Source organism: Diadema antillarum, unplaced genomic scaffold, assembly GCF_040938485.1.
Source record: "Diadema antillarum isolate AM-2024a unplaced genomic scaffold, OU_Dant_1.0 seq00002147_RagTag, whole genome shotgun sequence".
Lineage (NCBI taxonomy): Eukaryota > Metazoa > Echinodermata > Echinoidea > Diadematoida > Diadematidae > Diadema > Diadema antillarum.
The window spans coordinates 83-72171 of NW_027272786.1; the positions used below are offsets into that span (position 1 = coordinate 83).

At 39.0% G+C, this 72089-nt stretch overlaps 2 protein-coding genes across 2 annotated transcripts in view; one reads left to right on the forward strand and one right to left on the reverse strand.

The window, feature by feature from the left end:
* The first annotated feature begins 26475 nt into the window (after positions 1-26475).
* Positions 26476-44028, forward strand: LOC139714048 (monocarboxylate transporter 9-like). The gene is made up of 7 exons (XM_071625776.1): positions 26476-26555; positions 29871-30076; positions 32156-32452; positions 36207-36835; positions 39266-39491; positions 41304-41441; positions 43742-44028. Exons 1-7 carry the CDS (start codon positions 26476-26478, stop codon positions 44026-44028), a joined length of 1863 nt encoding a protein of 620 aa, XP_071481877.1.
* A 21090-nt stretch (positions 44029-65118) lies between these two features.
* LOC139714049 (galactose-3-O-sulfotransferase 2-like) overlaps positions 65119-72089 on the reverse strand; it is a 9153-nt gene continuing 2182 nt past the window's right edge. The window contains exons 3-4 of the mRNA XM_071625777.1: positions 67720-67959; positions 65119-66164 (exon numbers count right to left, since the gene is read on the reverse strand). Coding sequence (XP_071481878.1) covers positions 65389-66164; positions 67720-67959 — 1016 coding nt within the window. The 3' untranslated portion in view covers positions 65119-65388. The remainder of the gene's footprint in view (positions 66165-67719; positions 67960-72089) is intronic.

A 72089-nucleotide genomic window follows, 5' to 3' on the forward strand; every position in this document is an offset into this window, starting at 1 on the left:
GAATGACATATAACAATTAAATGCGAGCGAGCGGAGCGAGCGAGTTTGAAAATTTTGACATTTTACAGTCCAAAAACTGCCGTTTTTTAGCTATACTTTTTTCGCTTTGGAAATTAAGGGATGGGGGCGCACCGGGCGCAACTGCTGGCAATTACTGGCAGCAACATCAGGAGAGCCGCGAGCTAGCTTGAAAATTTTACAGTCCTAAAACTGCCGTTTGTAGCTACATTTTTTCGCTTTGGAAATTAAGGGGGAGCCAGGTGTGCTCCCCCCCGCCCCCCCTCCCCCCCCCCCCCCCCCCCCCCCCCCCCCCCGGATCTGCCACTGGTAGTCAAGGGTGTCGGTTTATGTTCATGCTTGGGGGAGGTATGACCAGCGAGGTGGCGTCGAAGTGACCAAGCGGGGGAAGGATGTCCAAAATCTGCACTTTAGAGCTTCCCCTTATTGTTTGTGTTTGTGTGTGTGTGTGTGTTTTATGTGCATGAAAAAGTTAGGAAATAGCCTAGGTCAAGTGTTATTATTGACAATGCAAGACATTTTGATATAGACAAGTATGTAAAGCAACACTGCAAAATCAATGATCTAGCTTTGATTGTTTGATATAACGAAGCGTAAGGTACAAAGGTGTACACTCTACATTACATTGCGCAACATTACAATTGCAGCGACTCTTTTTTTGCCGTTCGGATCGATGTTCTGAGTACACTGCGCACATCCAACCAGGAATCACGCTGAATCACAATCTTTTGTCGGCTCCGGGCTTTTTGAACAATGTTTTACAGTATATACCACTTTAATTATGGTTAAAAGAAAGAAAAATATCTTATTTCTTTGATCACCCTTTCATGTCGATTTGAAAAGCAGTTTACTAAACCCTTGAATTACCATTTTGGTTAGTCTTTATTTTTTACCAGCGGATGGGGGGGGGGGGGCACATGCCCCTGCATACGAAGGTGCTTTTGCATTTTTAGAATTCAGATGAAAATATCTCATAAACACATTTATGATGTAGTTTGGGAAAATTTCAATCCTAGAAGTGTATACTATTTTTTAGGGGGGGGGGACCCTCCTATAATTGAAAGTATCTAGATATCTCCTCCCACCCTAGGAACATTTGCATTTCTTTAAACTGAAGAAACAGACCTGGTGCACACTTTAGACGAAACATTTTGAAATCTGTCAATCTACAGTGTATTAAGTAGAAATGACTGAACGGGGAGGGTATGGGAGGGGTTAAGCCTATCCCCCTCTTACGCGAGGGAGATTTTGTATTTTCAGAATTGAAATTCAGCCATCTTTGGGTGAAATGTCTAGACAGTTTTCTATCAAAAAAGTAAAAACATTTCCACATTTCGGGAGTTACGAGGAGGAGTAAAATTATATGTTTGTCCCCAATGCTTTTATGGGGGAACCATCCCCCTCCCCCTCCATCGACGCCTCTGCATATGAGGGAACTTTTGTAAGTGAAAGATCTGCTGCACGCTCTTTAATGAAATATAAGGAAATACGTCAATCTCAAAAGTGTACAAAGTCTATCGAACGGGACCCAGTAGCGGAGCTTTTGCATATTTATTATTGCAATTCAGCGATCCGGTGCATAAATCTGGCGGTAGTTGTACAAATATCCATAAAGAAAGTTCCTCATCTCGGGAATTGCTTGGGGGACAAATGATTTGTCTGCCCCCAACATTTCCATAGGGGCGGGGCAAATGGCCCTTTGCCCCCCCCCCCCCCTCCCCCATAGATTCGACGCCCCTGATCATCCCTGGGTATGCCCATAGATGTATCAGAGTCATCATCGTTTCAGGAAGGATTCAGGAAATGGAGGGGGGGGGGGGTTCATGGCGGTATAGTTTTTGTTATTGTTTGTTTGTTTTCGTACATAATTTGCAGATGGTCCCGAGTTGCTCGCTTCATAGCATGTTTACATGTAAGCCTATGCTATTTGCCGTTGTCAACGTCTGGACCATACCTTATGTCGATATTACTTTCTACGCGAGCGAGCGAAGCGAGCAAGCGCTTGAGAAAATGATGTATACATTATCCTACAAGATAGAATACTGTTCAGCTCTTTTACCTGTCTGAAGGCGGGCGTACGAACGTCATGCAATATGCCGAAATTGATGCAATCACATTTCTGCTTCCTCCATTTTTTTCTCAAATTTCAGGGGGGGGGGGGGATGATTGTATTGTACAGGCCATCCCCCCCCCCCCTCCTCCATTTCAGGGGGGGGGGGGGGGGGATATATCCCCCCATCACCCCCCCCCCCCCCGGGATTTACGCCCATGTCTACAACATTTGTACTTACATCAAAGTCACATCTTCTTTTAAAATCAACACCATCTTTTATGTAAATTCCTACTCTACCACCTCTCCTACCTTCAGCTCTTCCATTTACAATGAAATTATAGCCATCTATATCATACATTTGATTGTGAGTGGATAACCATGTCTCAGTTACACCAATAACAGTGAATTTTCTTTCAATACCATCCAAAAACATATTCATATTATCAAAATTACTATTTATACTTCTGCAATTTATATGTACACAAGAAAATTCCTGAGCAGAAGAACTATTAACCTCACATTGACTATCAAACTTATTGTATTCATCTGGAGTAAAATAAGAATGCACAGGCCCATTATTACACTCTGCATTACGTAGTATCTGTATGAAAAGGTAACAAATATTCCGAGAGACTATGACAATCAGTACTGCTTAATATATCTAAGATGGTAGCACGACTAGGCATCATACAATTGTATATCACACAAACAACAAACCCACACAAGCAAACAAACACACAACACACACACACACACACACACACACACACACACACACACACACACACACACACAAACACACCTGTCAAAGAGGGAACAGAAATACAATAAAAATCACTGGAGGAAAAAAAGAATGTTCACAAAAGAAAACCTTCGTATATCGGTCAGGGAACCATGATGATAAAATACAAATATGACGGAGTCATTTTTAGATCATGCAGTCCATATGTGGGGAAAAAAGGTACAACTGTGTATACAATTATGTAAGATTTTTTAGGTCGTTAAGGCAAGAAATGAGCTTTTTCCTTTCCTTGTTCCGGGAGTCCTTTACTGACACGAAGATCCTGCCATCCACAGACCACGCGTTTACTGTTTGGGGTGTTTGTGTGCCGTGTTAGCAGTGCAGCTTTTGTTGATGTCAGATCCTCGATGATGACTTTTCCTGTGCCCTTCAGTTTCCGTCTTTCCTCTATCAAGGCTTGTTTCGGCTTGTATGAGGTGAACTTGACAATAATGGGTCGGTGAGGGGGTTGGGCATGAGGAGGCTTCTTGACTGACAGGCGATTTTGACACCCCCCCCCCTTTCAAAAACGTAGCGCAGCCCTGAATAATGCCCAAATAAATTCAATAAAATGCTAATATGGATATCCATTTCTTTGTATGTAATAACGTAGTAGATATTTTCCTGTAGCTATTAATTGTATTCTTCAATTTTCTTGATTTAAGTCAATAAAGCAATCATCCCAGGGGCATCGTTCCGTTTTAATGATGGGGCGTGGGGGAGGGACTTGGAGTTTGAATATCAGTGCGAGGGAGCTAGCGGCCTAGGGGGGGGGGGGGGAGGGTGTGTGAGGGGGGTATCCCTCCACACGAGGAAAATTTGGCATTTTCAGACCTGAAATTCAGCGATCTGGTGCACACTTTAGGGTGAAATTTGGGATTTTTTTCCTATTAAAAAAAAAGGAAGAAAAAGAAATATTCATAGATAATTGAATGACTACATCGTGGTATTTCAGCTCTTGCTCTGCCTGTGCAACATCACTGTGAAGGCCTACTAAATAGTGGGGCCTATCACCGGTGTAGCCATCCAGGATTTGATCTTAGGGGGAGCGGTTAGATGCGAGGGAGCGATGTGAGCGAGGGGGAGGGTGTGGGAGGGGGGTTTTCCATGAATGACATGACGATTAAATGCGAGCGAGCGAAGCGAGAGAGCTTGAAAATTTTGACATTTTACAGTCCAAAAACTGCCCTTTGTAGCTATGTTTTTTCGCTTTGAAAATTAGGGGGGGGGGGGGGAGGCGCACCGGGCGCAACTGCTGGCAATTACCCGGCAGCAACATCAGGAGAATGGCATGACGATTAAATGCGAGCGAGCGAAGCAAGCAAGTTTGAAAATTTTGACATTTTACAGTCCAAAAACTGCCGTTTGTAGCTATGTTTTTTCGTTTTGAAAATTGGGGGGGGGGGGGGGGGGGGGGAGTCGCACCGGGCGCAACTGCTGGCAATTACCCAGCAGCAACATCAGGAGAATGGCATGACGATTAAATGCGAGTGAGCGAAGCAAGCAAGCTTGAAAAATTTGACATTACAGTCCCAAAACTGCCGTGTGTAGCTATGTTTTTCGCTTTGAAATTTAAAAGGGGGGGGGGAGGCGCACCGGGCGCAACTGCTGGCAATTACTGCAGCAACATCAGGAGAATGGCATGACGATTAAATGCGAGCGAGCGAAGCAAGCGAGCTTGAAAATTTGGACATTGTACAGTCAAAAAGCGGCCGATTGTAGCTATATTTTTTCGCTTAGGAAATTAAGGGGATGGGGGCGCACCGGGCGCAACTGCTGGCAATTACTGGCATCAACATCAGGAGAATGGCATGACGATTAAATGCGAGTGAGCGAAGCAAGCAAGCTTGAAAAATTTGACATTACAGTCCCAAAACTGCCGTTTGTAGCTATGTTTTTCGCTTTGAAATTTAAAAGGGGGGAGGCGCACCGGGCGCAACTGCTGGCAATTACTGCAGCAACATCAGGAGAATGGCATGACGATTAAATGCGAGCGAGCGAAGCAAGCGAGCTTGAAAATTTGGACATTGTACAGTCAAAAAGCGGCCGATTGTAGCTATATTTTTTCGCTTAGGAAATTAAGGGGATGGGGGCGCACCGGGCGCAACTGCTGGCAATTACTGGCAGCAACATCAGGAGAATGGCATGACGATTAAATGCGAGCGAACGACGCAAGCGAGCTTGAAAATTTGGACATTGTACAGTCCAAAAACGGCCGTTTGTAGCTATTTTTTTTTTTCGCTTAGGAAATTAAGGGGGGTGGGGCGCACCGGGCGCAACTGCTGGCAAATTCTGGCAGCAACATCAGGAAAATGACAAAACGATTAAATGCGAGCGAGCGGAGCGAGCGAGCTTGAAAATTTGGACATTTTACCGTCCAAAACTGCCGTTTGTAGCTATGTTTTTTTTTTTTTGCTTTGGAAATTAAGGGATGGGGGCGCACCGGGCGCAACTGCTGGCAATTACTGGCAGCAACATCAGGAGAATGGCATGACGATTAAATGCGAGCGAACGACGCAAGCGAGCTTGAAAATTTGGACATTGTACAGTCCAAAAACGGCCGTTTGTAGCTATTTTTTTTTTCGCTTAGGAAATTAAGGGGGGTGGGGCGCACCGGGCGCAACTGCTGGCAAATTCTGGCAGCAACATCAGGAAAATGACAAAACGATTAAATGCGAGCGAGCGGAGCGAGCGAGCTTGAAAATTTGGACATTTTACCGTCCAAAACTGCCGTTTGTAGCTATGTTTTTTTTTTTTTGCTTTGGAAATTAAGGGATGGGGGCGCACCGGGCGCAACTCCTAGCAATTACTGGCAGCAACATCTGGAGAGCGAGCTAGCTTGTAAAATTTTACAGTCCTAAAACTGCCGTTTGTAGCTACATTTTTTCGCTTTGGAAATTAAGGGGGGAGCCCGGTGCGCTCCCCCCCCCCCCCTCTTGATCTGTTACTGGTAGTCAAGGGTCTCGGTTTATGTTCATGATTGGAGAAGGTATGACCAGCGAGGTGGCGTCGAAGTGACCAAGCGGGGGAAGGATGTCCAAAATCTGCACTTTAGAGTATCCCCTTATTGTTTGTGTTTGTGTGTGTGTGTGTGTGTGTGTGTGTGTGTGTGTGTGTGTGTGTGTTTCATATGCATGGAAAAGTTAGGAAATAGCCCAGGTCAAGTCTTATTATTGACAATGCAAGGCATTTTAATATAGAAAAGTATGTTATGCAAGACTGCAAAATCAATGATCTAGCTTTGATATAACGAAGCGTAAGGTACAAAGGTGTACATTCTACATCACATTGCGCAACATTGCAGCGACTCTTTTTTGCCGTTCGGATGTTCTGAGTACATTGCGCACATCCTGCTTATATTCCGAATGCCAACCAGGAATCACGCTGAATCACAATCTTTTGTCGGGTCCTGGCTTTTTGAACAATGTTTCACAGTTTATACCTCTTTAATTATGGTTAAAAGAAATCTGAGGAAAATATCTTATTTCTTGATCACCCTTTCATGTCGATTTGAAAAGCAGTTTACTAAACCATTTTGGTAAGTCTCTTTTTTTTAACCAGCGGATTGGGGGGGGGGGGGGGCACATGCCCCCATGCCCCCGTAGTTACGCCACTGCACGCCCCTGCATACGAGGGTGCTTTTGCATTTTTAGAATTCAGATGAAAATATCTCGTAAACACATTTATGATGTAATCTGGAGAAATTTCAATCCCAGAAGTGTATACTATTTTTTTAAAGGGGGAACCCTCCGTTAATTGAAAGTATCTAGATATCTCCTCCCACCCAAGGAACATTTGCATTTCTTTAAACTGAAGTAACAGACCTGGTGCACACATTAGATGAAACATTTTGAAATCTGTCAATCTAAAGTGTATTAAGTAGAAATGACTGAACGGGGAGGGTATGGGAGGGGTTAGGCCTATCCCCCTCTTACGCGAAGGAGATTTTGTATTTTCAGAATTGAAATTCAGCCGTCTTTGGGTGAAATATTTAGACAGTTTTCTATCAAAAAAGTAATTTTCACATCTCGGGAGTTACGAGGAGGAGCAAAATGATCTGTTTGTCCCCAATACTTTTATGGGGGAACCATCCCCCTCCCCCTCCATCGACGCCTCTGCATATGAGGGAGCTTTTGTAAGTGAAAGATCTGCTGCACACTCTTTGATAAATATAAGGAAATAAAACGTCAATCTCAAAAGTGTACAAAGTCTATCGAAAGGGACCCAGTAGCGGAGCTTTTGCATATTTACGATTGCAATTCAGCGATCCGGTGCATAATTCTGGCGGTAGTTGTACAATTTTCCATAAAGAAAGTTCGAGATTTGTCCTCATCTCGGGAATTGCTTGGGGGACAAATGATTTGTCTGCCCCCAACATTTCCGTAGGGGCGGGGCAAATGCCCCTTTGCCCCCCCCCCCCAACCCGAAATAGATTCGACGTCCCTGATCATCCCTGGGTATGCCCATAGATGTATCAGAAGTCATCATCGTTTCAGGAATGATTCAGGAAATGGAGGGGGGGGGTTCAATTATGGCGGTATAGTTTTTGTTATTATTTGTTTGTTTTCGAACATAATTTGCAGATGGTCGCTTCATAGCATGTTTACATGTAAGCCTATGCTATTTGACGTTGTCAACGTCTGGACCATACCTTATGTCGATATTACTTTCTTCGCGAGCGAGCAAAGCGAGCGAGCGCTTGAGAAAATTATGTATACATTTTTCTACAAGATAATACTGTTCAGCTCTGTTACCTGTCTGAAGGGGGACGTACGAATATGCCAAAATTGATACATATATACAGTCACATTTCTGCTTCCACCATTTTCTTCTCAAATTTCAGGGGGGATGATTGTACAGGCCATCCCCCCTTCTCCATTTCAGGGGGGATATATCCCCCATCCCCCCCCCCCCCCCGGATTTACGCCCATGATTTATGGTAATGAGAATAGTGATGTTTGAAATTGTATATGTATAATGGGAATTGTGTTTTTGTTGTGAATGCTGATATTGTGTGACGAATATGTTTGATATTCATTTTTCATTCTATGTATTTTATACAATCTTGTACATCTTTTATAGTATCGTGCTTATTTCTGTAAAATGTCTGCAATCCAGCCTGCGGGCTGCAATGGACATTACTCAATAAAATTCCCTTTCAATTTAATTCAATTCAATTTAAATTCAATTTAAATTTCGACACGGGTTTATCAATAAGCGACAAACATCTCACTTTGTCCCCCCCCCCCCCCCCTCCAGAATATTTCCATCATTCCTTTCTTGCACAAAAGAAGGCATTGGTTACATGCAAGAAAACCTTGCAATCACTAAGCGTTAAAGAACCACCAGAACGGAGCTTTTTTTTTTTAATTCACCGCGAAAGTACAACGAAAGTTTACGAATAACTTTCGTTGTGCTTTTTTTTAAACTCCTTTTGTACACCTTATGGTTTGATTGTGTATATAATCTTGCCTCATTTTAATCGCTGTTTTAATACATCATTTCCTGTCATATCGTTTTGCATATCGTATATACAATTTTGTACATTGATCTGGTTACTACTGACTTAACTAGATGTTTTGCTCCTTTCAACTCTGATTGCTTATAATAAGTGGTCTTTATGCGTATATTTATGTAACAGGATTTTATATTTATATAGTTGGATTGTACAGGACCATGATGTAAAACAGCACTCACCTGCTGATCTTATCATGTCAAAAAATGATGAAATAAATAAAATGAATACAAAAAATGAATGTTTAAGGACCTTTTTTTTAACTTCTTATCCAAAACAAGTCGACTTGCCAAGTTCCGACAATTCGTTATCTTGTCATTTTGTCTCAAATAAATCTACTTGCCGAGTTCAAACAACTCATCATATTGTCTTCTTGTCCAAAACAAGTTACCCGAGTTTCAACAACTTGTCATCTTGTCTTCTTGTCCAAAATAAGTCGATTTGCCAAGTTTCGGCAACTCATCATCTTGTCTTCTTGTCCCAAACAAGTAGACTAGCTATTAGTTCTAAAAACTTGTCATCTTGTCTTCATGTCGAATACGAATCGACTTTCCGAGATCCAACAACCCGTCATGATTATTGTCTTATTGTCCCCAACAAATCGACTTGCTGAGTTTCGACAACTTATCATCTTGTCTTCTTTTCCCAAACAAATCGACTCAACAGCTCGGCTTCTTGTCTTCTTGACCCAAACAAGTCGACTTTCCGAGTTCCAATAACTTGGCTTCTCGGTATTTAACTTCTCGTCTCGTCTTATCTCGTCATTTGGTTGGCACTTAATAATAATAATAATACATACAATTTCTATAGCGCCGTTCTCACTTTGATTAAATGCTCAAGGCGCTTTACAATTGTACATCAAAGCAAACAGATTGAAAATACAAGTACATCACAGTAATAGAAGAAGGATGAAGAAGCAGAAAAAAAAAGACATGAAAGTCTGTCTTCAAAAGACACTGGTCTTCAAAATGCACTGCTAAACAGATAGGATTTTAAATTACTCCTGAAAGATGTTATAGAGCTCGAGTCTTTCAGCTCACGAGGAAGTGAATTCCACAGTGTTGGTCCAGCGTGAGCGAAAGCTCGTTCCCCCCCAAGATTTCCTAGAAAACGGAATATGTAAGAGACCTGAAGTTGAGGATCGAAGAGTTCGTGAAGGTTGGTATTGACGAAACAAACAAACATTGTAATCAGGAGCTGTTCCCTCAATAACATGATAAACCAAAAGAAGTATCTTAAACCGAATACGCTCCTGTACAGGCAACCAATGAAGACTCTTCAGGATAGGTGTGATATGACTGCGTTTACTTGACAAAGAAACAATACGTGCAGCGGCATTTTGTAGCTTTTGTAATTGGGCAATTTGCGAGTTTGGTAGATTGAAAAACAAACCATTACCGAAATCAAGGCGTGAAGAAATAAGTGCATGAACAAGTTTTTCCGTGGCAGAGCGAGTCAAATACTTGCGAATAAAACCAATATTGCGCAATTGATAACGGACTGATTTAGAAATGTTGGTGATTTGATCGGACATAGCCATGTGAGAGTCAAACATAACACCCAGATTGCGACATGACTTTGACAGAGGAATATCATTACCTACAATCGAAATACAATTAATATCCAACTTATTCAAGTGAGATTTAGAACCAAAAAGGATAAATTCACACTTTGTGTGGTTTAGAAACAATGAGTTAGACCTCATCCAAGCATCAATATCAATGATGCAATTTTCTAGACAGCGCAGTGCATGAGATGCTTGGATTTGATGTGGTGGAAAAGATACAAAAACTTGTATGTCGTCTGCATATAGATGATACCGAACAGAATGCCTTTGAAATATTTTCCGCAGACCGATCAAATAGATAGAAAAAAGGGTGGGCCCGCCAACAGAGCCTTGAGGTACACCACAGCCTAATGGCTTTGAAGACGATGTGACACCATTCAAAAGAACAGACTGTGAATGGTGTGATAGGTATGATTTAAACCATTCGAGAGCTTGTCCCTGGATACCCAAACTTCTAAGTGTATTGACAAGAATTCTGTGATCTACAGTGTCGAAGGCCGAAGACAGATCCAACAAAACCATTGCTGTGACGGATCCGGAATCCATTTCCCTTAAAATATAACTAGAAACATTTATCAAAAGGGTCTCCACACTATGGTGAGGGCGATAAGCCGACTGTAAAGGATCGAATAGACCATGTTCCAGCATATAGTCTGAGAGTCTCGAGAACACAACTCTCTCTAAAATCTTGAACAAAAATGAAAGATTGCATACAGGACGATAACTTGTCAATGATTCCTTATCCAATGAAGGTTTTTTCAGCAAAGGACGGATCAAACCTTTCTTTAAAGATAAGGGTACGGTAGCTTGCTCGATACTGAGGTTAACAATTTGAGAAATAATCGGGGCAAACGTGGGTGCGCAGTCCTTTAAGAGAATGGTTGGAACCGGATCCAATGGACAGGATTTAGGAGGCAATTTACGAAGAAGGAGAAGTATTTCATCAGTAGTTGTATGTTGGAAGGTTTCCAGTGTGGAAGAGGTAACAGGTTCAGATTCAGATAGTACAACATTACAATTGAAATTATCTCGGATTTTTTTCAACTTTCGAATGAAAAAACTGACTAAAAGCTTATAAGCTTCCGTACTTCCATATATTCCTATTCATGCTTATGACACGATCTTGACATTTTCCTTTTCACATTTAACCATACAGATGTCGGATTTGTCGGAGGTTCCTGATCAGGGAAAGTATTCCTAAATTTCTTCCTGAGCTACTACATAAATCCTTATGTTAAGAAAGTGGGTAACAAAACACTCTCTGTTCAGAGGTTAGCTGAACCATGATGTTATTCTGTAAGTTGGAAAAGTAGGTGTGTTTTATTCAATGTAGGCCTATTCACTTGTGAGATTAATTCATCACCTATAAGCAACTCCCTTTCTTATGATAGATGATGATGAAAATGGACATTCATGTCAACTCTACATTGTTCACTAAAGTTGTCGTTATGTCGATCAAGCTTTAGACAAGTTTCTTCGTTGTTCGGTGTATAACCTTCGGTGTATAACCTTCGGTGTATAACCTTCGGTGTATAACCTTCAGGAGGTAGGGCCTATGCATAACATTTGAATATGTTAGTGAGCAGTTCTATTTACTTTCAATCAATCTGAGGTTGGCTAATTGGTCATTTCTAAAGGATGGTGTTTTTTATCATTATTCACATCCAGTACTCAGCAATGCACCAAAGAATGGGTCTCAGTGTGTAAAATTCGAAAGAATATCATTTGTCAAAAAGGACACATGGTTTTAAGTTTTAGACTACGCTTTGTCCATCTCTTTCTCTTTATGTCCAATAGTAATGCCAACGAGCGTAGCAAGTGTTTTTACATAAAATTTCTTAAAGTTATGGCACTCGGAGGTTTATGGATAACCTTTGAAAGAGAATAAATCAAAGTCTAAGTGTTTCCAATCACACGCCCCATTGCTACTCCCATTAAGCCTTTGAGAGTTCTGTGTGTTTGTTTTTTTTTTTATGCAACGCATTGCATTATGCAAGTACTATATACTCACTGTTTTAACTGCTCACATCAGATACAGGTGTACCTAAAAGATTAATAGACAAACAAACAAACAAACAAACAGACAAACAAATAAGACAATCAAACAAATGCGCTAAATATTAAGAAGCAATACACAAAAAAATAAAATTCATCCCAAAAAAACAATATTTTCCTAGCTGACGTCACTACCCTTCCTAACCATCCCTTCTCCTTTAGCTTAACTATCCCATCCACCCCCGAGGAAAAAACAATAAACCCAGAAATGTCGCTATGGCGACTCCGCCATAATACATGGTACTCCTAATAGACCTATAGTACAATGTCTTAACAATGGTTTATGACATTTGCACATAATTAACAAAATATTTGTCAAAAGGTTTGTCACAAATGTGCTGCATGTTCACTTTCCTTGAACTAGGTTAAATTGGATGAATGGCTATATTGTCTAAGAGTGCAGGTATTTGGGGATTTGAGGATTTTTACTTGACTTTTGACCCTTCTTTAAGTTTTAGGAAGAAGTAAAATTTAACACTTTCGCTTGACCTTTGACGTTTTTGGCAAGAAACTTCCAAGAGAATCTCTATTGGGTAACACATGCATACACTGGCATTGCATAGATAAGAGGGAAATAGTGACATTTTGAGGAGTTGACCCTGACCTTTGACCTATGACCTTTGACCAATGACCCCTTAATTTCCCAGATAATCGCTGCCAGACAGTAGGCCTACATGCGTATGTACTAAGTTCCGATGAAGATACCTTGAACCATTTGTGAGATATGGAAAATAAGTGAAATTATAACATTTTCAAGTGACCCTTGACTTTGACCTTTGACCTCACGACCTGAATCTTTCTTTCTGGAGAATTTTTATTTGGTATTTCATGTATACACTAAGTTTCAAGACAATATTTTCATGCATTGCATAGATATGGAGGAAATAGTGAAATTTTGAGCATTTGACCTTGACCTTTTGACCCTTGACCTTGAACATGTGCGTCCTAAAGCTGATAGGCACAACTTCGCTCATTCATACAAACATGCCAAGTTTAATTTATAGGGCCTACCGCTAACGGTTTTTTTATACGCTGTCCACAAAATTGATTACAGACGGAAGGACGGACGGACGAACGGACAACCCGAAAACATAATGCCTCCGGCGACACTTCGTGGAGGAGGCATAAAAAATCCTCACACACACACACACACACACACACACATACGCAGTCAAGCTCAATATCATTTCGCATTGTGGTTGCAGCCTGCACAGCCCTGGTTGTAGTCACACGTGTCATGCGCAAAGTTGATAAGCAATCTAGCATGACCATAGAGCTGTATAATCATGATCCACCAATAGTCAATGCCATGCATTGAAATCTCGCTCTTTAGGCGCCGTCAGAAATGACATGGTGATCAAAATTCAACACACCCAGCATCTATCCATGTGAGACGTACCATGATGTCGCTTATTCGCGCGTTTATCTGACAAACAAAAGCATTGGCAAGCTATAATTGAATGCGTGTATCGTGAAGCCATCGCAACCAGGATCCTCAGACAATACTAGTACTGTACTTAGCAGGCTTCTATGGAGATAACTGAATCAACACCGTTTTATGCGCAGCCAGGAGCTACCGTATACTCATGGCATCAACAGTTACTGTGTCAATCTGTGGCGTTCTTCCCCAGATATTATGTTTGAACAGTCGCAAACTGACTACCAATATCCATTTCTACACGATATAGGTGGTGTCATCCAGTGCGGTAAGTCAGTGTAGATTTTAGGAGCGAACTGCTTCATTAGTGCAAAAGCATAGTAGGCCTACCAGCGTCGAAACAGATTGGTTGTATATCTTTAGCATATTCCAAATCATATCTCAAGTGGCTTTAAAGGCAGAGAGTCAGAAAAATATAAGAATTGGTGTGTCATCAAAAATTAGTATTGTATATAGTAATAAGCCTTTATGGGAGTTTGATTTCCAGTTTTTCCCAAACCGGCGGTGAACTATAAATCGGAATAACAAAGTACTAAATTTAAGGTGATAGTGTCATCACCTCTAACGTTATGCCTTGAGCAGCTGTGTGCAGTTTTGTGTTGTTTTCTTTCGTGTGTACATAAATATGTTTGAGTCTGTGTGGTGTGTAAATTTTCTCTGTTTTTTAATCAAAACTGAATAAGATGTTTAATTTATTCTGAATTATCATTGTTTTGTAATAATTATAACCTATCAAGAATGACTTCTAGGGGAAAGCGCTTGCAGGTGGTGAAAACATCAACCAAACACATTTTTAATGCTATTTATGCAATAAACCATGATGGAGGTACTGCCATCATGACTGTCGTCTTTAAGTGTCATGAAAGTATAACTTCTTATTTTTGGTCAAATTGTTATGAAACTGTCATCAATTCTTCTTGTCTTTTTTGGTGCATTGTACGGAGAGACATAAGATTGGCACCCGCAACAAATTATATTGATTCGATCTTAGTTTCTCCAAGGACTTAGGTTTAGGTTTGTGAGAGGGCTTTTACGTTTAATTCAAAGTGATGATTAAAGATTAGAGTGAGAGCTATGTTCATAGGTAGAATTTATGTTTGACTTAGTGTGCAGATATTTCACGGGAGCAGGTGTCTCAGGAGCAAATATCCTGGGACCATTATATACAGATAAGTTTGTCCTTTAAATTACGCAGAGAAAGACTTCCACTAAATTCCGGTAATGAGTCCTGATAGATAATTTCAAAAAGATCTGTGGAAATGGCGAGGTAAAAGCGTTGAGGATGGGGACATGAGCTGAAAACCAGCTGCAAAGAGATAACAAGAAATAGGCTCTCCTACGAGCTCGGAAACATGAAAAATGTCAGTCAGTAGGCCTATACATTCAAGAGTTGCATTGATGGAGAACACAACACGAAGGGGCACACTCATACAACGCATGAAGTCTCATTAATCGTCAGTAGGCCCTATTAATAGGCACATCTTGCATTGCACCCTATCCACATTATTATAGTCACTGCTTTCCACGCTTACCCCCTCAAGCAGTTTTTTTTTTCTCACAAAGTTGTAAGACTCAAATTCATCACGTGATTCCTCTTACATTCACTGTTACTTGCTATATGCTTATTAGTATAGCGATGGATTAGATTTGACTGTCAGGAGCGATTATTATATATTTTCATGCCATTTGCGCTTTCGTTTCGTTTCGGGTTTTTTAATGTCAATATTATAATCATTTTGGGTGGTGCCGATGTTTCAGGGGAGGATGGCAACTGAATATCCTCAGCGTCACTCTCGGCAGAGATCCATTCCTCATCCGAACAATAATCTGCAAAGTGCTTGGACTTGCATTGATCCTCTTCATCTGCTGACATACACAATAAACGTCGAGCAAAGGAATATTCTTTTTTTTTTCTCACTAGACTTGTTTATCTCCTGATGGGGACGTTCGCTCACAACGGAAACGAAGAGCACTTTATAGAACCATAAAGATATTATATTCCTTAGTATCAGTGGCTTTGCTCACACTGACAAAAGATCGCGAAGTTCACGATCGCGATCTTTAAAGCTCGAAGTTTTGCCAGGGTGATCGCGAACTTCTCACGAAACTTTCCACGGATATTTGAACGCTCGCAACTAAAATCAACGCAAAGGTTGTCACGTGACCACTCCACCACTTGTTTTGCGGCATCGATAAATGGTTTTCTGGCGGTGCCTCAATGTGATGCACCTGTGTGCATTGTTACGTCACTATCATTAGAGTTTCGAAGGTGAGCTAACAACCACGAGGTCATTCAGGTCAAGCCCAGGGGAACGAACTCAAAAGTAAGCAATACCTCTCCGAGTTTGCCTGAAGGTCAACCTCAGATTCAACATTTGCTATAACAAAGTACTTGTGTGTGTGTGTGTGTGTGTGTGTGTGCGTGTGTGCGTGTGTGTGTAGTAGTAGTAGTAGTAGCAGTAGTTGTAGTAGTAGTAGTAGTAGTAATAGTAGTCTGATAGATAGAGTCTAGCCAAGTAGGCCTAATGTTTTCGAACGTTTTTTTTTTCTCTCTCTCTTTTAGACATAAAGTAAAATATTATTTGCTTTTATACGTGCTCTTATCATTATTTTGTATAATTCATTGATATTACCTTATTTAACATATTGTGTGGTTGTTTGGGGAAATTGTACTCAGTCTAAAGTAGATGCATTGATAAAGTTGCAGAAGAAAGCAGTTTATATTTGCACATTCAACCCCTTTATTTAAAAAGTTGAATATTTTGAATTTTCACAATCTATTTTTATATTATACAGCAATAATTGTATTTCTGCATTTTCAGAATCTTTTACCTCCTGATATTTCTCAAATGTTTGGCGTAAATAACAGCATCCATCATTATGATACTCGTAACAGTAATTTATTTCATATGTTTAAGGTTAATACAACTTTTGTTTAAAAATCTATCCGTTTTAATCTCCCTGTTGTTTGGAATTCTTTGTCAAGTGATATACGCTGTCAAAAATATTTAAAGATGTTTAAAAAACTCTAAGAAAGTACTTTCTTGACAAATAATGAACCATATCTTTTCTCTGCGCATTTTCATATGATTGTTACGCCTATATGTTTTTGTTTTGTTGCTTTATTCTTGTCTCGAAATTGCGAAAATATCAGCGTGCCTCCATATTCTTGCACTCATACATACCTGAAAGAACTTATTTCATACAAGGCTTCAAGACTTTCTCTGCGTTTATAGTTCTCTTTTTCATTTCCATGAACTGTTTGATATGGCAAATATGTTAATCTAATTTTGTTTGTCTGTATAATGTCATTTCAATTGTTTTCGTGTGTTTTGTACCACCGATCTTTTTATTCGAATGAATAAACGAAACGAAACGAAACGAAACGAAACAAGAAGAACTGACACAAGATTTGTAATAATTCTTCCGGTAAATTTATGTTATTAACACCGAATTTGTAAAAATAATTCAAGTAAATTTGTGTTCTTCCAACCTACCCTAAGCTCTTACAAGTAAACCCTTTTTATCAACGCTATAAAACTCAGTGCAGCACGGTTTGTTCTGGCATGGAAACCTTCAGTCCCGTTTTGCGGCCTGGTGCATCACAGTTCACTCTAACCAAGGAGGTATCATGATGCCTCTTGCAGTGACGTGAAACTCACAACTCACGACGTGGTCCACTACGATGACACCCATGGCTTTGGCAACATTCTGCTGCAAATTGAGGTTCACTTTATTATAGACAGCACTGCTATGCAAACTTTAGAATTAGAACTGGATTAGAATTGGAATGGGGACATCATTATTCACCTTTCAGAAGAGAGGAGGAGTGACACGTTTAAATTACTTTGTTTCTGTATCAGTACAGGATGTAAATTCGAGGGATCAATTAAAACTAAAAATAAAAGTCGTTTTTTAATATCCAGCCATACTGAGAGTAATACAAAAGTACTGAGAGGTATATGCAAAAATACAAGAAATCATTAATTTGAAAAAATGGAATACTACTAGAGACTTAAAGACTGTAGATGAGATGCCCTCGCTTCTCCTTTAGTTTTCATTTCATATGCGAAGAAAGTATATACAATATGACATTTGCATATAAACTAGGCAAACTTTGCATGCTTGACTGTGTATGCCTTAAAGGGACTGTACAGTAGGCCTACTGATTGAGGTGGGGATTCATGTTTTGAACATTCTTAAGTGAGATAATGAGAAACCTTTTGAAAACAACTGGTTAAAAAGAAAAATAAAGGAAGCACTTTGGATCAGAAGGGTCAGTCCAGCTCTCAACAGAGACTCGGGCTATACCCTTTCACCAATCTATGGTCCAGTGATTAACAAAGACAGGCAACGGCAGCAAGACAACACTCCACTGCATAAGGCTTGAGAAAGTCCTCAGGAGCAGGACGAAAGCTTGCCCTTTACAATCCAAGGTTGGTTGAAGCTCAGTCATTTAATTTAATGAGAAACCTCTTATGAAATGTGAAAGAGCATTTAATTTCATGAAGGATTCAACGTTTATTTGATGAAAATTGGTTTTCAAATTGCTAAGATATCCAAAATGTGATGATAATAAAAGGCGACAGGCCACAACTTTATTAGAATCTCTTTGTTTCACCTTGTTTTTGGATATCTCAGCCATTTCAAAACCGATTTTCATCAAATAAACTTTTGATACCCCCTTAAAATTGCATGCTCTTTGACATCTCATAGAGTGGTTTCTACACTGCAAAAAGTCCTGTGTTAAATATGAAACACCGAGCTGGTGTTAAATTTCCGGTGCTCATTCATGGTGTTAGATTAACACCTCCGGGTGTCATTTCAAAATGAAAAATTGGGGTTTTTTTTTTGATAGTTTCTTAGTTACTGAATTTCTTGTTAATTCTGAACTTCAACAAGACGATGAAGATTTGTCCGGTAAAGTTCTTAATTTTTTGAAAAAATGTGTAAACAAATCTACACCACAGTAACACCAGTTGGTGTGGTCTCCTATTGAAGCTGGACGGGTATTAAACCATTGAAATTAACACCGACAATATCAAATCAACACCATGCGGTGTCATTAATGAATTAACTCCAGCGCAGTGTCAAAAATAACACCAGCTACAGTGTCAAATTAACACCACGAAGTGCCAGGTGAACACTTTTTAACACCATCACAATACATTTTCTACACCTGTGGGTGTGGTCCTCTATTGAAGATTGATTGGTGTTAGATTTAACACCCATGGTGTTAAATCTAACACCGATGTTTTTACAGTGTAATATCTCGCAAAACGTTAAAAGCTAAATCCTCACCTCCACCAGAACTGTACACACCCTTTAAATTTGCATTGCCTTTAATTTACATTTCGTTGAAGTTCATATTTACCACTAACAAACGACTACCTTTTAACCCTCCTTGCACAAAAAAAAAAAATCATTCATTTCAGCATAATACACAAAATGTTATATTCTTCATGAACTTACCCTGAATGAAAAACGAAAATAGAGGTCAAAAATGCATTTATCTTAATTTTTGTGGTCTTTGACCTTTGCGCTTTCTCACCCCAGTTAGTTCAGGCTACTAATTGATGATTTAGTGCTACTCTCCTTGCCAGATAAAATTACAATTTGACATATCTGTAAAGCTCCAGTAGTGTCTGGATATATTTTTTCATCCTATTTGCAAATTTACAATGACATCTGACCTTTTATCGTTATCATATTCATGCAAATTATACAATTTGTTATATTGCTGGAACAGGGTTTTGCCCTTTAGAGCTGTGTCCTTTACCTTTGTTCTGTCACCCTCAACATTTACTACAAATTACTGTTTATTCTTGCTACCCCATAGACAACTGGACATTTCTAGATGCAGGGAAAGCTGAAAATTTTCTTTTGAAGGATTTTCAAATAATGGGAAATAACATGGCTGCTTCGCGGAGGTCTTTACTCTCCGTGCACAGCTTTCTTGTTTTAATGCACTGCAATGCTTAATTCTCCAAAGGGAGGTGAACTTCCCTGATTCTCCAGCACGTGGACACTTCTAGTGAACTGATTACTTGGCCAAAATGTGAGAGAACAATTCTTTCTTCTGTGAATCAACAGACCAAGAAGGTTGCATAAAATAATCTTGAGTGAGGATTACTTGACGAAGGATAAGAAAGTTATGTACACATAATGCTATGTGAGTGTGTGCGTATACGCATATATGCATGGGTCTATAGCCGATTCCTATGCCTATACTACCAGTATGAAGCAGCTGCAAAATCCATCGAAGTTAGTTGTGCATTCAGTCATGAGGCCTTGAGGTCTTAAAGGAAAGTATCACCCCAAGCCCGACTTGACTTTAAGATCAAGATCAATCAAAGCGGAGCTGTGTGAAAGGGTCCTGGAAATCAAGATAACAAAACTGAAGCTTTCGACGTTACAGAATTTTCAGGATCTTCTTGGTTAACGAGAAAGAAGTAATGAGAATGTTAGCTAACATGATGTGCGCAAAGTATAGATGATTTGATAAAGTCATTGACAAGTGTAAACTATCAATAGGTTCGTGGATCTTATATCGTATATGATATACAGTACTATATATATTATTGAGAGAGAGAGAGAGAGAGAGAGAGAGAGAGAGAGAGAGACAGGCAGAGAAGGAGAAAAGAGATTATGCAGGTACATAGACAGGGATGTATATACATGTATATATATTGTAACAAAATGATATCTATTTTGTGTAGTGTGTGGTGCATTTCATTTGGAATTCGTGCGAAATCATTATTGGGGAAAACAATTCATGCGGCGAAATGTGTTCATACCAATTCAGTAACACAATGTAGTCGTGGTTACTTTGTGCTGATATATACATGTAACAAGCTATACATTCTAAAAGAGTGTTTGAATTGTTCCTTTAAGTCAGTCTTCTGTATTGATGATTATTCGTCAATTAGTGGTTTTTGTGGAGATTCAGATAGTGATAAAAAATATGGATAATAAGTGCAGCGATAATTCCTACAGTTCAAAGTTTTGTTACAGAGGTTTGACACATACATTTAACATTGTGTGTGTGTATATACGTGTGTATACAGGTTGGCGAGATGACACATTTTAGACAATTAACGTTAATTAATTAGTAAACATGATCAGTTATGGGAGTGAAAATAGTGTTGATGTTTGATTTAAATAATTCTAATTAAACTATGAAGAGTTTAAAGGGATAGATTAACTTTGTGTAAAAATAAAGAAAGAATAAAGGAAATTTTAGGGGAAATTGATAACCATGCTCATAATGATTACGCACAAGTTATATAAACAACCTCATGCCTTCTTAAACTACCTGCATCTCTATTGTGCAGGAGTTAGCAGATGACATTATTTCTGGAACCCTGTCCCCTTTTACTTCCTTTGTAAATACACTGTATATCACTTGTAAATATTAAAGTAAATGTCAGTATTTTTTTTTGTAAATAATTACTGTATTAGAAATAGTATAGGTTTTGTAATTGAATTTAAAGGTATATTGGAATAATCATATTTTTTGGAGCAAATTGCCCACCCGGCAGAGAGTTCCAATAAATCTAAAACAACAACAACAACAACAACAGAGCAAAGTCCCCTGTCATGTCTTTGTAACAGACATGCATGCTATTCATGCCCTCAGTGCTTAGCAGTTGAGAAGAGAGACTGATCCTCGCTCGGGATAGTTTTGTCTTTCTGTATTGTGCTCGGTACGAGGGCGCTGCACTGTGGCGACCACCACTGGCTTCTTTTTATGTTCCTATTTCGTGTTCTGTCTTTCACTCTTTGTTGACTAAGTTGTGGATTTGTGTCTTAAAGGGGAAGGCTAGTAACTGATCAGTGGGAATCAGTGGAAATGCTGGGAGATGATTGTTCCAATCCTTCTGGGATTCATTCAAGAGTTCATTGTATATCTATTGTTGTGTGAAAATGATTTGCTTCAGAACGGTCTCATATTCAAGTAATGTGCAGTTTAATGCTTCCAGGTTAGCGTCCCTGGTCAGTGACGGAGCATTAATCTGCACATTACTTGAATATGAGACCGTTCTGAAGCAAATCATTTGCACACAACAATAGATATACAATGAACTCTTGAATGAATCCCATAAGGATTGGGACAATCATCTCCCAGCATTTCCATTGATCAGTACTAGCCTTCCCCTTTAACTGTTGACAAAATGGGAACTGTATCATCAAGACCTAGCTGGATGCTGTTTCTGGTGAAAATTTTGCTCATTTTCGAAGTTTTTTACAACCACGAACTGTCTCCCGAGTGAGGACGACCACGCCCATGGAACACGGATTTCGTTCACACGGGCGGAGCTCTTGTCCTACCGCCCATCGGAAGCGGCCAGCAATCCGAGCGGTTTCGAGAGCTTTCCGCGGGAGATTAACAATGGGTGGTGCAATAACTGGTCAGTAAGGCTGCGTTCAACATCAGAAGTATACTATTCGGGTATTCGGGCTCGTTTTTCGAGGGCACGCGAATAGCTTGAATCGAACGATAGGATTTCCTCACACCGGTTCACATAAGAGGGCACTATTCGAAAGTACCGAATACCTGCGAAAAGTATAGCAAAGTGGGAATCGAGCTTGTTCGATTTTCTTGCAGCGTATACCATCCCTCGTTTATGAAATAATGACAATTTTGGTCTGGATTTGCCCGTTATCAAAAATAAGCATTGTAGATTGACATTCTGATGCAGTTTAGAAATTGTTCATAAGATTTGCTGCGATGTAGCAGGAGGAAGAAATCCTCACTACATGGGATGGTGAGTTGACGGTGCGGGTGATGGTGTATTCGGTGCTCGAATAGCGAATAGCGAATACCGAATTGCGAATACCGAATACCAAATACTTCTATGTGAACGCAGCCTAAAGGATAAAGTATGTACTCCGGATTATGACCTGCTTATAGTGGGTCTTCGTCCATTTTATTTACCAAGGGAACTCCATCAATTTTTTGTGTGTGTTGTATATGTCCCACCACAGGGCAACGTGAAAGTGGCAAGTGAGCAAATAGCGGCCAAGGTCAACGAACTTGAAAACTCATCTCCAGACTCAGCTAAAATCATATTGGGTGATTTTAACAAATATAACCTGCATTCTACACTGCCATCATTCACTCAATATGTACAAGAAAATACGCGAAACGATGCCTTACTTGATCTGTGCTACTTACGCGTTTAAAGCCAGTATTTGCCCCCATGCAACTTGGGAAATCTGACCACTACAATATTCTTCTGCGGCCACTACCGTACAAAACTTAAAAGGAGTAAACCGGTGACTGGCGAACGAGATGTTTGGAGCCCAGATGCCATAGAGGAACTGCGCGCCAGCCTCGAATGTACTGACTGGGATGTCCTGCTCGACAGTGCAGATTCCGTGGAAGACAAGGTTTCCGTTGTCAACAGCTACATCCTCTTCTGTGTTCACTCCATTGTTCCTGTAAAGAAATTTAAAATCTATCCCAACAATAAACCATGGATCACTAAGGAATTAAAGGAACTCTTGAAGCAGAAACGTGTTGCTTTCTCATATGGAAATGGACCTTTATTGAAAGAGGTACAGAGTAAGATTGAGAAGCAGATACGTGTATGCAAAGCTGATTATAAGAAGAAATTGGAATATGATTTTCAAAAATGTGATGCAAAAGCAGCCTGGAAGAAGATGTCAAACATAACAGGATATACGAAAGGACAGAGTAGTATTCAGGTAGATGAGAACTTTGTTAATGAGCTATGTGAATTTTATAGCAGATTTGATACTCATGACTTTTCAGCTGAAAATGTTTCTTTACTGGAATTGTTGCAAATCAAAATCAATGAATCAGAAGAGATATTATCAATTGATGTTCAAGATGTTCGTAATCTGTTTGCTAAGGTCAAAGTCAGCAAATCTAGTGGCCCTGATGGAATTTCAAACAGGATTCTTAAAACATGTAGTCAACAACTGGCTGAGGTTTTTCGAGACATTTTCCAGCTGTGTGTGGACACTGGTTTCATTCCGCAAATGTGGAAATCGTCAACCATCATTCCGATTCCCAAATCAAGTAAACCCTCGGAGTTGAATCATTATCGGCCTGTTGCCCTTACATCCTACGTGTAATGAAATGTTTTGAGAAACTTTTGGTTAAAGCCCTCAAGGTTTACTACTGGCAATTTTGACCCTGCTCAATTTGCCTACCAAACAAACAGAAGTGTCGATGATGCTGTTCTTTTCTCCTTGCAAAATGTATTTCAACACTTGGAAACCCCAAAGGCATTTGTGAGAGCTGTATTTGTTGACTTTTCAAGCGCATTTAACACCATAGTCCTACACAAGCTGGCTGGATATCTGCTTCATCTCAATGTTAACCCCCAACTTGTTAGGATCATTTTCAACTTTCTTGTTAACAGGCAACAATGGGTAAAGTGCAATGGGATATCTTCCATTAAGAAACCCACTAGTATTGGAGCACCACAGGGCTGTGTACTATCTCCAATTCTTTTTTCCCTCTACACCAGTGAAAGTAGCTCGCTATTCACAAACTGCTCTGTCATCAAATATGCAGACGACACTGTAATAAGTGGTTTCTTAAGACACGAGTCACATGATTACTTCAATGAAGTTCAAAGCTTTGTTGATTGGTGTGACAGGTCTCATTTGATGCTTAATGTTCAGAAGACAAAGGAAATGATTTTTGACTTCCGCCGTTCCCCTCAACCTCATGACCCTCTGATTATCCATGGCACCCTATAGAGCAGGTACATGATTACAAATACTTGGGGACAAAGATTGATGATAAACTGAACTGGAATGTTAACTCACAGGTCATAGCAGGGAAAGCAAACCAGAGGATGTACTTCTTAAGGAAGTTAAAGGACTTTCGGGTAGACAATACCATTCTTGTACTTTTCAATCGCAGTTTGATACAAAGTATTGTGGCCTTTAACATTGTCTGCTTTTGTGGTAATTTATCCAAGGAAAATTTGAAAGAAACTGGAAAGAGTAAGGAAGGTTGCTCAACGAATCACTCACACAGACTTACCTACGGTTACTGAACTGTATGAGAAGCAAGTTTGGTCCAAGCTTCAAAGAATCATGCATGATTTCTCACATCCCCTTAATCATCTATTTAAGTATAACCGGTCAGGCATTCGTTTGAGTGTTCCTAAAACAGTACGTTCTAGATTCAGATAGTCTTTTGTTCCGAATGCCATTCACATATTCAATGGTTCTGTTAAACGGTAAAGGATATTATGTGTCTTTGCATGTACCCGGCACTTCCTGCTAATTCTTCTCTCTATCAGTACTTCTTTTCCTGATTTCTCTTACTCTACTCTACAAATTCTGTTGTTCTCGGGTACTTGTGTGACTCTGGTTCCGTAGCTTTCCTTGTTATTCTGGTATTCCTTTTCCATGCTGGTGATATTGTTAATTGCATGGTCAAATGATTTTAACCTGTTCGGTTGATTGTTTGTGGAACCACTGATGAGGTGCACTGGTTCTCGTTCAATATTCTGTTTTGTTAAATTCCAATAGCCCATCTGTTTTGATAGATTTGAACTTGAATCTGGAAAGTTTGTATACAGTATTTATATTGTACAAATGCCTTTTATGATAATTATGTTGCATGTGTGCCCGCACGTGTATTTCTTTGGAAGCTCTCAACCCTTTTCTTCTATCTTCTGTTTTCCTCTCTCTCTCTCTCTCTCTCTCTCTCTCTCTCTCTCTTTCTTTCCTCTCTTGGTTCCTACTAGTGGGCGCACATGCAGTGTGATACATGTATATGGCGATTGTGCCTTATTATTGTTTTTCACCGTTGAACTATAAGGCTGTTTCGTGAATGACGTTAGAATGTTATTCATTCATGCATTTCAACTGCATGTACATTGTATGCTGCATTCTTTGTGAGTTTTGATAAACATCTCTCTTGAGGGGACTACTCCTTTCTTCCCTTTCCCCATTTCTCTTCTTTCCCTCGGATCCTGTGCTCTTTTCTTCATGGTTCATGCTTTTTCTGGGCACTTATCGAGTGCAACTAATGCAATATTATTATTATAGGATAACACTGTTGTATTGACAGGTTTTCAAGACAGCTCATCATGTATAAGCATGCAATTCTATGTGCTTTTATCGAGATGTCTCATTATGCAAGTTATTTACAGCCCTTTATGAATTGACTAATGAATCTTGCGTAAGACATATCACATTGTATGTGTGCCCACTTATTTAGGCAGCTTTTCCTGGAAATCCCTCCCCCCTCCCGTTTGTCTTCTGCTTCCTTCCCTCTATCTTTTCTATTTTGCTTCCTGGGCACACATGGACTGTGATTTACTTTTGCATTATGCAGCATTCATTGTTGCACTCTGCTATTTTATTGGAATGATCACGGAATGTTTTCGCGTATGTGTGCATGCATATTTGCATAACAACACTGTATTACAATGTGTGCCCATGGAGGCAGCTGTTCTATGGAACCCTCTCCATCCTTTTCCACCTCTATTCTTTTCTTCTTATTCCTACTCTTTTTGGGCACACATGTGACATGTGATCCCTGGGTTCTGTATAATGTACATTATGTACATCACACATGTTTCACTTCCAACAACATATTAGGGCCTGTGCAATTTTGTATTTATGACTTTGCATTTTTGATATACGGTATATTTGTCATAGTCAGCCGTCAGCATGTTGGAAAGATTCAATGCATCAATTTTAATGTCCTACTGTTATAGTCTCAAACATACCTTTTCATTTCATTAGTATTTCAGTTTAATTAGTTATGATATACCGTTTGATGATGTGTCGAATTGTTAATTGATTATCATGTATTTATATGTGCATGCGCATTTATATGTGATCTGTTTGTTATTCTTGTCGTGTTATGCTCTGTTATCTTGTCATTGGAGGAAGATTTTCTGTATTTTTAAAATCAGACAATAAATGATTGAATCTTGAGTTCTGAATGTGAGTATGTACACACTATGCCTGTAAATAAACAAGTTTTGATGCATTCGTGTTCAATGTAAAATAAGCATTGGTTGGAATGAATGCTGGTGAGACTAGGATGGCAACCGGTGGTTCTGGAGCAGAAGACAACTCATCCAGCAGCCTTTGCGAGCATTCTCAAGCGGGCTTTTCTGCACCGTGGGATAACTGAGTATCTGGACGGACGTCGGAGAACGAAGTTCAGTACTTTGGAAGGAACAAGTGCGTCCGCCGTACTTCCAGAATGGACGTCGGAGAACGAAGTACAGTACTTTGGAAATGAAAAGTACAAACGACGCACTTCCAGGGCGAACGTCGGAGGACGACGTACTCTAGAAACAACGTCGGGAGTGAGAGTGAAAATTCACTTGTCAGTGTGTTGGGTGAATTAGATGTGAGACTGAGAATGTGCCTTTGAATCAGATGGTGTGAAGTGCAAGGTGTAGACTGGTGACGTACAAGTGGTGGGAAACTTACGGTCTTATCCTCTTCATAGAGTGATCGTATATTTCGATCAAACAGACGGTCGGCTCGGTCTGCATAAGTGCCAAGGCCCCGTTGTTCGCTATATATATATATATATATATATATATATATATATATATATATATGTATATATGTATATATATATACTTCAGGAAAACTGTCCCTGTTTTATACCACGTATACTCCAATTCTGTTCAGTTTAGACTTTGATATTATTGCCAATATCAGTAATACAATAGTACAGGAAGTGAATGTAATACATCTATAATTAACATTCAAAAAGAACAAGAAGCAAAGGCATGACCTATTACACTATTTGAACAAAACTGTAGTGTTATTGGAAAAGAGATAATAGAATCAAGCTTGTTGATAATGGGTCATGTGATCCAAAGTACCATGCATTTCGAAAACCGTGGAGTGTGAGACTCTAATGTAATAGCCAGTGAGGTGAGAAGAAAACCTCCCTGGTGTAAAGGATACATATTATTATCAGGAAGTTATTGATCTATTGTGCGGCAGTAGAAATGCAAACCTCTCTCCATTCCTATTTCGAGTTGTAATGACAAGATATCTGTACCGGTATTTTTTCATGAAGTAAGATCAAATCAGCATGTCGCGTCAAACGCAACAGATAGCCGTATTTTACCTATAACTGGATACCTTTCTTTTCCTGAAACATGATGACCGAAAGGTCCTATTGGGCACGAATGAAAAGATATGCGTATACTTTGAAATGAAACCCAAATATAGCCGCCATGTTGGCTGAGAGAATGCAATGATATTTGTTGAACACATCACAGAAGTTCGAAGAACATTGAACCATCCATTGAAAAGTTATTAATGTTTAAGATTGCGGTGCAGCCATCGCTGGATAAGAAGACTACTACAGATCCTGGCGTCATGTATTTGTATCAACGATGGTAAAGGAAACATTAAGAGAATTCCTCAAAAATGTTTAGTTTTTATGAAATGCACACATTTCCTTGACTTGCCACTGACTTTATGTTAAAGGTAATGAGTATTCCCAGCTTTTTGAAAGAGGCGAGTCAAGCACTCTTTTATAATGTTAGAAAAATGAACACTAGATATGTTAAATTTTCTTTGAATACTTCACATCGTTTTCCATACGTGACGTCAAGGTTGCAGTCTTCTCATTATGCGATGGAATGGCTACACCAGCATTTTACACTTAATAAATTTTCGATTGTCCGATATTCCTCAAACTCCGCTGATGTGTTCAACTAATATTTGTGCATTCCCTCAATCCACATGATCATTACATCTAGATCAAAATCTCCTTTAATGAGCCACATGATGCTTTAGAAACACTCCGGACTAATGGTTGGCGAATGAAAGCTAAAGCTAAAAAAACACCTTGTCCAGTGTGCCTCGATCAGCAATGTTTAGGATGTATTACACCCATTGATTGGAGAGTGAAATGTCACTGATGTGGGGGGGGGGGGGGGGTGGGGAGGGTTATCACAATATTGGCGTATAATCAGTGGTCAATTCAATATCAGAAATGGGGCGGGTGGCGTGTGGATCATCAAACCTTCACGGATAGCACAGCAATTAAAGCTCAGAAAACGGAGCGTTTTAATCTCTGTGCATGTTGGGATGTTATAGGTTTGCCATATAAATGATGATAGGCTTAATGTCATAGGATGTAAACATATCAAATCCCTTTTTTATTGGAAAAAAAATCACTAACTTTGGGATTTCCAATACGCCGTTAGCTGTCAGGGGCGAAAGAAAAGAGAGATGATAATGTAACGTCTAGATACACAAAAGAAATCCCGAGCAAAGGTAAAACAAAAGCCTCATTGGATAGTGTCATTTTTTTCTCGCTGTGGCCATGAACTTCGAAACAAAAGGGGAAAAAGAGAGAAAGAAAGAAAAAAAAAGTATAATACATCAGGCTGCTCTTTTGTGAGTAAAGGCACATAGTTGGGGCAGGTACCCCGCCCCCGCTTACTGTTTCGTAAAACCTGGCGTCCACTAGGGCGTGAACAAGACGCTAGTCTGCATTCATCAGGCAACCTTTCTTGAAAGATGTGTTTGAAGCTCCTTGAAGATTCGCTGCATTCCTAAAGATGTCCGGGCGTTTCCGCAACCTTAATTGCGTGCATGTGTGTGTGTGCGTGTGCGTGCGTTTGTGTGTGCATGTGTGTGTGTGTGTGTGTTTGTTCGTATTGGAGAGAATGTAAGTTTTATGATTGTTTTATACAGGCAAAGCTCGAAGTCCTTTCTTGAATGATGAGAACGAATAAAAGAAAAGCAATCAAATAAATAACAACATACTCTAATCGCTTAACCATGGTTGATTAAATGTTATCTTTAAACTGCTTTTTTAATATTATGAATAATGTGTTGTGTGTGGACTGGCAAGTGAGTAGTTCAGTAGTGGTACACTTCATTCACTCATACGTCACCAGAACAACACATAAACTACGCAAGAATGGTTTACTGCTCTATAGTGTCGAACCACATTTGGAGAAAAAAAAATAATGTTACGCTTTGCCATTTTTTTCGACATTCGCGATTTTCGCCACTCATTTAACTTGTATATTGAGGAGTGTCACCGAACTGCACACGCTTTATTTACACCGCACAAGTGCCTATCTAGCCTGTTTGCAAATCATTATGGTGACATTTTGCTTTAATGGGGGAGGGGGGAGGCAGGCATCAGTCACTGTCAGTCCGATGACTACACCGTTCCCAAAGGATATTCGTGTTCCCTTCCCCTCGCTTAATCGATAGAGTATGATACTACCACGCGTGCGTTGACAAGGGCACGTATAGTCAGGGCATGGAGCTATATACTATAGAGAAGAGTATAGTAGCTCCATGATTAGAATCTTGACTCGCTCGGATTTCCACTATCATCGAGGTATTATAAAGTTAGTAAACATGACGTTTGGTCAACCGAGGACATCATTGTTTCTGTATCGAGTGCTTATCAAGTATTTGTCTTTATACCTTTTATAGGTGGGCACAACGGAACCGACAGGTTGAGATGAGATCAGCAGCAGCAGACAGGAGAGGGGTCTGCGGGTGCCGCCGCCAACTGTGGGGCTGGGTGGTCACGGGAGCCTCTTTCCTATTATTCGTCCTCCTGTACGGGCCGCTCTATGCCTACAGTGTTCTCTTCGTTGCTTTCCAACAGGAATTTGGCAGTAGTGCCACAGTGACCGGTAAGACCCTATAGCACAGTATTAAAACTTTTCACAGCCGTTGCCGCGCGTTTACAGCCCCCACTCTTTGGAAAGGAAAACATTACAACGAAAGGAAACATGAATTTTAAGACTTTCCCAAGAGATTATGTCGTAAAAGCGTTCCGCGGCCCTTAATGGGTAAGATGATGACGTTTTGTTCTAGGACAGAATCCTTCACGAGCCATTGAGGAGGCGAGACGTCACATCTCGTCTTCTCGGTGCAGGGATCTTATACAGTTTATTTCATCCTTTCGTGTCATATTTCATTTAAGGCACAGTGATCTCGATGAGCAAGGAACTGATTGCAGACAGAGGGATGCTTTTCGATATCTTCCTTTATGGCAGGATTAATCACAGACAATATATCACATAACGATCATTTTTAATGGAAGGTGTAACCTTTCTATAAAGGTGTCGAGGGACTCTATCGGGCAGTTTAGCAGTATCGCGAATAATCCCATCCCCCTATAGCTGCCCCCCTCCGAATACATTAGAAATGCCAATGACTAAGAAAGTAGTCTGCTGAAATAAATATTTGACTTAGTATGAGGGGAAATCGTTCCTTGATTACGTTTTGAATCACAAGGATAAAGACATTATTCTGACCGAATATAGAGGTAAACTCAATTAAATTCCAATTTCAGTTTTCATTATGTATTTGGAAAAGTACTAATATCGTTTCAAGTCTTTATGAAAGCATATTCTCAGTAAAATATTTCACATAAATACAATCACAAATCATAGGACATGTTGTGTCTGAGCACAATTTAGACACATCATGCAACATAAAATTGTACAGTGTCAAAAGATACACCGAACCAAAGAAGCTTAAGCTTCAACCATGAAACTCCAATTCGAACATTACACTTGTGTGAATATGAGCTAAAAATAAATAATTCAATAAAATTGATTTAGAAGATGTGAAACTATTTGTAAAAGGCATAATTATGTTCATATAAATGGAACATGACAAGGTACTGTACAAGTGAGGTTAAATGACACTTGCTCCTGCGACAATTGCTCCCATGAAGTATCTGAATGCCGATAAGCCAATCTTAAATTCTATCCTATTCGCAAACAAGCTAAACCTAAAACCCTATCAAAACCTAACCCCAACCCGAGGTTTTTGAAGAAAATAAGACCGGGGCAATTGTCTCAGGAGCAAACGTCGTGTCACCCCTGTTCATGAATGCCTACAGTGTTATACTACCAAAACACCGAAATGGCTAACTTTGTTTTGTATAATGAGTCAGTTTATGTCAGTTTAGTTGAATACATTGTTACAATGATGGAAACGTTGTCTTTCCCCGTGGTAGCCTTTTCGATGTAAGCGTTGTTCTTTTAGAGGGTCCTTCATTGTTATTACCCATTGTATAGAATTGAGATATTGGTTGAGAGCTATCCCTTGACTAGTCTTTTATTTTACCTACAGGCTCAACTTTACTCTTTATTGATCGTTAGTTTAGTGATGACCAGCACCACGCAACGACAGGTCGGATACAGTGCCTGTGTATTACAAGTACTTTGCAATTATTGATTGTGTGTGCGGTTCACTTCGCTTGGAGCTAGTGAGCCTGGAAATCTTTGCGAATATTTCTGCCGCGGAAGTCGGATAACGTCCCCATTTAATAGTTATACAACATACATTTCACAAAGATTTTTCTAGCATACCGATTCTATTCTACGGTATCTTTGGAATCTTTCGGAAGAGCATAAGCGGCTAGCGTGTTTTTTTTTAGACGGCACAGATTGGGGAAACTAAAAATCTATCGGGGACCCTATCCCTAAACCTAACCCTAATCCTAATCCTAACCCTAACCATCAAACCCTAACCCTAACCCTAACCCTAACCCTAACCCTAACCCCAACCCTAACCCAACCCTAACCATAACCATAACCAAAAACCCTAACCCAACGTTTTTCCCATAGGTTTAACACGCGCCATGCCCCAATCTGTGCCGTCTTTAAAAAAACCGCAAGCGGCTAAGGCGTAACTGTTGTTATTTTGGCACAGCGAAATCTCATGTATAACTATTTCTTGCTTTTCTTCTTTAACAGGCTGGGTCGGTTCGATCCCTATTGGTGGTTCCGTGCTTCTGGCTCCGGTGGTCAACATCCTCGCGGGGCGCTTCAGTTACCGAACCCTCTCTCTGATCGGCATCGTGCTGTCGGCCGTCGGCCTGGTCTCATCCTCGTTTGTCCGCGGTATCGGTCCGATGTTTGTGACCTACAGCGCTATCTTCGGAACGGGGGCAGGGCTCGTCACTGTGTGCGCTCTGGCGCTCATCCTACTCCATTTCCCCCAAGAGAACTGTATGCGCGCCACAGCAATAGCTCTTTGCGGGACGAGTACAGGTGCGTCCTCCGGATATTAATGGGCCGCGGAATCAGGCAAGGGAGACATTGCCGCTCCCCCGTATAAAAATACTTAAATTATTAAATACATTCTTTTTAAAGTAGTTGCATGTCTTTGTAAACTTCTCACTTTGGCGGGTCACTCCTCCCCCTCATCCCTCCCCCCCCCCCCAAAAAAAAAACCCCCAACAACAACAAACAAACAACAAACAACAACAACAACAAGCAAACAAAAAAACTAAAAACGAACAGCAACAACAACAACAACCAAACAAGCAGAAACATCATTCTGCGCCCATTGTCAGGGATAACCCAATATAATACCCTTTCTTTTCCCCCATAACTATCATTGATCAAATGTGATGTGTTTTGTAATAGGTCCTTTTTTAGATTTTCTATCCATTGTTACTTTAATTTTATCAGTCAGTTTTGTTTTAGAAAAACAGTATAATTACATCAACAGAACGTTACAATATAAAGTGCACTTAACTTGGTATGGCTTTTTCACTGGATGGCGCCGTGCCTGTACAAAATGAAGATGTCCAAGTAGACGGGAAAAAGAAGAAATGAACAAAGCGGAATTGCGCACTGTGTACAGCAGGTACTTACCCAAACCAACATTGCCACCCAATATTTTACAAATAATGCTATTTGTGAAATGATGTAACAAAAAACAAATATGTGTCATCATACAGCAATGCTTACGTCGCGCACTTTGTTGTACGGTTACACAATGAATTTAGTATTTTTAAACAATCCGTGACATCACAAAACAATAAATGGTACGGTTACTGTAAGATCCTTCTGCAATATCGCATTCAGCCCATGACTTTTGATCCCAAATATAAAACAAAAATACTTAGCCTAATTTCGCGTTTCTGTACTCTAAAATTACCATTTTGGAGTGACCGACCTGTGCCCATAGTCTTAACTAGAAATTCTCAAGGCAAACTACACTTTGTATATTTACATAGGCCTAGGCCTACTGTATGTCTATCGTAAGTGTCGAACTAAATGCTTTGAGAAAATTTAGGGAAATACTATTAGCTTCTGGCAAAGAAGCAACAAAGACAGTGTGGAAGCATGGAGCATTGTGGTATAGCTCCATGGTTGAAGAGAGTTGTTAAGTTGTGATTCAATGATACTGTCCATCCAAAAGCAAGCCTTTATTTCTGCTGTCCTCTGTTGGTGCAAATTTACGTATGATAAGCCAGTTGGTTATTAGCTCATATTGTACATGTTGTTACAAATGGCCTGTCTGCTTCTTATAGCCAGGTCATGTGAAGAATAATGATCGATGAGTATACTAGTAAGGATGAGTATGAGATTGTAAAACTAGTATTTAGTTTTCAGGAGCAAGATGCCTAATATTTCATCGCATTCAAATCAAATCGCATTTAGTACATGAATATCAGAACGATTTCAAGGAATTCACTTAACCCATTCAATACTGAATTCTGACATCCCCATATAGACTTATATTATTATACACAGGCCACCAAGTTCCCGTACATGGAACGGGTTAACATTCTTTGTGTTTTAGCACATGGACTTTATCCAGTTGATAGAATTACAAGACTAAAAGAAAACCCTTTGCTGTTGAATATGCAGAACGGGTGAGGAGTGCCCTATAAAACTGTTTTTTCCATGGTTATTTGTAATATGAAATAACCATCAGATTAATAAACGACAAGTTGCAGGCGAAGGTTGTTATCGGTCAAGGTCGGGGCCTCAGGGGTCGCTGTTTAATTACATTGTTACCAGTGTGCATGATAATAGTGGAAGTGAGCGTCTGTTTTGTGTCACAATCTGCTTCCCATCCTCTTGCCACTTTTCTCGAGATAATGCTCCTGGTAAGATTCGTTATCATTATCGCTTCGGAGTGGATCACAAACACCGATAGGCCTCTAGGAAGTAGCATCTGCTCCTATAATAAAGGAAATTCATCTTTTACTCTATGACCGTGTTATCAGTCGTTTCCGAAGAAAAATGTGAGCTTTTTTCTGAATACTTAACCATGCGGAAGAAAAAAATAACATCTTTTGTTCAGGACACTACGCTTGGTCATGGTGTACAAATAGATCGGTTCGCCATAGCTTTCCCTCTTTCGTTGTTATCGTATCCTACGTATTACCGCTATACGTGTTCTGTATAGATAATCTCAATAGGGATGGCATTGTTCATGCACCATGGATTTTGCATAGAGAGCTGGAATGTAGCTATGTCAACTGAAGCACATAAGTTCGGTGCTTAATAACGAAATTTGAATGAACACGCGGGGGGCAATCTTTGCATTTACGGTATTGTTCATCAGACTGTGACGCTGTTTTTGGTATTGCGCGGTGCCAAATGGAAATCCGCCATTTTGTTGAATTACTCTGGGTAAGTAAAAATGGATAAAACTACGTTTTAGAGATTTTATGGAAGATTTTGTTGTTGTCGTTGTTGTTGTTGTTGTTGCACCAATGAACTCGGCATTGCAGCAGCATCATAACATCATCCCTCATGACAAATAAGAATATACACCAGTGATCTCTGTGCCACACACAGACAATCATCTCCACTGCACCAGTGCCGTAGGCCTATATATTTATATAATTATGACACTGCACTGCGCTATTATAGGCCTGTAGTGATGCATTATCAATTCCCGGAAGACGGAAAATAAGTAATCATGATGACAAGTTCGTGGACTGAAAAGACCTTATTTTGAAATACTTTTCAAAAACTGCAATCACATGATCTGAAAACATTAAATGTATTGTTATAATTACATGTAATTACGGTCAAAATCAAACAAACAAACTTTATCGTAGAATTGGCATGGAGATAATTATCGCTGACTGCTCAGTTTTGGCCCCAATGATAGCAGTGTGTACATAATTCACTGAACTCTCTCGAGTCTAGAGAGAGAGAGGGGGGGGGGGTGGAGGGAGAGAGCACTGATAAGAGGTCAGTGGCAAATGTACATCTTTCGAGCACGAGATGGCGCCATGCAACGCGGTACGCGGGGTATGACCAGAGACCGCGACGTGCATCACGATAAAAGCGCTGCAGGACCACTCTTTGCAACCAAGCTCAGTTTATTGTCGTAGGAATTTATAGCAAAAGATTAAGTCCACACAGGGCGTGCACATTATCATGTTCTTCTCGGATAAGATGTTTCAAACAACATTTTTACATTTCCTCTTGACCTTGATAGCTATAAAAGACGGGCAAACTGGAAATATTGAGGTGCTATTTTATCATTTGAGCGATGCCCAGAAATTATCATTATCAACAGTTGCAGTGGTAATGGTACTGTTGCTATTATCGCTGTCAATTTTGTTATCACTATTATCATCAGTACATGTTCTTCATCTTTGTCGTTATACCATCATTATCCTTACACGCAACATCAAGGATAATGAACCGTTATAATAGATGATGACTGGCGGGGAGGGAACGTACCGAATGTTCCACCCGAAGGGTTTGCAATGCTATTGAGGGAGGTTATAAGTCCCGACACGAAGTCGAGGGACTTACAGCCTCCCGAAATAGCATTTCAAACCCTGAGGGTGGAACGTTTGGTATCGTTTTGTCATTTGTTACGTGAAAATGTTTTCCCATGGGAGAACATTACAAGAATGTTCTGTCCATGGGCGAACATAACCAATGTGCCTCCATCACGTGGCTGTGTTTAGCCAGTTACTAATCGGTATTTGACTAACCTATTTAATGTAATGCAATTTCTGCTTATTCCGCCTGTCCTCAGGTATGCTTGCAGGCGCTCCCTTGATGTCCCTCATCATCTCCACGTACGGCTGGCGGACCCTCCTGCGTATTCTTGGAGCAGTCTGCCTAAGTGTCGGTCTCCCGTGCGTCCTCACCTATTCAAACCCTTCTCAGGATTCCCGCCAGGAAAACCCTAACGAGAAGGCGTGCATCGACACTTCTGCAGAAGAAGACAAAAGATTCCGCGTAGAAGGCCACCGCGAGTACGTTGCGCTTGCGTCCGAGGCAGACGATGGTAAATGTAGTGATCCTGAGAAGTTTGATGGAGCGGATTGCACGGACTCTCCAGGATCGCCCTTGGACATGAATTGCCGGGACTACTTTCTCTGGCAGGAGAGGTCAACCACCCCATCCGGCGGCGCCGAGGAGCCGCTGCAAAGTAAGGCGAGCAGCAAAGAGCTGGCACGTAGGCAAAGGAAGGGCGGCGTCGACGTCGTCGTCGACGACGCGAACGAGAAGGATGTCGGTGGCTCCGATGAGGATGGCGAAATGGATGCAGCAAAGATGTGGCGGAGGATTTGCGTCGTGCTGGCGTATCCAGAGCTTTGGTCGTTCACCATAGCGGTCTTCATCTATGGCATTGGAGACTGTTTTTATTTTGTGAACATGGTATGCCAACTACCAAGTAAATGTTGACTGTGACATTTGCCAACTATTTTATTGTTGTTATTGTTGTTGTTTATATGCGTGTGTAGTTGTTTGTTTGTGGTCATGAGGCCCTAGTTTACTTCCTATTTGGAAGTATTTCATCATTGCCTGCCGCAGTGAGTGGGCGAGATAATGAGAAGCGCGTAAAATCATGGAATCACATAAATCAAGTTACTCGAGATGGCGCGATTCACCTGACATCATAAAACTACAATATCACAATGATATAGCAGTGAAATGAGTGAAACGCTATTCCGATATCCCGTCGACTTTGTTGATGTTTGGTTGTTGTTGGTTTTGTTTTTCTAGAGAGAGGTTATTGTTTTACGAAAAGAATAAATCGGTAGTATAAAATAATGATAGGTTTCATACAACTCCCTTCATAGGTTTTTTGTTTTTGTTTGTTTGTTTGTTTTTTTAATGCAAAGGGTAATTATGATCTTTCCTTTTGATTTTTTTTATAAATGCCTCCGCCCGAAGGGTGCCGGAGGCATTATGTTTTCGGGTTGTCCGTCCGTACGTGCGTCCGTCCCCATTCGTTTACGCGATAACTTGAGTAATATTGAGTGAAATTTTAGCAAACTTGGTCCAAGTATAAAATATGATGGGGCAATTACTTCATGATATTTCGTGTAAAATCGGCCAGAGGCCAAAGGTCAAAGGTTAAGGTCAAATCATGAAATTGTGCCCGTTTACGCGAAAGCTCTGAATGGATCAAGCAAATTTCACCAAACTTTGTCCGAGGATGATGTATGATGGGGCAATTACTTGATTAGTTTTTCAGTGAAATCGGCCTCAGGTCAAAGGTCAAAGATCAAGGTCAATTTCTAAAATTTATCTGGTTACGCAATAACTCAAGACTGGATAAAGCAACTTTCACCAATTTTTGTCCAGGGATGACGTATGATGGGGCAATTAAATAAGTAATTTTTAGTAAAATTGGCGAGAGCTCAAAGGTTAAAAGGTCATGGTCAAATCCTAAAAGTTTTGCTATTTCTCCCATATCTATGCAATAATTGAAGGTATTTTCTTCAAACTTAGTGTAGACATGTAATAATGAATAAAACTTCTCCAGAGAGAGTTTCAGGTCATCTGGTCAAAGGTCAAAAGGTCAAAGTTCAGGTGAAAATGTTAAAATTTCACTTTATTTCCATATTTCGCAAAGGGTTCAAGGCATCTGCAAAGAACTTGTCACATATGCATGTACTGACTAGTAGAGATTATCTAAGGAATTTAGGGATCATGGTCAAAGGTCAGGAGTCAAAAGTCAAGGTCAACTCCTCAAAATTTCAATATTTCCCTCATTAATGTACAATGCTTGCAGGATATTTCTTGACACGTAATAAATACATGTATTACCTAATGGGGATTCTCTGGGACATTTACTGCCAAAAACTCAAAGGTCAAATGTTAATGGTCAAATACTAGGCCAAATACAAAAAAAAAAAAAAATCAATTCTATACTGAAATTACGGTGACTCGACATTTGCTCCTGCGACAATTGCTCCGGTCTTATTTTCTCTAAGGACTTAGGGTTAGGGTTAGGGTTTTTCTTCATACCATGAAAATTACTCAATGCTACTCAATGCAAAAACTTATAAAAGATTCAAAAGTCAAGTGAAAATCCTCAAATCCCCAAATACATTTACCTTCACTCTTAGACAATTATATAGCAAACCTAAATCAATGAAGGTGAACATTCAACAAATTTGTGACACTCTTGTCATTTCAGTATTTTGCCAGTTATGTGAAACTGTCATCACACTCTGTGAAGACATTGCACTATACACCTATTAGGAGAACCATACATTATGGCGGAGGCATACCAGTCGCTATAGCGACATTTCTATAGTTTTGTAATTTCATTTCTTAGATTTGGTTGCAAGCAATAATATTATTCATTATTGGGAGACTTGCCCGAACCCGTCATTGCTTGCATAACTTGATGGTGATCGTTGCCACTGTTCTATTTATTTGTCCTACTTATAAATACGGATGTGATATTTATTACAGCAATTCTATAAGAATATCTCTTTTTGAGGTTAGAAAAACCTATCACTAGTAAAGATTATGGACAAAATATCTCGCGGCAGTAACCTGCTTTGACTGATTTTAGTATTTCAACTCAAATTGTAAAAGAAAATAGTAGCTTGCATCCTTTTGTCAACCAAATTTTTAAGATATAATCGATTTCGCTTGTAACTTTAACTAAAAAAAAAAAAATCCGTCAGATGTTCGTGTGTGTGGGTGTGTGGGTGTGTGTGCGTGATTGTATGTGTGTGTTTGTGTGTTTGTGTGTCTGTAAGTGTCATCTCAAGCGGTGAGTAAGCAAACTTTTGTTTTTTCTCTGACAATGTTAATTATCTTGTGTTTGTTACCATCATTAAACAGGTGAGTTACATGATGTCAGTTGGCTTCTCGGAGCAGGACGGTGCCAAAGTTGTCTTTGTCATAGGCATTTCCAACTTCGTCTGCAAACTCACGTTGTCCTTTTTGGGCGAGTACCTTCCGTTCCCCCGGCTGTTCCTTATGCCGATATACAGCGCCCTCACCGTCAGCATCATGGTTGCCATACTCTTCATCCGGTCACTAGTTCCGATGATAGCTGTTGCAGTTGGTGAGTTCTCTCCATTTTTCTTTTTACACCATATTTCACTCAAGAAGCAAAAGATGAATTGTTTGTTTTCTTAACCCATTATATTTCTCTTTGAAAAAAGAAAAGAAAAAAAGAAACGAACACATTTACAGCACAATATCGCACACCGAAGTGTTAGGTAAATACAACACGACATGAGCCTAAAAAATATATTTCTGATGTCACTGATATCAACGTTTCTAGTCAGTGAGTTACAATGATATAGACCTGAAATCTTGGACGTTCATATTCTCTGCTTCCTCTTGAAAAGATTTTCTATTCTTTGTTAAAGATGAGATAAAACCAATAATCAAAAGATCAAGATGGAGTGGGGAGTCGGGTGGTATCATAATTCGCTATTAAAAGTGATGACTGTCACAATTGTGTGTATATCGGAATGATGATGTCGATACTGGAATGATTCATTTTTATTTTTTTATTTATTTATTTCCATTTCAAACGTAACATTTACAAAATTCAAAATACAATTGCCTTGCTACAATGTATATATTTTGAATGGAGGGATCATAAGAAGCACACACGAGGCTTTTTGGAAATTATCCCCTACAAAGTACAATCATTATTACATTTCAACGGAGCAAAAATCAGACAAATGATAAAACAAAGGTGGAAGATAGAATGAAAGGAGAAGAAAGAGGCAGAGGAGGAAACATTGCATACTTATACATGTAACTTCAGGTTCATTTCATCAAAATACATGTATGTATGCATATACATGCAGGGCTCGACACTAACGGTGGCCCGGTGGCCCGGGGCCACCAAAAATGAAAGTCGGGCCACCAAATTTCAAAAAAGGGCAAATTTGGTGGCCCGCCTCGGGCCACCAAAATTTTTTGAAAAGTATGTCAATAAATTCGTAACTTTTTGCGCCGGAAATTAGCCTTTAAATTTGTTCAAAGGATGGATGAAAAGGACTGAATGAATGCCTGAGAGTGAGTGTTGCAAGTTTGTTGAAGTTTATTTATGAGTAGATATGTCCAACTTCTAATTCTTACTATCATAAATCTTGAATATTTGACTCATTAAAAAAAGGGACTTTTAATGTTTTTTATTGTTTTTTTTTCGGGACGCCAAATTTTTCTCTCGGACCACCAAAAATTTGAAATTTAGCATTTTGGTGGCCCCATCGGGCCACCAAACAAAAAAGTTAGTGTCGAGCCATGATATAATTATATATATATATATATATATATATATATATATATATATATATATATATATAAAGCCTTTTAAATTGACATTGAGGGATGGTACAGTTTTGGTTGAGATGGGGCTTCAGGTTTCCAACGGTTTTTTAAATGATAATTCTTTAACACAATGAAAAACCTCATGGAATATGAAAGAGCATGTTATTCTGAGAGGAATTCAAAGTTTCGTCATGAAAATTGGTTTTGAAATGGCTGAGATATCCAAGCAAGAGCGATCCTGGTAAAAGGTGGGACCCACCTTTTTATTAGATTGCTTTGTTTTTGGATATCTCAGCCATTTCAAAACCGATTTCATCAAATGAACTTTGACTACCTCTTAGAATTGTATGCTCCTTAACATTTCACAAAGTGGATTCTCAGTATCTCGCAAAAAAAAAGTTGAAGGCTAAATTCTCACCGCAAACAATGCTATTCGTACCATCCCTCTACACTCTCATTGCTTTTGTTTGATGGGAGAAGTGTATTCCAAAGAAATGAGGAGAATGGGAAACTGGTAACTTCCGTGAGACTTGTGATAATCGGGAAAATGTTCACGACATTTTTCTCTACAACTTTCTTTCTTCAGTGATTGGCGGGGTACTGAATTCATCGCTCACCTTCTTCACCATCCCAAGTGAGTTCTTTGGTCCCAATAGAGCTCTGGAGACATGGGGCGTTATCCTCTTCGCCTATGGGACTGGCTACTTCGTCGGTTCGTTCATTGGTAAGGCGGGTGCTCGAGGACTACAACTTCTTTTCCTTCCTCTCCCTCCTTCCCTCTCTAACTCTCTCCCTCTTTTCTTATTCCACTGTTGCCTGTTTTGTACCTTTTCTCACGCCGTATCCCTCCAGTCTCCTCATTAATTTCCTCCCTCTCTTCTCTTAGCAATAACCACAGTTGTTGTTAGCCATGGGCCTAGAAGCGATATATCGAACTCTTAATGACCAATATAATATGGAGAATAATCTATAAAGGATTATATATATATATATATATATATATATATATATATAAATCATATAATCATTTTACCCGTTTCATAGAGATATCCGTAGCAACGAAGATGCAACTACTCTTATGCTGAAAAAAACAAAACAACAACATACGATTACACAGTGAGAGACGTAATAATCTGGGGTGGTATTCTGAGGTCGTAATTAAGTCTTGAAGTTAATAGGCCCTTAATCATGGGCAAAATCGGTATTCTGAGGACGATTAAGTCCCCTGTAATTATCTTAGGTCCCTCCCATCTAATTGTTATTCCATCCAATCAGACGCGTTGTTAGAAGCCAAAATGATGATTACACGCGCAAATATGCCCTCAATGCGCGCTCCTGCACGCCCCCTGTAATTACAACCCAAGAGCTCCGTGTGCACACTCCGGTATTTGATTACAACCCCTCACCTACGCACGCGAAGATCTCAACCTCTTTGCTCACATAAAATGACAAAATTCCTCGAAGATCGGCTATATTTCTTGTTTTCTCTGAATTCTACGGATACCATGATAACAAGATTCAGCCGCTCCTCGGTTACCGAAGACGGTAAGCATCGTTGTGGCAGAGAAAACACAATGTAATGCGTGATATCGGAGTAGGTTAATGACACTCTTTGGTATCATTAAGTTTTCCATTAACTTTCATACTTAATTACGTAAAAACGCGTAGGTCCTTCCCGCCAAAACGCTTGTTGCTATGGTAGTTAATATACCCCCTACTTAATCATGCTCTCAGAATACCAATTCGGTAATTAAGTGCTAATCAGACACTTAATAAGCTCTCAGAATACGGCCCCAGACTAACAGAGTTACGGTAATCTCGATTGTCAGGTACATGACCTCGAACCCCCCCCCCCCAAAAAAAAAAAAAAAAAAAAAATGTCAGAATGATTATGGCGGGAACCCGAGAGAGAGTAACGTAATGAAAAACTACCCGGAGTAAATAAGATCTTATAATTCAATTAGTGTTGTCACGATTTGAGTGGAAAAGACAGCTGTGATGATGATGATGGTGGTGGTGGTATATGCTAGTATAATGGTGGTAGTGGTGGTTATGATAACCAAATGGTAGCAATAAGGCGCGGTCAGACTGGCAAAAGATCGCGAAGTTTGGGCCATTGGTACGCGCGCAAGCAAGAGTGTGCCGTCCGATGACCAGTGATTGTGACGTAACAATGCACATCTGTACATGACAATGGCCTCGCGTTTCGGAGGCACCGCCCACAAAAAGATCGAGAAGTTTCGCGGGAAGTTTTACGGGAAGTTTGCGGTCAAACTGGTAAAACTTCGAGATCTTAAAGATCACGATATTAAACTTCTCGATCTTTTGCCAGTCTGACCGCGCCTATAGTGATAATTTCAATAATAATGATTGTGGAAATAATGACAATATAGGCGCGGTCAGACTGGCAAAAGATCGCGAAGTTAGATCGCGAAGTCTTCCCGATCTTTTGGCGTGCGGTCACACTGGCAGCCAAACTTCTCGATCTTTGGGTCGAGAAGTTTGGGACATCAGTGCGCGCGCGACAAAGAAGAAAGAGCGCGCCTTCTGTTGGCTATAGCGATTGTGATGTAACAATGCACGCCTGTACACTATTGTACATGACAATGACCTAGCGCTTCGGAGACACTGCCCTCCCGCAAGGAGGTGGTGGACTGGTCACGTGACAAAGATCGCGAAGTTTCAGTTTCTCGAGGTCACACTGGCAAAAGATCGAGAAGTTTGGAGGGGTGAGGAAAAAATCCCTAGTTGATGTGGGAAGTTTCGCGAGAAGTTTCGCGGGAAGTTTCGCGGGAAGTTGGCGATCACACTGGCAAAACTTCGAGATCTTAAAGATCGCGATCTTAAACTTCGCGATCTTTTGCCATTCTGACCGCGCCTAATGATAACAAAGACTATAGATACGAATACATTTCTTATCAGTATTGTTACTATTGTTATTACTGTCATAATTTATATCATTATCATCATTACCATCGTCATCATCGTCATCATGATCAATAATACTGTTATTATCACTACTAGGTCAGAGCATCGACGCCACGGGGTCGTATAGGAACGCAATTTGGGCTTTCATCGGTTTGCACATCGCATCGGGGATGCTGTTCATCTCAGCGCCGGTTTACCAGTACTTTTTCGCCAAGGATCGCCTCGTCACTTTCGACTTTCACCGCGAAAAGCGAGTGGCGAGGAATGCCAAGAAGAAGAAACCCGGGAAGGAGAAACTGACCGTCGCCAAGGAGCAGGCTGCCGGCAAGTTAGCGCAGTCGATTGCCGTGGAGCTGGTGTACGATCGAATTACTTCAGTCTAGCTGCATCTCATTATCTACCTTGGTGTTTCAGGCGTAGCTTATTTGGTGCAATATTAATCATTATTACCTATACGGGGTAGTTTTGCGAGGCAATTGCAGTTGGTATTTTGCAGGGTCGGGAGTTCATGAGGCGACATTAGAGCATATCACGAGCATCCGGGGTTTTACATATACAGTGGACTCCTGTTATAACGAAATCCTCGAGACCGGCAGTTTTCTTTCGTTATATCGGAATTTTGTTATAACTGACCAAATAAACAATAGAAATACATAGAGTGGATGACATTACAGCCCAAATTTTTGCTTCGTTATAACCAGAATTTTGTTATAACCGTGTTCGTTATAATAGGAGTGCGCTTTAAAACAGGGAGGTGGGAAGAGAAGGAGTGGAATCTCTCTTCCCACCTCCCTGCTTTACAGGTAAACATTCCGATCGACCACGAAGAGAAAAAATTCAAGGAGGTCGCTGCGTGTTGATTACACGCACCGCAGAAGAACGCCGATAAATCAACTCATAACAAGGTCGACCACTTCCAGCAGCACTACGCGTCAAACAATGAATACAGTCCATTTGTGCTCAATACAGTAACTGCACAGTGACCATCAGTTATTACAACGCTCCAAATTGAAACAGAAGCAAAAATAAAGTGTAAAAGCGTTCAGATGTTTGAAGTTCGCCTGTTACAACTACATATGTATCTTTGAATTTGGAGTTGAATGATATACATTGATGAACAATTTTTCAATTATTCGGCATGTTGGCGATGATCTACAGGTAGTCAAATGTGGCTTGATCTATATCATAGTGTGTAGCCGTATTCACATATTTTCCTAATTTACCTAGGGGATAGGTAATAATTATGATATTGAATGGCCTTGAGGGAGATACCAGATAAACATTGCCCGCACTGAAAGAATATTGCCCTCGTCTTCGACTCGGGCAATATTCTTTTAGTTTGGGCAATATTTTCTGGTATCTCCCTCGAGGCCAGTCAATATTATATAGATAAAAGCCAGTGTTAGAGGCACCCTCATCATTCTCAACCGACGGTATGTCGTCGAAAATGAATAGCGAAGGTTTATCGCCCAGTCTAACAGAAATTTTGATTCGAATTCGTAAGCATTCATGCTCGGAAGATTCTTTTCGCTCACCTTTTATATTTCCACGCTTCAAATTCGCGATCGAGCTCTTTCAGCTTTGCGTAAGAGAGTAATATTTATTTATTCATTTATTTTTTTGTTTGCGTCGTATCAGTCAAATCAGCGACTGATTCTTATATTAGGACAGTAGGAGCGTTTAAAACACAATAACGCTGTAAAAAAAGGGTTTCAATTTTGTTTCCAACGCATGGTATTAAACAATGCAAGTTTGTATTTCCATTGTTCGTGCAGCATTGCTAATATACAGCCACTTTTTATGACTTTTTTGGGGAATTCTGCTGGGTTTTTTTTTTTAGAGCATTCTATTTTCCTTTAATCATTTATTGTCTACAAATCGTAGTGATTCACCAGTTTTATGCAAGCTCGATGATCATGACACCCACATTGTACGTCATAAGTCTCAATTTCGTTAAACAAGTAATGTAAACTTGATAAATGTATGATCCACTCACTTATAATATACTTCGCAATCATAGGATCTGGTTTGGAATGCAAAATAGGGTGTGCATCTTCTTAAGCATTTTTTTAAAGACTCAATTTACAGGTAATATAATACCGATACTAAACATAATAATGAGCTTATCCTCGAAGTTAAGGATCTGTCACCGTCTGAACGTAACCTATTTCTGGAAGTGTTCTAGCCTCTGGTTGCACTTGGTTGCTGTAGACATAATTCGAGGAGTAATTACCAGACCTGTTATTATCTTGGCTTACATAAATACTCAAAAACGGGAAGCCTTATGGTAGCAAATTTGACAAGTTTGTTTGAATGACATTTGCAAGCACGCATTTTAAATCTGAGACCTCCTCCGGGGTCTTCCTGTTCGCATTTGCGATTGACAAAATCGTGAAATCGCATGACCATAGTTTTAAATCAAATGCCAGTTTTAGGTTTCTGAAATGTAGAGTCGGTGGTCATGGTGGTCGCTCGAATTCGCTTAAAATTGAATATTAAGACATTTTGTTGTAATGTGGGGAGGTACGAAATTGGGCGGGAAAACCAATAACTGAAATTTTCAGCTTCTCCATACCACTTTTTCCAAGTCGGGTAGATTTATTTAAATTTTTAGCTATCTGTTCGTCATCTCAGTTTTCTTCTTGCGATTTTGTTTTCCTAAACAAGACAGCAATAAGTCGAAAGACAATGAGTACTTACTGTGGCTTTGGTACAGCTATGCAATATCAAACTGAAATTGCAGTAGCCTATACCTATGTTTCTTTCTATTCATCGCTTCCCACTTTTCAAGTCATTTTGTTTATAGTGTCTTGATCTTAGCGTTTCTATTTTGCATAACATGCGTATCGCGTTCATTCCTTCCAGTTATTAATTACCCTTATCTTTGCACATAGGTGACCAATGTATATCACCAGTATTGCCTATATCTAGGACTCGCCGCGCTACGTATTCTTTTTTTCTTTAAATACATAATTATGTATATTGTAGCATCTGTATTGGAAAAAAAATATATATAGTCTGATTTACGTTTTATTTTACACTTTAATGAGTGCAGAAATAAAGAATCGATATACAGTGAAGTCCTAATAAATCTGAAATAGATGACTGTACTATTATATATTTTCATAATAACATAGAATATATTAACGTATAATATTATATACATTCTTTCTTTCTTACTTTTTTTCTTCTTTTTTTTCTTGTTGGTTGGGTCCCGACGAGAAAATTGATAGTCAAAGAAACGTACCTTATTGTCAATCTCGTCATTAGTTTAAATGATCATATCGGTGAAATAAATCTTTATATTTGATTTTATTTTAGACTGTAGACAGTAAAGTATAAACATCAAGGCTCCAATTTTATAGAAATTGAAACAGTGTAGGTGAGTTGTTGTTGTTGTTTTTGTTGTTGTTGTTCTTGTTGTTGTTATTGTTTTAAATATACTCTGCAAGAGTACACAAAAAACAACGAAAACGCCCTACTTGAGCATGCTCATTGAGAAAAGCAAATAGTAGAATTCGACGATGAATCTGATGTTTGAAGGATAATTAACAGCGCCCCCTTGTGGTTCAGAATCATGACAGTCATGTTGACCGTGTTGATGCGTTATCATTCTCTTTTAAATCTAAGGAGACACTGAAATTAAGTGAACAGAGAGCACACTTGTCATTTTATGAAATGAAAAAGGCTGCGGTAGATGTAAACTGCAATATTTCATGTAACATGAGGTGCAATGGGTATCGCAATGAAACATCTTGAGATTATCATCATAAAAATACGTTTCTTCCATTTTGAGTAAAAAAAAAAAATCTCGCATGAACATGATTGACAATTTGGAGTAACGTACACGCACAAACACGTTCATTCAAGTGATTTCTGTGTCTGTGCAGCGATTCCATATAGTTGAATATATAATACGAGCAATATATGTTTCAAATGCAACACAGATTGTGTGTCTGTCATAGTGTATATATATTTCATATAACGTATCGTTTTATTTTTGTCGTCTCATTACAATGCTCCACAATTTGTACAGAAATACTGATATGGAAAATAATATTTTTACTACTGTTCTTACAGATTTTTATGAAGCTCTTTATCGAATTGATCATAATGATTTTGATTCACAAATTATTACGAGTGAATGCACGTCCATGCGACTGCGTTAGTCTTCAGTCGTTGACTCTGTATTGCCGACAGCAGGCTGTAAAATGCAATGGCAGTATTTCAGGTATCAAAGATTGCGATGCTGCAGGTGTTCGGCAGGGAACGAAACTTGGCCTGGTGTTGCTTTGATTATGGTAAATACAAAATTAAAACCTGAAAGACTTATGTGTCCCTTAAAGGGTGTGTACAGTTCTGGTGGAGGTGAGGATTTAGCTTTTAACGTTTTGCGAGATATTCAGAAACCACTCTATGAGATGTCAAAGAGCATGCAGTTCTAAGGGGTATCAAAAGTTTCTTTGATCAAAATCGGTTTTGAAACGGCTGAGATATCCAAAAGACAATGTGAAACAAAGAGATCCTAATAAAAGGCGTGGCCTGTCGCCTTTTATTATTATCACTTTTTTGTGTGGATATCTTAGCCATTTGAAAACCAATTTTCATCAAATAAACGTTGAATCCTTCTTAGAATTACATGCTCTTTCATATTTCATAAGAGGTTTCTCATTATCTCACTTCACAAAACATGAATCCTCACCTCAACCAGTACTGTACAGTCCCTTTAATCCTTGTTAGAAATGTGTGGACGACTTGACTCTTGTAGAGGCTAGGGATCGAAATCAGTCATCTCAGATGCAGTAATTAAGAAACCGATTTATTAGCAACTTAGTCTTCATCTAATAACATGTACATGTACAATTAAAGGGAAGGTAAACCCAAAGAGCAATGTGGATTGAGTGAAAGCAGCAACATTAGTAGAACGCATCAGTGAAAGTTTGAGGAAAATTGGACAATCGATGCAAAAGTTATGAATTTTTAAAGTTTTGGTGTTGGAACCGCTGGATTAGGAGACTACTAGAGGATATGACGTATGAGTGGACAACAATACAAAGAAAATATAAAGGAAATTCAACAAAAATTCACTTTTCTAGAATTATAAAAGAGCAATGGACCAACCGCTTTCAGAAAGCAGGGGGAATAATTGCTACCCTTAACATAATGTCAGTATCAAGTTGATGGAATTTGTAATTTTCATGAAAAATGGATTTTTGTAGAATTTTCTTTATATTTTCTTGGTATTGTTGTCCACTCATACATCATAACCTCTAGTAGTCTCCTCGTCCAGCGGTTCCAACACCAAAACTTTAAAAATTCATAACTTTTGCATCGATTGTCCGATTTTCTTCAAACTTTCACTGATGTGTTCTACTAATGTTGCTGCTTTCACTCAATCTACATTGCTCTTGGGGTTTATCTTCCCTTTAAGTTAATCCGCCAAAATGTGTTTTTAAGATAATCTCTTTTATGAAAGAACCAACTCGGCAAAGTTTTTGTACTGTATTTATGAAACAACTTTGCCTAACTAGTGCATTGAGAATCAAAATGATTATATTGCAAGCAGGAACATCACATCAGGTAATATGATTCAAGAATTTGTCAAAGTTCAAAGCTAAAATTCAGGTGCTGAAGATGAAGTATTTACCTGGCGGCATGTATTGTGTGTCTTGTTCAACGTTTATATGAAATATTTCATATCCTTTGTACAAAATGAGGCCAGTATGAATAGGCTAGCCTAGTACCTCCTTGGTATAAACAAGGAGGTGTATAAGTGGGTGTTTGCCAATGTACCAGCAATAAAGTTCTTTGGAAATGACTTTCACAACATTCTATGTGTATTGCTACTGTGCTAATTGATCTCTGCATATTTATTTTAACACACTCTTGACGCAAAAGCAGTAAAATTTCACAATCTCTCCCTTACAATTGAGGGGGTGCAATATAGTGCTAACCCACACTTTTGTCAAAATTGAGTTACATGCATTTTCATAATCCTTATCCTTCACTCTAACCTCCGTGAAAATATCATATTTGAACTCAACCAAAAAGATGGTAAAAATGCATGCATTCATGTTCTATTAATGTACAATGTATGGACTTTCCAAACATTCAACAGTGATTATCTCAAAATGACTATTGTGTGGGTTAGCACTATATTGCACCGACCCCCTCAATTAACTGTCGAGTTGCAGTGGTTTGTCATCTATATCAAAAGCAAAGATAAGAGAGGGGGGGGGGGTATAGAGAGAGGGAAAGAGAACCAAACTACTGATTACAATGTATTTAAACTTAGAAAAAAACTTTATTTAAACTTTAAAAACAGTGAATCAATCCAAATAACATTTCAGGGTATGAAGCTATAACTTATTACCCACATCTTATGGAAAACCACATCCGATATGCTTCAGTGGTCAAAGAGAAATGAGGATCTTTGGAGAGCATATCAGGAATCCCTTCCCTCCAAGTTCTGTCCATTGTGTTCACACATTAATATGCAGTTCCAAGAGCATCCAAGTGCTAAACTTGGAAGAAACAGACCCTTGACATGCTTTAAAACGATCCACATTTCTCTGTGACCACTTTAACCAAATTGAATGGGGTTTTCTGCAAAATATAGGTAAGATGTTATATTTTTTGACCCTGAGATAGCATTCAGACAGTTCAATCATATTGAAAGTTTTTAATGTGGAAATCCGATTGTAATCTTTTTTTTTTTGACGTACTGTATAATGGTGGTTTTTTGCAGAAGAGAACCCTTTGTGTGCAAAGAATGATTATGATCCAGAGGAATGTGTTAACATCAGCATTAGACAAACTGGACAACCTTGTGATAATATTATGTGATTAGCTATAATTTGTGTTTTTTTCCTTGTCAAATTCTTTTGTAACATTATGATATCAAATGAGTAAAATCATCTGCTTTATCCAATACCAATGTGCACAAGAATCTTAAGTGGCACAGATGCTCAGAACAAAAAATACCACACTACAGGTAATAAGTGACAATGAAACTGAACACTTAAGGTATCTGATCAAGATGTATTGTATCTATTATACCTCTGGTATTTTTCCCCCCTTAGCATTGAATTAGCCAGTTAGAGATGCACTTGGTGCATGAGCCGAATATAAGGTGAAGTTGTACCAACTGGGTTTGTTGGTTTTTAAATTCATTGAGATGAGCATCTGTGATGTAGCGATAATTCAAGCAATCCTTACAAATGGTGCTTCCCAGCACATCAACCTCACAGCAAGTCTGGGATTTGGCAATATTCATAGAAAGAGATTGATAACACATTCAATGCAGCATAATGTTATGAATGCTTTCCCAAGTGTTAATTGACGGACCATTCTGGTCATCTGGTCTGTGCAAGTTCATCCTTTGTTTCGACTTGATTGATGAATTCTGTACATCATTATGTCATGCAAGCTTATGCTGTATTATATGGCTTGGAAGACGAGTGAAGTGCCTAACCAACTGAGAAAAAAAGAAACGCCATTTGTACCACTTCAGACTGGCCACGACGTCCGATCATTTACCATGAGCAGCTACATGGGGTGATCTGCATACTTCTCACTCTTCCCCTTCCACTGACGTATGGAAGACAAAATCACTCCAAGAAAATAGTCAAAACTATTAGTGTGTTTCATTCACATACGTGGTAATAATTTAATGGAGACTATATCAGGCATCATCACAAATATAATTCTAAAAACAAACATCTCAAAATCTCAAAATCATAAATTATGTTTTTGCATGTACACGTAAGTCATGCTGTCAATATCGGAGGTGTGAAATAAAAACCTTTTCCCCTCTTATAAAGGTGCAAACAGACACCACATACTGTAGACACATTCAGATTCTGGAAAAATTGCTTCTAGTGCACTCTGATACAGTGAATTAATGCATACTTCATTTCTTAAATTAGCTAACTATATTTTCCATGGAAACCTAAAGAACAGACATCACCCTGATCAATCCATCAATTCCATCAATATGTCATAGTCCTAATTGATAAACATCCTCATCTCGTGAAGATAAGTTTTATCATTTTTTCTAACACCTGTTATATTAAACAAAAAAAAATCATAACATTTAAAAATATGTGCTCAGATATCGCAGTTCAGATTCGTCTTCCATGTACTGATGGAAAGTACTCTGTGCAGTGGACTCCCGATATAACACAAAGTCCTTGGGACCAGCAGTTTTCTTTCATTATATTGAAATTTTGTTATAACCAAACTAATAAACAATAAAATACATAGAGCACATAATGTTGCACCCTGAATTCTTACTTCGTTGTTACCAGAATATTGTTACAGGTATAACCATGTTCGTTATAATAGGAATGCACTGTATAGGCGGAGAATTTCAAACATCTTTAATCTTTCCCTCTCTCGCTGTCCCCAAGTACATGTATGTACTAGTACCTTGATCTTTTGTGCACACTTCTATAAATGCAGTGAAGCCCAGTGACAGTGGTTTTTGCTACAAATTGTAACATAGATCCCCCTTTGACCACTGATTTCACATTTTTGAAATTCAGATTGGGAATTGTTGTTGGCACATGTCACCAGGGTTGACATATTTTGATAGGGTAATAATTCAGATTCAGAGACTTTTCAAATGATAGCTCCTTAAATGTATAAATGTGGAGCACCAAATACAATTTATCTCAGTAAAATATATCTTTATTCTTTCTGCCTGTGGGGGAAAATTAAAGCTTTTTCTCTTGGCATACTCGGTGGGGAAATGTGTTCTATTCATTACGAAATTTCCCTTCCACTGACGAACACTCAGTACTGCACGAAACATGCGATGATATCATATTTTCACACATCACAGCATAGCTTACAATGGAATGTAACAAATACATTTTTCATTTTAAGTCATTTTAATTTGGGACAAATGGCACTTTTTTGCATCCTAATGCATTGCATAAAGGCAAAAAAAAAAAAAGCAATCTAACATTCATTCCATATTTAATCTGTATCACAACCAAAACATACTGGGTTATAAATGCTGAAGATGGAAACAAATATCGCCTTTTCAATGTACACTTCACTTGACACAATAAAGGGTCATTCACGGTATGCATTTTGTGTGAGAGAAAAGTAATGTAACCTATGCAATGGGACACCAGCACTTCACTGGGAAAACTGTATAATAAACCAAAGTGCATATGTTTTTTTTTTTAAATAAACAAATAAATGGTGAATACATACTTCAACACAGAAAATAATCCAACAAAGTTGTAATGGTAAAACTGGGCAATAATACACAAAGACAGCAGAAAAATGCGTGCAGGACAATGAAAGGAGACGCAGACTCCAGTGTGTCTAACAAGGGTCTTGTGACTGTCACTATGAAACTGGACATTTTTGTGCACTTATGTAAATGGGATGGCTAGTAACTGATCAGTGGGAATCAGTGGGAATGCTGGGGGATGATTGTTCCAATCCTTGTGGGATTCATTTAAGAGTACATTATATATCTATTGTTGTGTGAAAATTATTTGCTTCAGAATGGTCTCATATTCAAGTAATGTGCAGTTTAATGTTTCCAGGTTAGCATGCCTGTACGGTGACGGGGCGGTTGCTAACGGCCCACTAACGATCGCCCCATCACCGTACAGGCATGCTAACCCGGAAACATTAAACTGCACATTACTTGAATATGAGACCATTCTGAAGCAAATAATTTTCACTCAATAGATATATAATGTACTCTTAAATGAATCCCACAAGGATTGGAACAATCATCCCCAGCATTCCCACTGATTCCCATTGATCAGTTACTAGCCATCCCCTTTAACTCTCCGTCCCTGGCCAGGACAAGAGAATTTGGTCAACTGCAAATTTTGCAGACCGTCAAACAACACATGAAATCAACTCTTTAAAACTTTGATAAATTACAGTGTGATGTCTATTACACATGTGCATACTAGCACTGTGTACCCAAAACTGCAACTCTAGCATGCATTCAGTATAGACCAAAATGCATATATTCACATGCAGGGAAACTGAAAAGACAAAATGAGTGAAATACTCCTAATTTCATTCCCTCCGTACCCCAAGGAAAAAAGTGCAAAAATGTTCACATTCTAAGATATCATTTATTCATTTCACACATTTGCTAAGTCACTGCACGCTAGAAGGTGGCACTACTGACACAAGCCATGGTCCAATGTGGGAGAAGTTACTTGCTAACGTGGAATATTCAACACCAGCTATTCATTAAGTGCAACATTTTGGCCCAATGTGTGAGAGAAGTTACTTGCTAACGTAGAATATCCAAAGCAAGGCACATCATTACTGATGTTTTACATCTTTTCTTTTTTAACATACTCTTGCGCAAATAAAATCACAATTGCAAAGACATCAAATATTCTAGTGCACCAATATTACAGTACTGTTCAACCATCAGTGCAAAAAAAAGCACCCAATCTGGGTTGTAGTCAAAGCACAGCCTCGTGTCTAAAAATTGGATAGAACGCTGAATTTTACATCTCTGGGCAACCTCCACTGACGTGCACACTGCAACACAAAAATAATAAAAATAACCACACTATGTGTGCAAATTGGCTATCCCTATGCTAATGATTGCCTGAATTAAACAAAGATTGTGCGTGAAACTGATTAATCCAAATTTGTATAGCTTCACAAACAGTAGCATCTCCATCTGAGGCAGCAACGAGCGATTTATGCATGCATTGAATATTGTGTATTCCTCATCAGTATCTGTCTGAATAATTCAGCATTGATAAACATACCCTCGAACATAACTTACATGGTCATGATTCCCTTTCAATGTAAATGATTGGTGGACCCATTCAGCAAACACTGCTTGCATACATGTTGTACATGTGTTTCTGCATGTGTCCTGCCTATACAGCTTCCATAATACCCCCTCCCCCAGCCCTGCCCCACATCAGACTTGCTGAGGGCAACAATTCTAAACGTTTTGGTGCTTGTTTAGTTTCAGCACTTTCCCTAAATTGAACTGCTACAAAAGCACTACCAGGACTGTAGCATAATTCGCACATTTCTAGCAACAAGCACACCTTGCAACTTCATTTAGAATCTTTGCCATGCACTAAATTTGGTACAAACTCTGTAATGGACAAAAAGCACCACATCTATCATCTGGACATTTTATCTATTTACATCATCGCACCATAGCGGGTAAAAGAATATCATTTCGAGCACCAAAACATTCATCATGGAAGAAATTAATAGCATGCATCTTCCATGTCTTATAGCATCCAAATTTTCTTGCACTCTTATTGGGTACTAAAGTAAAGTTTACTAGTTGATAATACTGACAGGGAATCGTTGTTCATTGGACTGTATCAACATTAGAAGACAATAAATGCCACGCAATGCATTTTTTTTTTTCACATAATGAAATTGGCAAAGTATATAAACTGTACTAAACTCCTGGAAGATAAACTGTGTAATATTTACTCGCACTTGGGTACAAGTACATGTAAAATGGTACGGAGCCCGGTCAGATCCAGGAATCCGTAAAGAGGGGGCACTTTTACAAAATTAAAGAGGGGCGCACGCACCCCTCCCCCAATTTTTTTGTTTTTATTACTTTTGTTTTGACAAAAAATAAAGGGGGTAGGGGTGCCCCCGATGCGCTCCCCCCTGGATCCGCCACTGAGGAGGAGATTATGCTTTTCTTGTTCCTCCTGCTGATTAAAAATCATTTGTTTTTCCAGTGGTACAATAGAAGTATGCATTTTTTTCCTCTATAGGTTGTGTAATGTGACAGCATGGCCCATTGCTTGGCCGACAGGACATTAACAAGTGGATAAGCACCGACATGATTTCTACCACCACATATAATCCTTTCTGCTAAATCTGACACATAACACGTCAAATTTTTGCACAAAAAAAAAAAAAAATAAATCTTCCCCCCTCTGTATAAATTGGGGAAATCTAATGCACTCTGGGATTTGTCAAACTATTAACCCTTTGAGGATGAGACCCTAGTATACTAGGGCAAGTGTCTATGGGAAATGTGTGTTGGAGCAAAATCAGTCCACCTTCAACGGGTTACAGTCAAATGATTACAAAACAACAACAACAACAACAAAAACGAACTACTGTCATCATGCATATTTGTGAGATAGCACATTGCAAGCAAGTGGGAAGATATTCTTTGAAGCAAACTGGCAATCCTTTCTGCCATTACAAGATTTTCCATTTGAGAGATTCAATAATGCTAGAGCAGTAATTTGATATTTGGTTCATGCTGTACCATGCATAACACCCAGACCAGCTAAAAGCAAAAGTTATTATGAGAAAAAGAATTAAAGAAATCCTTCTGTGATAGATACTGACTTCTCTTCTCATTTGATTTGAGATTATCCAGATGAAGTCATAGTGTCACATGGGTAGTAGAATAAAACTTAGTTTGGTCTGAATTAAAGATGTCAAAATTAATACAACAGAGTTGGGCATTCACAAATTAAAGGTGGCATCATAATTCCTGGATGATATCGATCTGAATTGTGCCCTACTGTACAGACAGACACAAATGCAAAGATGCAAACATCCTTTGTGACCTTGGACATAAAGTCATTACACCAAAATATCCAGAGGCAAGTCTAAGTTCCTCACTTTAACCAAGCCAAACACAGAAGACCCATTTTGAGCACATTTTTGATCACAAAGTGTGGCCAACACACTTAATAAATTATCATCAGAGCATGATGTTCATTATATATGTGCATACTAGCACTGTGTACTCAGAACTGTGACTCTAGCATGCATTCAGTATAGAAAAAAAAAGATGCATATATTCACATAAAGGGAAATTAAAAAGATAAGATGAATGAAATGTAGTCCTAATTTCATTCTCTAAATTCCCAAAGGGGAAAAAAGTGCAAAAATGTTTACACTCTGAAATATTATTTCACACATCTGTCGCATCACTGCATGCTAGAGGTGGCACCATTAACACAAGTCATGAATCAATTGCAGCAGTTTAATTGTCTAATGTGAGGAGAGTTACACCTACTGTACCTGCTAATGTGGAATATTCAACACCAGGCACATTTTTTCAGCTGTTGGTTTTTTTTTTTTTTAAACATACTCTTGCACAAACAAAGTCACATGTGCAAAGAAAACTTATTCTAGTGCACCAATATTACATTGTAGATGTACTGTTTAACAAGCAGTGCAAAAAGCACCTGATCTGGGTCGTACGTGTAGTCAAAGTACAGCCTCTTGTCCAAAGTGGGATACAATGCTGGGCACACTAAATGTGGTCCATACTCCTATTTACTATTATAATTTTCATTAGTAGTGTCAGTAGTACTGTAGTACCATACTAGAAATAGTAGCAGTTGTAGCAGTAGTATTATGTCATCATCAAATTAACATCAGTCTTATTAATCCACTGGTAATCTCCTAGTCTGCCATGGGAGCAAAACATCAACTTAATGACTGTGACCACTCGAGTACATCAGCTGCTTTTTGTGTGTTTGATCACTTGAACAGGATTTCTTAACATTCTTTATGACAGAAGCAAAGTGGGTTCCTTTACACGCAGATCATAGGGCATGACTTCCTTTCACACAGGATTGACAGCTTTACAAGCAAATGATGAGCAATGGCATCAAACAGTATAGATTTACACAATATTGTCTGACAAGCAGTTAAATGGCCCTATTACTTCTTTATACACTCAGTAGTCATCACAACTTTGCTTTTTTTTTCCGGACAATCCAGAGGAGTGCAAAATCTTTACATGAGCCAGGGTCAGACTGACAAAAGTTCGTGATATTTTAGCAATCTTTGGTTGTCCGTTCACACTGGCAGCCAAATTTCTCAATCTTTGGATCGAGAACATTTGGGTCACTAGTGCGCATGCGCATAAAAGTAGAAAGAGTATGCCATCCGATGGCCAGTAACAATGAACTACCATATATCACAATGACCATGCGCTTTGGAGGCACTGCCCGAAAACAGGTGGTGGACTGGTCATGTGACAAACTTCGCGAAGTTTCAGTTTCTATCCTTCGCTCAGGCAAAAGATCTAGAAGTTTGGCAGGGCTGGGGAAATGTCCCTAGCAAGAGTGAGAAGTTTTTGCGAGAAGTTTCGCAAGAAGTTTCACAGCAAGTTTGCAGTGACACTGGCAAAACTTCAGGATCTTAAAGATTGTCATCTTAAACTTCTTGATCTTTTGCCAGTGTGACCGTGGCTTTTTTTCTTCATTATCATTCTTTATCATTATCATTCTCTTCCTAGGAGACTGCCAAGACAAAATGGAGCTTTAGTGAGAAAGTATCATGACTGACATTCTCGTTTTCATGTTGACCATAAAAAGTGTATGGCCTTTTGGATAATGAATGCATCACAAAATTCATGAATCACTTACTCTAACTTCCGATGTATACTGCAGCATTGCATTCCCGCTGCAAACTATCTTGACCTCCCGTCGGTGGGAAAAGATCAACTCAAGAGTGATATCCATGACACACGACTTTCAACTTGACTACATAGCACCCATTAACATTTCAGACAAAATAACCAATGACCAACCATAAGTGACCAAAAAAAACAAAACAAAAACAAAAACAGAAACGCACACAAAAGAAAGCATGCGGCTCACAAACCAAGGCACGAACCATTGTAATGTCATCATAATAAAGCATCCTCATGCAAAGTAGCAGTAAACTTGGTATAATAAGAGCATAGCATGAACTGGCCGGTACAAATGTTTATCATGCTCTAAGGAAAAATGGCGGTTATACACTACCATTTACATTGATCCAAACATTATGAGACAGAACTATGGCAGGGGACGATTATGAATGTAACAGCATGAGTGCATAATTTCAAACTTCTATCTCTCTCTTTAATTTTTTTTTTTCATTTTCATTTTTAGCAGATCCTAAATATTGTGTAGTAAAATACACTGGATGGAATCACACAGTCAACAAGGGATGTGGCGCAATGATGAGATAGTGGTTTATGCAATGATACAATGTAGAGATACTCATTGCTCTTTTTTCCTTCCATATCAGGGAAGCTGGAAGAAAATCTACATCACTAAAACTAGTTCTATGCAGTTTCTGAAAAAAATATTTCTGATATTCAAAATCCAATCTTTCTTTGTTTCTTTCTTTCTTTTTTCAGGGGGGGGGGGGGCAATTCAAGCTGTCTTTTCTCCCTGCCTCCTTCTCCTACACTTTATTTAGTTTGATTTGCATGCAGTTGGCTTTGCAAAAAAAAAAAAATTACAAGTATTGCAAATTAATACCTTCCTCCAAAGCTACATACAATGTATATTTGTCAACGGAGATTGTAGTGGACCAACTTCACCTGAACAAACTGCAGTTGTTTGATCAACACAGTTGACATACTCTGAAATATCTAGGCCTTTTTCTATGTTGTCAAATACACCCATCAATAAATATCAACTTTAAAATATCCATATTAAATTAAACTATAATACAAGATTAAAATCCACTCTGCAGCTGTTATAATTAAAACTATGTATGTCAGTCTGCATATGAGGCATGGCAAAATACATTACCAGAATGAGAGAAAAAACAACAACAACAACCTAGAAGTGACGTAAAAAATATAACTATCAGTCCTACGCCAAATACAGACAATCAGCAAGATATTGAATCCATTCGCTCATACATTGACTCTTGGACATTGAGTCGTGGAGTGATGAACAACAGGTATGAAAAAAACTCTGTCAGCCTCAGAGGCAGCACATGTTCACATACAATCTTAGCAGTGATTTAGATAGTGGTGCCCAAATGGTTAAATTGGCTGATCTCACAATGCACTGACTGAACTCACAAAATTTCATCAGAGAAGGCAGTGTTGTGAAAGAAAACATGATCTCATCACTTGACACATGAAATTGTATGCAATTTTTACTTGCACAATTTCATGCTATAAAATCAATATCACTAGGAGGCCAGATCAAAAAACAACAGAAAAAACAATATTGCCTTTGCAGTACAATCAGACTAGATCCTCCTCCAAATCCAACAAGTCATCAATGAAATTAAAAATATCATATCTGATACATTTGTTTTATCCTCTCTCTTTTTTTTTTTTTGCACCTTTTATTACATATTTGAAAGTGTGGGTGTCCATGCATGTGCATGCACTATTCTTCCTGTTCATTATTGACTACCCAGGGGGATATTGTACTATACAGCAGTATATCTCCAATGATCAAACTGGATTTGTTCGGGGGGAAAAGAAAAGAAGTTCTATATCATCAAATGTGGAGTGAACTGCCACAAACTGTATGCACGAGTCTTTCCCCTGGTTTATTAAAGCAGTGTTAATGAAGATTCCAAAACCATGAGCCAGATCCACACACTCTCAACATCACTGTAAAAGCAGAAATGTTCATGTGCATTTTAATTTAATGAAGCTCACAAGAGTCAAGATTAGCGAAATAAAAATGCACACGAAAGCTCTTGTCTACACTATATGCATTAAATGCCAGTGGCAGTTCGCAAAAAATGTCATGCCGCAAGAAAAAAGGCCATTACAGTACATGTAGTTGTAGAAATGAAGCTTACATTGGGAGTACAGTGTATGTGAATACAAATTTGGGGTATGCTAAACACCACCTTCCCCCCCCCCCCCCACAACAATAATAACAACAGAGTATCTCAACCACATCAAACTCCATTTCCATTTCACATATTTACAGTATGCATGGCTCGACACTAACTTTTTTGTTTGGTGGCCCAATGGGGCCACCAAAATGCTAAATTTCACATTTTTGGTGGCCCGAGAGAAAAATTTGGTGTCCCGAAAAAAACAAAAAAACAATAAAAAACATTAAAAGTCCTTTTTTTTTTTTAATGAGTCAAATATTTAAGATTTATGATAGTAAGAATTAGAAGTTGGACATATCTACTCATAAATAAACTTCAACAAACTTGCAACACTCACTCTCAGGCATTCATTCAGTCCTTTTCATCCATCCTTTGAACAAATTTAAATGCTAATTTCCGGCGCAAAAAGTTACAAATTTATTGACATACTTTTCAAAAAATTTTGGTGGCCCGAGGCGGGCCACCAAATTTGCCCTTTTTTAAAATTTGGTGGCCCGACTTTCATTTTTGGTGGCCCCGGGCCACCGGGCCACCGTTAGTGTCGAGCCCTGCAGTATGAAACTATTTTCCCCATAAATAATCCAAACTTTTCATCAGGTCACCCTGGCAAATAAAGGATAATCTCATTTCAAAGTTTGGATGCTCCCCTTCATTTGCTTTGGCATGCATTTTTGATTCATAAAATTGTCTGATTACGGATGAGACTTACGAACAATTTTGAATATTGTAATTCATGTGTATGTGGATGCCAAGACTCTTGTCTTATTTTCAAAGTAGAGTTCTAGCCAGCTAAACCCCAATACACTTTAATCAAAATTCGACAAGAGACTGTAAAAAAAAAGAAAAGAAAATAATGGCAGCATTATAGAATGGATTATATGGTACACTTATTACACATCTTACTGTACATTTGAGTTTAATTGGTGATATACATTCTACACAACTTCAGGATAAATCTCTTTAGGCGATTATGCACTAGCCTTGCTCTAGCTCAAAGTGATGTATCATAGTACTGCCTTGCACTCGGTTTGATAAAAAAAGTACTTTCTGAATATCACACGCTGTGGCATTTTTTTTATACGAAGCAGAGTAATTTAGGAAGTTTAAACACAAAGAAGCATGTCTCTTGTACAATGTGCTTCGCATACAATGATAATGGTGATGATACTTATATTCTCCTAGGCAACCAAAGTAGCTTTATATTTTTTTTTTTCTCACAGTAGTCTGTTTTCCCGAGTAATCAGAGTCGTGGCTTTGAACCCATAAAATGAAGGAACCAAGGAACCACAATTTTGAGGTTTGGTGCTGTAATCTTCCTTCTATAATTTGTACTACAGTGCACTCCCGTTACAACGAACAGGGCTATAACAAAATTTCCTTGTAATGAAGTAAAACTTCTGGTCCTAAAATCATTGCCATTAAAGTCTATGGTAAAAAATTTGCTTACAACGAACAGGGTTATAGAGAAATGTTCGTTATAACGAAGTCTTTTCCGAACACCACTGACAAAGAAATACAAAAGAAATGTGCTCCGTTATAACGAAATACAGATCGCTTTCGTAAATACGTAGCGGAACAAGCACTTCCAGCATCTCTGCATGGGCGAATGCTTCAATCGCTATGTGTTCGCTCCGTGTGTCACGCACAGTTTATGAGGGAATTTGCGTTATTGTAATACAATAATCTGAAATTGAATAAGGTTCGTTTTATTGTTCTGAAGGTTCTTCTTACAAAACACACAGATTCTGATACACCTAAATGTCTGTTAGTTCAGAAATGAAATAGGGTTTGTTATTACGAACATTTCGCATTATTCCAGAGGTTCGTTATTAATAAGGTTCGGTAATCCGACAATGAAATAAGGTTCTTATTATGATGGTTTGTTAATCTGAAATTGATAGGAATTCCAAACGTTCGTTAATCGGAACATTTAAAAAAAAGTTTTGTTAATTAAAGTGAAAAAGGTGACTCCACTAACAAAACTTAGGAATTGCAAACCTTATAATCGTCTTTAAAAGATAACCGATCCTTCGAAATAACTAACCTTTCTCATTTTTGTGATTAACAAACCTTCTTTGGAATAACAAACCTTCATTCATTTTCGGATTAAAAAAACCTTTGGAACAACTAACCTTCGAAATAGTGAACCTTTCTCATTTTATGATTTACAAACCTTCAGAATGACGAACCTCATTTCATTTTCCGATCAACAAACCTTCGGAAAACGAACAATATATTAATATCTAAATTATGAACTTTCGGAACAACGGATCTTCAGAAGAGGGAAGCTTCAAATGAACAAACCTTCGGAATCCCGGGAATGGCGAAACTTTAGAATAAGGCGCCTTCAGAGTAACAAACTTTTGCAAGAAATAAACCTTTGGCATAGCGAATTGTAACCGAATTCTTAACCGTCATTTTCTATACATGTGTGACAACAAACAACTTTATATGTTCTCTTTCAAATGTAATATTAAATGAAATTAAAAAGGTAATATTCCATTTCACATAGCTTTCCAGTGTATGATGAGTATTCAACAAACAATATATGACACATTGTATATGCGTGGTTTCCTTGCTTTTGTTATACATTGTATTTGTTCGGTTATAACGAAATTTCGTTATAACCAAAGAAAATTGCCGGTCCCGAGCATTTCGTTATTACGGGAGTGCACTGTATTCATTTTTGGTATTGTATTTTAAGTTTGACTATAAATTCTCTTTCATAGAAATTTTGAGCCCTTTGCTCTTCATATAAATTTTTTCACTGGCAAAATATTTAGAGCCTCTTAATTGATCAATCTATAATTGACTCTGAAATTGGAAACACATTTTGGAAGAATGAAGTTTTTGCTTTACTGTCTATTTGGCAATTTTGGTATTAATTCTAATTTGTGCAGATTTAAATACCAGTAGCATGGGGAGACACGGATGGCCTGACTGATTCAATCTTCATTTGCTAGCCACTTGCGTACTCTTAAAAACCATGAATAATGCCCATCAGATAATAATTTATGTGCATTGGAGCGTACGCTAATGGATAACGGTCGACTCCAGTCAAGATTCTTCAGATTTGTGTGGACTTACATAGAGATCAGTGATAAAGCTGCACATAATTCTTAACAGGGATTCTCGAATATACAGGGTGGCCAAAAAAGAACGGAACGCCTAAGATCTTTGATTTCAGCAATATCGTTGCAAATATTTCATCATATTGCATACTATTGGAAAGGCCATTCTTTTCCCAATAGAATGACACCAAGCTCTTTAATTTCAGTTAATGTGTTATGATTTTAGGCCCATTTTTGTCAACCCTTGCAATTTTCAAAATGTGATCATTTTTGCACTCTCAGAGATACAAAAACCAGTGAGAATTCGGCTTACCGTAGAAGCAATAGCGTTCGCAATGTGCGGAATGTGGGGCGGACAGTGTTATTGTCGTCAGGTCGTCTCATTCACAATGGTAACGGACAATGACAGCCACATTCCACACATTGTGAACGTTACTGCTTCTATGGCAAGCCAAAGTCTCGCTGATTTCGGTGTCTCTGAGCGTGCAAAATGATCACATTTTGAAAATTGCAAGGGTTGACAAAAATGGTCCTAAAACCAAAATGCATTAACCAAAATTAAAGAACTTAGTGTGATTCTTTTGGAAAAAGAATGGCCCTTCCAATAGTAAACAAAATAATGACATATTAGGAACAATATTGCTAAAATTAAAAATCTTAGATGTTCCATTCTTTTTGGGCTACCCTGTATAACCAAGTGGGGCCAGTCTTACCACTCCATGATATCCCCTCGCTACCAAGTCTTTAACGAATGTGTCGAGTTCCGTCATTTCTATACTATTCATTACATGTGCTGTAAAAGGTTGAGTACAAATTCTCTTTTATTATTTGAGCCCTTGGCTCTTCATATAAAATATTTCACTGGCAAAAATTTTTTAAGCCTCTTAATTGATCAATTAATAATTGACTCTGAAATAGGAAACACATTTTGGAAGAATGAAGTTCCTGCTTTTCTCAAGTTGCCAATTTTGGTATTCTAATTGTGCAGATTTAATGACTGCAACACGTTCCATCAAATCTTTCTCTAACATTACATACGCAGAGATAATTATTAAGGTGCACATTTCGTGGTGAAAGGATGAGCATTTCTGCAGAAAAAAATGCATTACAACTGTAGAGAAAAGTGACACATGGAAAGTTCGTGGCTGGAGACTGTTTTGGCCTTTCCAATGCATCTTTTAAAACTGGGAAAATGTCATCAACCTGCTGGGAATGCTTTTGCAGTTGTTGCTGTTGCTGCTGTTGTAGTTGGTTGTCAATAGTGTACAAGCCTACTCAAATAGGTAAATGATAGCATCAGGGGGGCATTTCGTGAAGTGGTTTGTCAGACTTTCTTTCAGACAAACTGTTATAAGCTACAGAAATCCTTGCATCTGATTGGCTGAGAGCAAATTTGTCTGACAAAGTTGTCGGACAAAATGCTTCACGAAAAGCCCTCCAGGGGGGTGTTTCATGAAGGAACTTGTCGGATAAAATATCTGACAAGTCAATTATATCTGACAAGTTTTGAGAAATTCTTCAGTCTGATTGGCTGATTTCTCTGAACTTGTCGGATATGATTGACTTGTCGGACATTTTATCCGGCAAGTTCCTTCATGAAATGCCCCCCAGATGTCTATCTACATATAAAGCACACTATCATGCAAGTCTATTTTCCTGTTATCTGCAAAGGTATCATAAAGCCAAATTCATCTCACCATTCAGCTACCTCAAAAACTACTTTTACAGGTACGCATTCAATAGTAGCATTAGCACTGGCAGCATATGGAGCAAGCTTCAATTCAGGGTCCTTTGTGCATAAACTCTATTCCTCTGTAGGCAGCTCAATTTTGAAATCTTTGAATAACATACAATTCTGATAAACATTGCTTGTGAGGTACAATCTTCAGTCATGCTGGGAAATCTTGTGGAACCTGCCCACATTTAAAAATCACAAGAGGAAAAAAAAGGAAGAAGAAGAAGAAGGAGAAGAAGAGGAAATGAAGTGTATTGCAAATGACGTATAATGCTGTGTACTGCATACATTCAGTTGGAAAGAGATGGCAGTGCAGGAATTCACTACCTCTCTACTTTCTGTTGTCTGTCACGACTGATCTGCTGAGATCTCAGGACTCCAATGTAAGTGAGTTCGGGCCGCGTCATTTGATCACATAGCTGGTTCCCTTTCGCACTGGAGCTGAGAATAAAACTGTTTACACTTATCCCCGGGGGATAATACACACGCCTGTCACCCTGCTCCTTGGTGGCACCAATGCAGAGGCGAGACAGCTCCTCATTGCGCCTGTCGAGCTCAGCGATTTCGCGGGCCATGCGCTCGTGGCCAAACTCGGCGATCCGCTGCCATAACGTCCTATTGAAGTACTGGTATAGTGCGTTGTCCGCACCGTTCCACTGAATGATACGCTGCTGCAACTGCCCAGAGAGCTGCCGCACCGACGTCTTGCTGCGGGCATTCTGGTTGAAGAAGACAATATCCTCAAGTGTCCAGCACAGCTTCTCCTTCAGAAGAATGAGGGATTCCTTGAAATGCTCTGCCACCAACACCAGGTCAAACCTCTTGTCGATCTGCTCTATGAAGGTTTTGACCCTACCGTCATCCCTCTCCATATTGCGGGCATCCAGGCCCATGTCAAAGAGCATTGGGTTACGGCCGACGTGCCTAGCAATGCGTGGTTCCATGAAAAAGAAGGCTCGCGGCCTCTTCATGAATTGGTCCAGTGGCACCCGGAACCTGCCATCAAAGCGATAGTAGCTGTACATACTCTCAAACTGGGATGCAGGGTTTCTCACCAGTGTGATGTAGATGGAGTCTGCTGGCATCAAGTCTTCCACAGCTGAGGGGGAACAAAACAGACGAAGAGATTTCATTTGAGATAGCCAACAAATTTCTTCACAAGTGGGGACTCATCAAACTTTGTTTCAATATACAATTTTAATGCCTACAAACATACAGTCAGCTGAGAACTAGAAGGGCATTATCACAATTAAACCACAAGGGCACTGTTCTACCCAATATTTGGAACAATGCTTAATATAAATCTACCCACTTTTGATAAAGGAAACCTTCTATTTCATGAAAATTGATTATTTCATTTAAATTTATGCTCATATCATAGAATGCCATAGCACACTTGTGTTTCTCAGCTGATGGTATGTTCATGGTGAGCCTGTTGATACGAGTCTTCTGCAACAAATCAAGAACAAGTCTACTTCAAACATTATGCAACAAATAGAGAACAAGTCTACTTCAAACATTGTGCAACAAATCGAGAACAGGTCTACTTCAAACATTTTCACATTACATTTTGTATGTCACAGAACCACATTTCAAATAAAGACACCAACTGCTAAACCTTCAACACCTTGCACAAGTAGCTACAGTGATGAAAAGACACCTACTGAAACCATCTACAGTAATGGTTTATTGAGAAAAATTGTGATATTTCCTAATATCTCACTACAGGCTTTATCCAAAATGTTTACATGATAGGATGTTTTGTGATACAACTGACCTAAACATACATGTATCAAATGTGATATCTCGGAACATTTTTTTAATCACTGCTCCCAATGGTAAACAATACCTTTTACATATAGAGAAATATGGCATACTGATGGCCGTGTGGATGGGGGCATTCTTGTGAAGTGTGTATACCACCATGTGTGTGTGTATGTATGTGTGTGTGGGGGGGGGGGGGGGGGGAGGGTGAAAGTGTAGAATGCCAATATCCTTAATGAGAAGGAAAGCACACTGCTTTTGGTTTATATGAAATATGTGATAATGAGTACATTCACATCAACCTAGAGGCTGACGTAAGTTAAAAAGATAGTACAGTTCTGGTAGAGATGGGGCTGCAGCTTTCTAACTTTTTTGTGAGATAAAGAGATAATGAGAAAGCTCTTATAAAATATTAATGAGCATACAATTCTCAGAGGAATTCAAAGTTTATTTGATGAAAATTGTTTTTGTTAAAGGGCTGAGATATTTAAAAACAAAGAAATTCTTTAAAAAGGTGGAACTCATCATTGACCAGGACCACTTTGTTTTACTTTAGTTTCTGGATATCTCGGTCATTTTAAACCAATTTTCATCAAATAAATGGTGAATTCCTCTTAAAATTGTATGCTCTCTAATATTCTATAAGAGCTTTCTCATTATCTCACAAAAAAAGTTGGAAACCTGAAGACCCACCTCGACAAAAACTAGTTAATCCCTTAAAAAAAACAAAAAATGGTGTCCAAAGGTATCAAAAATGTCTTTGATTGTTGAAGAGAAAATCTTGCCAGACAACAGCGATGTCCCATCATCTGCAATAGATCACTTTTAGGAGACAGCCTGACAGGTTTTAAGAGTTTGGGTCTGGCCGTCGCCGATGTGCGTTCACTAACCTTGCTTGTCGTACCGCATGTGATTGGCCAGGATGTTGTAGTGACCCCCGTTGGCTGGCATGACGTACCTCTCATTGAAGAGATCGGGACTCCCAAGGTAGACGCCCTTCCATGGGAGGGCAAAGGTCAGATTGTGATTCTCGCCCCAGCGGAAGAGGATGTTTTGCATGGTGGAGCTACTGCACTTGTGTGTCTTCAGCATGACGATATTGTTCTTGGGACTACAAGTCTGTTGTCGCGCTGCACACAGAAACACACACAAAACAAAAGGACAACATCGTAAGCTAGATGAATATAGATGATGTACAAAACCATTCAGGCAGTCATCTGACCTACGTGTTATACAGAATTAGGATAAGGCTTAGGGTTCATGTGTTATTATTCACATAAAAAAAAAAATACACACACACACCTACATGTACCATTCTAGATCGATGCATAGGTATCCTACAGTCAGTTGAATGTAGGCAAGGGAATAGGATGTGACCTTCACATTACTGATGGTGCAAAACATACCCATCCCCCCCACCCCCCCCCCCCACCCCCCCCCCCCTCCACCTGCCCTGGGTAAATACCATTCCACCATCCCCCCTCCCCCAAACATATGTGGTGCATCATCATGTTACCCGAAGTTGGGGACAATAAAAGGAGGTAAAATGTGCGTAAAGTCAGCCTACATGTAGGCAATATAACCTTTACAGTTTTTCTTTCAAATTTAGTTGTTGGTTTTTTTTTCATATTTTCTTTCTAATGAAGTAGGCAAATTACATATCAATCTAAAGCTAAGCATCTGACGAATTCATATCTTCAGAAAAGCAAAATACCATTTTCCCAACATTAAATGGCTTTTGTGGTGACACATCACAAAGACCTACAGTTGGCCTATATGTTTATATAATGGCACATCCTGCTCCGTAACTCTTATCCTTCTAATGACATGTGGTATTACTTCATCCCCTGTCATATGTGTGAGCAACTTGGTAATGAAATCAAAATATCTTAACTCTCCTTCCACTTCCATTATCATGTATTGAGGCATCTGCCCTTCCGGGGAATCAAAATCAAACAAAGATTGAATATTAACGTCTTCAAATCAATGCTACAAGGATGTGACATACATTTCCTTTACACCCCAAAGGTTTTCATTTTCCATGATAGCATTATGCTGGAACACTGTCACTTCCAATCTGTACACATTTGCATACAGTGTATATGGCCGTGGATCAAGGTTTTGCTGCTGAAACGACTGTCTGTGCTTTCAAATTAGCTGTCAGCACTCGTTACACAGCCAGTAGGGATTCTTGTTGTTACTTCCATTGCAATCATGCTGCAGCCATTCCCCCCCCCCCCCCCCCCCCCCCCCCCACCGCCCTTCTATGACCGACGTGAGAACAGACATTGGTACTGTCTCGCTAGTAATCAATGTGCCTGGCGATCAGAATGTGAGCCTTTCCTTCATTTCCACCGACATCTTCTGGTAGACTTCATATTTTTGAAAGGACATTTTGATTTCAAAGTTGCCATTTTTAGATTGGCTTTGTTACTGGATTAAAAAAAAAGTTGTCAACTTTCCCGTTCAAGGTCCAATTTCAGTGAAACAAGTTGTACAATACCATGCCATCATTTATTTGACTGCTACCATTCATCTTACTCAACATGATAAACTTGAATATGCATGTAGAGTGACACTATACTTCATAGATGAATATCGTGCTTATAATTTCAAAACAATCTACCCTGAAAAGATTCAAAGAACCAAGGTTTATATCAAGGAACATGTATACAGTATAAGAAACCCCAATCCATAGGCCTATACACAATCACACACAATTATACAAACACACACTGTAGCTGGGTATACTGTATCATGTTTTCAATCTTCAAATGATTTTTACGCTACCAGCATCATAGGCCTACTTGAATCAGGCGGGTTGGGGGGGGGTGGCATCTCCAAAACTGATGCCACCTGCACTTGGAACCAGGAAATGTTTGAGGTCATGCCATTACCTCTAAACATTCAAAAAGACCATTTTAATACCATCAATCCAAAGGGCAAATAATTCACTTCCTGAAACTCCACATACTTGTGTGGGGTTTCTTACTTCACCCAGTGAAAGCAGTTCCAGACAAATCATGAACATATTAATGCATGTCTAGCCAATCATGGAGAGCATATAACTGAGCCTTTATGTCAACACTTTCCAGCCTACAAACCTGGTCTATATCACCTGCTTTCTAATAATAGAACTTACCTATAGTTCTAGCTTTAGGTCGTACACTTGACCTTGTTGAGACAATTTGTGTCTCCTTTAAAGGGATGGTACAGTATTGGTGGAGATGAAAAATGGGCTTTTAACTTTTTGCGAGATACAAAAAAACACTTATAATATAGTACAGAGCATAACATTTTAAGAGGAATTCAAAGTTTCTTTGATGAAAATCGGGTTTGGAATGACTGAAACATCCAAAAACAAAGTAAAACAAAGCGATCGTAATAAAGTGTGGGTCCCACACTTTATTAGAATTGCTCTTTTTGGGATATCTCAGCCATTTCAAAACCAATTTTTGTCAAATAAACGTTGAATTCCTCATAGAATTACATGCTCTTTCATATTTCATAAGAAGTTTCTCATTATTTCACCAAAAAATGTTAGAAACCTGAAATTAGGTCTCAACCAAAACTGTATGTGCCCTTTAAACGTTTCAACGATACCATATCCCATTCAACTGCATGATTTACAGCTGACATTGCTTATTACACATGTCACACACACTGTCTCCCTAGAGCTGGATCCAGAAATATGTATATTAAAGGGATGATACAGTATTGGTGGAGATGAGAATTGGGCTTTTAACTTTTTGCGAGATACCAAGAAAACACTTATGATATAGTACAGAACATACATGTACCATTTTAAGAGGAATTCAAAGTTTATTTGATGAAAATCGGGTTTGGAATGACTGAAACATCCAAAAACAAAGTAAAACAAAGTGATAGTAATAAAGTGTGGGTCCCACACTTAATTAGAATCGCTCTTTTTTGGATATTTCAGCTATTTCAAAACCAATCTTTGTCAAATAAACGTTGAATTCCTCATAGAATTACATGCTCTTTCATATTTCATAAGAGGTTTCTCATTATCTCACCAAAATATGTTAGAAACCTGAAATTAGGTCTCAACAAAAACTATACGATCCCTTTGATCATATCAGCAGTATGATTCCCAGAGATGCATGTAGTGTAGGTAGTGTATAACAAAAGGTATGAAATGAGAAGTGATGATGCTGTCACTTATACTACATTCATGATAAGGGTGATGATTTTTGGGCCTGAATTTTTACTCTAAATTAAAAACCTTGTTCGTTGTAACAGGAGCGCTATTTTAACAGATTGTGAATTTTGCTGTTGGGACTAAACAGTAAAGATCTCAATGGATTTGATGTCAGGGAGGTCGAATATATCTGTCCACTTCATCTCTTCCCTCAATAACAATTAACATTAAATAAACCCTTCATTTACTGCAGAGACTCCACCCCCCCCCCCCCCAGCACCTTCTGATCTGGAGATTCTCCCGCCTGAAACCCCTAGCAAAAGGGAGACTCCAAGTTGATGTGCGCGAAGCGCGAAATTCCTTGTGGCCGGGGTCCAGTCTAGGGTTCTAGATGCTCTCTCGTGCTATCTAAAGCTTATTTTTCAACATGCGATATGGCAATAAGGCCAAGTAAAAAAAGAAAGTAGTTTCTCGTCCGGGTTTTTTGAGCAAGGCGATGAGGGAGGTCCTTACTATTTGATATCTTACTATTTTTTCGAGGATTGTCAAAATGAAAGTATTATGTGTTTCTCGTCCGGTAATTCTGAGAAAGGTAACGAGAGAGGGCTTTATACTATTTTCTATATCCAATTTATGAAATGAAATATCACTCTGGTAGCTGTGTTATGAGAGACCAGGTCCCGAGTGTATGTCTTGCCTGCACTCTGTGCATTTTCAAACAAATAGATATAATATGTACGGTACTTGAAATGAAACTTCATGCATGCAGAAATACATTTGCTTTTTCTTTCCACTACAGATGTCAAGGGAAAATGACCATCTTAATACTGGTATTTAGTGTTGTAATGGCATTTCTGATACCAGTGTACTTGCAATTTGATGTATTGTGCTATTAACTGAAACAGGTATAAAACATTCTATCAACAAATGTACGACTGAAATAAATTCCATGATATTCAAAACACTGCTTTATTTATCATTGGTGTTTATGACTTTTTGTGTCCACACAGCTGGTATGTATCTGCATCTCTTCACAGCACAATTGTAGCACATTCAACTGGAAACTGGCTGGTACAATTGCAGATGGATGTCAAAATG

What these genes read in the sequence shown, in the direction of transcription:
- LOC139714048 (XM_071625776.1), top strand. Translation starts at nt 26,476, where the DNA reads ATGGCAACCGGTGGTTCTGGAGCAGAAGACAACTCATCCAGCAGCCTT. An exon ending in CAGTAGTGCCACAGTGACCG is followed by an intron (nt 30,077 to 32,155) that starts GTAAGACCCTAT and finishes CTTCTTTAACAG; the next exon opens with GCTGGGTCGGTTCGATCCCT. An exon ending in TCTTTGCGGGACGAGTACAG is followed by an intron (nt 32,453 to 36,206) that starts GTGCGTCCTCCG and finishes GCCTGTCCTCAG; the next exon opens with GTATGCTTGCAGGCGCTCCC.